The sequence below is a fragment of the Podarcis cretensis genome, assembly GCF_951804945.1.
Source record: "Podarcis cretensis genome assembly, chromosome: 6".
Taxonomy (NCBI): domain Eukaryota; kingdom Metazoa; phylum Chordata; class Lepidosauria; order Squamata; family Lacertidae; genus Podarcis; species Podarcis cretensis.
In genome coordinates, this window is record NC_137175.1 from 87,206,431 (window position 1) to 87,278,519 (window position 72,089).

Below are 72,089 nucleotides of genomic sequence, written 5' to 3' on the forward strand. Positions count from 1 at the left end.
GCAGAATTCCAATTGGACCAAGCTAATTGAGAAATCCATTAGTGTGGATTATAGCAAAGAAGATCAAGGTATACTGTACCCATCACTGGACTAGCTAGGGAAGTACGGGTGGGTGGTGGAATCTGAAGAGACAAAACAATAAAAACGAAAAATAGTTTATGGCTATAAGTAGAGTTAGAGGTAAGGAGAAGAGGAAAAAATGGAGAAGGTGAGGCAAGGAAAAGATGAGACAGAAAAACATTTGAGAATCCAGAATGTGAGAGTAATGGGAAAACAGGAAGAGATAAGAACTACCTATGGTGGACTGACAATGAGCACTCACACTTTACGTTGTGGGTGCCCTTTGCGGGTTCGCGCGTGGTGCTACAGTTCCCAGGGAGCTTACTGGCAAAAATGGGTTGGCTTGCCTCTCAGTGTTAATTTTGGAGGTTCACGCCCAGCCTCAGTAATCAAGTTTCTTGCTGGGAGGTGGGGCCAGCCCCGTTAATGCTGTATTGTTTTTAACACTCAATTGGGAGCCTCGTACTGTGGCTGGGGAAACTCAGCCAGATGGGCGGGGTATAAATAATACATTGTTATTATTATTATTAAATAGGGGTGGAGCTGACAATAGCTAAGCAGTAGGCTCTGCAGATTCACCCTCCCTACCCTCCCTTTGTTAAATGTTTCTTGTTTGCAGGTTAACTTTTTCTTCCTGTTTAGCAGGTGCTGCTATGGTCTTTGGCTGGTTGCTGTTGAAGGAACAGGAAGAAATTTTCCTGCATTGGCAGGTTTTGTCTTCCCTGTAGCAATACGTCACAACTTTGGCAGTTATGGCCTTGGGTGGAATCCTTTAGTCTTTTCTTCCCTATATTGGTATGTGTGAAGTGCTGACTCACCCCCTGCGGCTGCGATTCCAGGGTCCCCCTCTTTAAGGGATTACATAATGGGTGTCACTGGCCATACACAGAAAGGTTGTCAGTAAACTACCCTGTGTGTGGGAATATGGGCTGGGCTGCCTGCTACACTTATGTCTCACAGAACACCCCCATATCCTATTTACCCTGATGTGCCCCAGTTCCCCCAGGTGGGGGGCTGGGAGGGATACACACCCAAGGCCTAAGCCAAGGTCTTCCTACATTCAGAAGTTTAATAAAGTTGTGGCCTAATTTTAATTCCATATAACATGGTCAGAGTCTTTATTCCTTTCTTATGATCCCTGGGGGCTGGGGCTGTCGCCACCTGGTCATGCAATAACATCTCTTTTGCACAGATGGGGGACCGTATCAGGTGTTTGGGAATGTTAAGTTGTGGGTGAACATATCAGACGACACAGCGATTCTTCAAACAGCTCTTGTTTATTCACAGGCCAGAACTGAACTGAACTGAAGGGTACAGCCAGCCTGCTTATATAGAGTTCCACTACAATGCAACTGTAACACTTTCTGTAACTATCCAATCACTGAACGTCACTTTCAATCCCTTATTTGCATATGTGGACCTGAGTGTAAACTACCTACAGTATCCCCCTGCTGGCCCAGGGTGAGAACTTCAGTACATAACAGGGAACCATGATTATGGAGCAGGGAGGGAAAAAATGCATCCATTCTTCCTTCCCACTCATGACCTATGTGTGTTGATTTAAGAGTAGGTGAATAGCGCTTAGGTGGGTAGGCTCTATTCAAATCTTCAGATCAACATTTGAGAGTTGGGAAGAGATACAGTGGCTGCTACCCTGCTCTATTTCCAAATATTTATCACCTACAGGTCATGCCATGCCAGCTCAGTAAGTGGTGAGGAAGGGAGAGAGGGAAGTTGGAAAAATGAATTTCTCTTTAACCAGGCCTTTGGCTGACTGAACATTCTATGGTTTTTAAATGTGTTCATGGGAAGGAAGTTATTGGTTTGGTTTTTTTGTTTTTTTTATTACGTATTTTGTGTTCTCATTGTGTATTTTTATGCTTTGAATTGCCCTGTGAACTTTGGATAAAGGGTGGTATACAAGTTTTAATAAAAAAAATAAAATAGTAAATGGATGGCTAGATGAAAGTGGAGAGTTGGGAGGGGGGAAGGGGCTTAAAAAGTGGGTGATGTTTCTGATGTCAGAGTGACTCAAAATTAATCCACATTATTTCCTGATTTGGGAAAAACATCTGATTTGGGGAAAACAGCTTCTGAGCCAAATTGATGCGTAAACATGGGGAAAGTTGCACATATCAATGTCTGAAAAGTCCACCCAACACACACACAGTTTTTTTCAGACCCACCATGCAGGCCAATGTTGTTTTATGTAACTTCCACAATCAGTTTTGAAATAAGATGAACCTGGTGGACCAACAGTGGCAGCTAAACACATGTGCAGAAAGAATCTAAAAAAGGAAAGTTCAGTCTTCACTTAGTGGAACACAAAATTACAGTCCCATAATACTGAGTGCATCAAAGATGCAGGTGCATTATACTATTGTAGTGCTTACTTTCCTTAGTATAGTGTTCCCTGATGTTCTAGCACTTGAATGCCTGGAATGAATGGAATTGATTGTTTTTAAAAGTACATATCAGTCATACTTACAGTTAAAACAGCACTCAAAGTCATACTCAGAAATTACAAAAAAAGTTGAACAGTAAAATCCATAAAAGCATTCTACCATTATATCAAAAGAGAACCAACTTACACAACATCAAGCTGCATGTCTTTAAAGGAAAATTTCCAGAAAGTCTCGGCAGATTGGCAGAGATAGATGCTGGATTGCTGTGGGTAGGGAATGACCAGGGTGTGAGGCATCTGCCCACAGTCCAATAAAAGGAAAGCTTGGGGTTAACTGTTTCCAAGGGTGCTTAACTCTGAGCCTGATTGTGGCCATATCACCTTGTGGCACTAATTATCGAACATTAATGAGAATAGGGACGTGGGCGGCACTGTGGGTTAAACCACAGATCCTAGGACTTGCCGATCAGAAGGTCGGTGGTTTGAATCCCCGTGACGGGGTGAGCTCCCGTTGCTCGGTCCCTGCTCCTGCCCACCTAGCAGTTTGAAAGCACGTCAAAGTGCAAGTAGATAAATAGGTACCGCTCCAGCGGAAAGGTAAACGGCGTTTCCGTGCGCTGCTCTGGTTCACCAGAAGCGGCTTAGTCATGCTGGCCACATGACCCAGAAGCTGTACACCGGCTCCCTCGGCCAATAAAGCGAGATGAGCGCCGCAACCCCAGAGTCGGCCCCGACTGGACCTAATGGTCAGGGGTCCCTTTATCTTTACCTTTAATGAGAATAGGGCATTGGTTGTCCTCACCTTCCTTATTTACCTGGAGATGCAATAGGAAGGATCATGGCAGGTGCTCTGGTGGGATGAAGCCACAGTACTGGGTTCCTGGCAACAAGGTTGCTGCCACTTACCTGGAACGTGAGGTAACAGGGATGCTGGCATGGTGTGGGTTCACTGGATTTGTTCCACATATGTCTGCACCATGCGAACCTCCCCATCACCTTGTCCCTACCTGCTCCCTCCCTTCCAGGAAGCTAGTGTTGTGGCTTGTTGAGTGAGATGCTTCTGGTCAGGGTACCCATTCATTCTTAGGCATTTCAACAATGCCTAGGATAGAGTTTTCAAAGCAGCAGCTCCCTCCTCTCATGCAGTGATGAATTAAGCTCTGGACTCAACCAGGCAACTCTCCTGTGCTTGATTTTATGAGACAGGAGGGACAGGGGTCAAGAGGGCACATGGTCAGAGGTATAGCTGCCAACACCTTTTCAACGCCAGCCAACTACAGAGGCAGAAACCAATCCCACATCACATCAAAAATGTTATTATAAAACCAGCCTGGGAAATTTCAGCGGAAAGGATCAGAAGTGGCAGCATCCACACAGGTGGGGTGGGGGGGCTAGCATCATGTGCATCTGAAGTGATATTATTATTTTTATAGAACCATAGTTGGAAAGGACCCTGAGGATAATCTAGTTCTGGTCCAGCTCCCTGCAATGTAGGAATATGCAGCACTGTGAGACTGAAATAACTGAACACAGGTACATAGGAAGTACCTTTGAACCAAATCATTGACCCATCTGGGAGATGATTGTTTACAGTGACAGTCAGTGGCTCTTTAGGATTTCAGACTGAGAGATGCAAGGAGCTTTCTACATGCCAAGTGGTTGTTGTGCTACTGAGTTAAAGGCCGTCCCTCCACTAAAAGACCATATAGCATCGATCTTGAAAGACCTACACTGGCTCCCAGTACGTTTCCGAGCACAATTCAAAGTGTTGGTGTTGACCTTTAAAGCCCTAAACGGCCTCGGTCCAGTATACCTGAAGGAGCGTCTCCACCTCCATTGTTCTGCCCAGACACTGAGGTCCAGCGCCGAGGGCCTTCTGGCAGTTCCCTTGCTACAAGAAGCCATGTAACAGGGAACCAGGCAGAAGGCCTTCTCGGTAGTGGCACCCGCCCTGTGGAACGCCCTCTCACCAGATGTCAAAGAGAAAAATACCTACCAAACTTTTAGAAGACATCTGAAGGCAGCCCTGTTTAGGGAAGCTTTTAATGTTTAATAGGTTATTGTATTTTAGTGTTCTGTTGGAAGCTGCCCAGAGTGGCTGGGGAAACCCAGCCAGATGGGCGGGATATAAATAATAAATTATTATTATTATTATTATTATTATTATTATTATTATTATTATTATAAAATGTACCAGGCAAGTAGAATTATAGTATCAGAGAATTGTAGCGATGGACAGAACCTGAGGCTCACCTAGTGCAACCCCCTGCAACGCAGGAATTCTGCCCACAGCCATCCCTGGATGGGCTCGAACCACCAACCTTCTGGTTAACAGCCAGGCACACTAACCCATTGCACCACAGGAGTAAAGCTGTCTTCTTGTCACTTTTGGTTTCTTTTTTCTTGTTGCGTGTTTCTGCAAAATTGAAGTTTCGTTGGAAAGCAAAATAATAGGATTCATATTGGAGCTTCAATCAGCTACACAGAGTTGTTCACAGATTACCTCCATACTAACCAGCCTATTTTACCTTAATGGAAAATTATCCACTTAAAAGAGAAATGAAAAGCAATATTCTGCTGACAGCTTTGGAAAATGATAATAATTCATTAAGCCAGAGGATGGATTAATTTAGTTGGAAACCTTCCCCACCACCACCACTTTAACTCAGGTGTTCAAGTTTATTTTTCAAACCTAATAACAACTGTATGTGCAGCAATTGAGAGCTACAAATTGAGATGGTTGATTTTCTCCATAAGATTATATCCTTCTGCTTAATCATCTCCTTCCAAACTCAACAAATTTCCACAATGCAACATAGATTTCACTTATATTTGCCGCCAATTTTTTCTGAAAGTGGAAGTTGAAGCCAATTGCAAGTCCTTTGGTGGGTGAAACAGCTCAAGCAATGTTGGGATACAACTTAAATAACTGTAGCAAAATTACTCCAGAAAATCTCTTAAACCACTATTTTTTAAAAAACAACCACCACCACCACCCTGTGTTTATTAGGCAACAGTATCACTTCTGTGTGGTGGCAAAATAGTGGAGCAAATCGGGGTGATTCAGGAGTCATTCTTCTTCCCAAGTTGAATTGCAATGTCAATAACCTCTATCCTCCTAGAAATTCATGGGAGTTTTGAACTGTAATTTCCCCACTATTTGTTAGGATCAAGGTGGGAGTCAGGAGCAGGTCAGCAAGATGGCAATGAAGTTAACTCTTTATTCAAAGGAAAAAAAGAAACAGCTCAGGCCTGCTGAGCACAGCAACTCTTGCCAGTAGGTCTTGCCCCCAATGAGACAGTTGTTGTGTGGACTGAAGGTTCCTGCCTTCCCACCACTCTCTAAGTCTCCTCCTCCTCCCCTGGGTTCTTCACAAGCAACCTGAGACTTCTTCACCTTGTCTATCTTTGCTCTGCCCTCTTCATACCTCTGCAGGCTGTGGGAGGCCAAGGGGGAAAGGAGCTGGTCACTGCAGGAGGGTAAGTCCCTCTCTGGCTTCTTAGGCACAGCCTGCTACATCACTGCCTCTTGGCCCTCCTCCTCTCCAACTTTTGCCTCTGGACTGCTCTCAGCCACAGAAGAAGAAGATGAAGAAGAAGAGTTTGGATTTGATATCCCACTTTATCACTACCCGAAGGAGTCTCAAAGCGGCTAACATTCTCCTTTCCGTTCCTCCCCCACAACAAACACTCTGTGAGGTGAGTGAGGCTGAGAGACTTCAAAGAAGTGTGACTAGCCCAAGGTCACCCAGCAGCTGCATGTGGAGGAGCAGAGACGCGAACCCGGTTCCCCAGATTACGAAGCTACCGTTCTTAACCACTACACCACACTGGCTCTCTTCCACACAGCCTCTTCCTGCTTACTAAACCCGTTTACCTCTTCAGCTTCTGACACTTCCTCCTCCCCAGTCTGCTCTCTCTTCTCCCTCTGACCACTCGTCAGTGTCCCACCACCAATCCTCTGGCTCTGAGCCTTCTTCTCTTGGGAGTTCTCAATTTCTCTGCTTCCATGACACTCACATCCTGTGATGAAATGTGGTGTGGGATGCTAGCACCATTTTCATGGGTGAAATATGGGGAACGCTAAACCCAGCGGTAGGAATGGAATTTTGCATGACATCGTGGTACAGGTAGCAACCATTCCATGTGTGGGTTCCGTTCCTGGCCCCTTGCACATCGGCAAAACATGTATAAGCATGCATAAGGCCCGCTACGCCCTGTTATGCTCTGCCCCCGTTCCTCCCCCCTTCTGCCTTCTTCTAGGTCCAAAAGGACCCTGACGTTGACAACTGTTTGTCAATTGGACACACCTAAAATGGTTGTAAGGGACGTGGGTGGCGCTGTGGGTTAAACCACAGAGCTCGGTCCCTGCTCCTGCCAACCTAGCAGTTCAAAAGCACATCAAAGTGCAAGTAGATAAATAGTTACAGCTCCAGCGGGAAGGTAAACGGCGTTTCCATGTGCTGCTCTGGTTTGCCAGAAGCGGCTTAGTAATGCTGGCCATATGACCCGGAAGCTCTACGCCGGCTCCCTCGGCCAATAAAGCGAGATGAGCGCTGCAACCCCAGAGTCGGTCACGACTGAACCTAATGGTCAGGGGTCCCTTTACCTTTAAAATGGTTGTGGCCTGTATTCTGATCAAAAGGCCACCGTTCCATAATTCAACAGGTAACACAGTATACAGTGGTACCTTGGGTTAAGAACTTAATTTGTTCTGGTGGTCCGTTCTTAACCTGAAATTGTTCTTAACCTGAGGTACCACTTTAGCCAATGGGGCCTCCCACTGCCACTGTGCTGCTGCCACGCGATTTCTGTTCTCATCCTGAAGCAAAATTCTTAACCTGAGGTACTATTTCTGGGTGAGCAGAGTCTGTAACCTGAAGCGTCTTTAACCTGAGGTACCACTGTAAAAGTAATGTTAGAAACCATGCATAAGAAAAACTTAATCTTCCTAATTAATACTTAAAACTTAAATAAACATTTTCTTTTTTCTTAATTGTTTTTTCTTTAATTTTCTTTTTGTAGTATGAGATTGTAAATTCTTTGTGCATGTGTGTAATTTAAATTAATAAAGATTATTATTATTTTTTTAAAAAAAGTAATGTTAGAAAAAGGGACGCAGGTGGCGCTGTGGGTTAAAGCCTCAGCGCCTAGGGCTTGCCGATCGAAAGGTCGGCGGTTCAAATCCCTGCGGCAGGGTGCGCTCCCGCTGCTCGGTCCCAGCGCCTGCCAACCTAGCAGTTCGAAAGCACCTCCGGGTGCAAGTAGATAAATAGGGACCGCTTACCAGCGGGAAGGTAAACGGCGTTTCCGTGTGCGACTCTGGCTCGCCAGATGCAGCTTTGTCACGCTGGCCACGTGACCCGGAAGTGTCTCCAGACAGCGCTGGCCCCTGGCCTCTTAAGTGAGATGGGCGCACAACCCCAGAGTCTGTCAAGACTGGCCCGTACGGGCAGGGGTACCTTTACCTTTACCTTTAATGTTAGAAACCTAGACAGAAGCACTAGCATTATAAATTGTTCCAGTTACAGATAGGTAGCCGTGTTGGTCTGCCATAGTCAAAACAAAAAAATTCCTTCCAGTAGCACCTTAAAGACCAACTAAGCTACTGGAAGGAATTTTTTTGTTTTGACTATGGCAGACCAACACGGCTACCTATCTGTAATGCCAATCACCCATTCCCACCACCCTTCTGAGTAATACCCCTCCCCACCTTCTCACTATATAGAAGGGTCTGGAAACTTCTGTTTCAGTGTATCTGAAGAAGTGTGCATGCACACGAAAGCTCATACCAAGAACTGACTTAGTTGGTCTTTAAGGTGCTACTGGAAGGAATTTTTTTGTTTCGATTATAAATTGTGTCCAACAAGGAAAACCAATGCAATAACCCCCATGTCTGAATGCACCCCATGTGGTCATAATAAGTGTAGGCTTTACGGGTGGGAGTTATGCTGTTAGAAACTCACAATGGGCGAACAGAGCCTATGGTCTGTTAGTTGCTCATACCTGTGTCCGCAAGAATCCTGAAAGTAGGACTGCAAACTCTCCATCTTTCTTCCTAGAAAAGGTCCCGCCGAGCCACTGAGAATTCTCCCGATTTGTCTCCCTTCTCAGCATCTTCTTCAGTCTGGCAGCTGCCACAGCTCAGAATGAGAGGCCAGGCTACTAATTTAAACACTGGGAAAAGAAACCACATTTACTTTTTGAGTGACAGATTGGATATTTATTACAAAATTGGATACCAACTGTCATGCTGAGATCCTGGATTTCTGATGTGAATCTGATATTGCTGTGAGGTGCCAAAATATCTCTGGGAGTTATATATGTCATTTCCTGGCCTCCCCCCCCCCCCACCTCCAATATACTAAAGCAGCTCAAATATTGAATGTATAGCTTATGGTTTTTTAGTAGAGGGGGAGAAATTTGGAGCAATTGCTCTGTTCTTTAGTAGAGGGGGAGAAAATTTGGAGCAATTGCTCTGCAGATGAAATTTCTAAGGGCGCATTTGTTAACTAGGTAATGGAAGATAGTTACTGTTTTGCTGTTGCAGTTTTGTTACATTGTGTAGTGTTTTATTGCAATGGCACAATAACTGTATTCATTCTTGTGGTATAATAATAATAATAATAATAATAATAATAATAATAATAATAATTTATACCCCGCCCATCTGGCTGAGTTTCCCCAGCCACTCTGGGCGGCTTCCAATCCAGTGTTAAAAACAATACAGCATTAAATATTAAAAACTTCCCTAAACAGGGCTGCCTTCAGATGTCTTTTAAAGAGAAGATAGCTGCTTATTTCCTTCACATCTGAAGGGAGGGCGTTCCACAGGGCGGGCGCCACTACTGAGAAGGCCCTCTGTCTGGTTCCCTGTAATCTCACTTCTTGCAATGAGGGAACCGCCTGAAGGCCCTCGGTGCTGGATCTCAGTGTTCGGGCTGAACTATGGGGGTGGAGATATTTATGAAGATAAGTATGTTATCTTCATAACAATCATGACGGTTACATCATCATCATCATTAATGATAGTGATGCTGATAATGTTGATAATGTAGAGTTGTACATGCACACACACACACACAAAACCTGGGAACCCAAAAAAGCTGAATCCAGCCCCAGAACAATTTGTGGTGGGGCTAATGTTTAAGGTTTATGAACCCTAATTAAACATTTGCTGGGAGGGGGGCAAGAAGGATACACTGCATCTCCTCCCTCCCTCCCTCTTGCTGCCTTCACTACAGGGAAGACCCTCTCAAAGGAGCACCTAGAAGTTTGCAAGATTCAATCCTGCTGGGTGCTGCTTCCCAAGTGCCCTCCCAGCTGCTCAGGAGAGGATTCAGCCATGATGGGGTCTGCACAGAGACCCCAGTGCGGTCTCTGTGAGGAACATGCTGATGAAGTAGACCCCTGCAGCCTGCTTCATCAACTGAGAACACCAGATTGCACTGGGTAACCCAATCTGGGTCGCTCCAAGGCTCTCTCAGCCCATCTCAGCCCAAGCCTGGATCCCAGAAAATTGACCTTCAGTTTGGGATTCATCAGAATGTGGTACACAGCCCTAGATATCCTCATGATCATGTTGATGATCTCCTTGACCAAGCTTCTACTTAGTGGCCCAGTTGTCCCACCAGGTTCATTAGCCACCACCGATCATTGCTAGGCATCAGGGATTCCTAGTCCCTCAGCCTCACTTGTATACACCATGAGTATCTGTGTCTAAGTTTATTTAATCATTTTCTGCCCGCAATTCTCTCAGAACACTTTTAAATCAGCTAGCAATGCATTTGGTAGTTTTGCACATGAGGTGGAGTTCACCACTTGAGACAGTGGGTGGGCTGTCACATACTTGACAGGTCACAACATATAGCATTTGGCTTGATGAGTCAGAAGTTCTGGTGAGTCAGAAGGTGTGGGCTTGTACTACACCTAAGGGATTGCAGCATTTCTTGATATTCTCAACTGTGATGCTGAAGGCAACATATATAAACTTTGGACAAAGGTAGAAAATGAAAACAAGGTACAGTAAAATGGCACTGACGAAAAGTGGGTGGAATCATTGGTGGCCATACAATTGAAAATCAGGCAGCAGAACACAAAACAATATCATATGGGGGAAAGGAAATACCTTCTTTTAATGAAATTTGGGTTGAGCTAAAGGTTATGTTGTTGCTACAGTGCTAAATTTGAACCCACTTTCCATTTTTAACACCTATTTACCTCAGAATGAATGGCCTTGATAACAATCAAAAAATCAATAAGAAATCTGGTATTCAAAAAAGAAAAGAAAAGAGAAATATAGAGTTATGAAATATAGGAAACATGCATAAGGACATAACTCACTGATGACATTTAAACCTTCAAGCGCCAGCCATTTCCAGCCCCATCACATAGTGGTTATAGACATGTATACACTCTGACAGAACTCTAGAAAATTTGGAGAGGATGTCAGCTTCTCTCAATCATTGTAGGATCACTTACCAACCTTAAGGTTCCATCATATCCTGCATTATTCAAAACCCAGTACAGTCACACCTCAGGTTATAGACGCTTCAATTTTTTTGGATTACGGACCTGCCAAAACCCAGAAGTACCCGAATGGGTTACTTCTGGGTTTCGGGGGTCGCGCATGCACAGAAGCGCCGAATCGCAACCTACGCGTGCGCAAATGCGCCACTGCGGGTTGCGAACGTGCATCCTGCATGGATCACAACTTTGGTGTTTCACAACTTTGACCTGTGGCAGGACCTTAGCCAGACCTTAGCAGAGCGTACGCAGAGTTCCAGAAAGCAATCAGTTACAGGCACGATAGATGAAGCAGGAGCAAAATGCTGCTACTAGTAACTTGGTTACATAGATGTGTTTATTATTTACAGCAGACTCTACAAGTTACTATATACGAGAACAGACACATGGATCTTTGCGTGGACAGGCGGAATCCCCAGATCCCGCGCGGTCCCCCCGTCATGTGGAATAACGACTCAAGACAACGTGCTATGGGATTAAATTGGCCACAACTTTATTAAATTTCAAATGTGGGTAGACCTTGGCTCAGGCATTGGGCGTTCTCCCTCCCCAGTCCCCAGCCGGGGACCTAGGGAGCATCAGGGTTATCCAGTGTGTGTGTGTGGGGGGGCGGCTCTGGAGAACATATGTTCAAGCAGAGATAGCTGCCCCCGTTACGCCGCCGCAGGGGAGAGCAATGATGACCTTTCGGCGTACGGCCAAAGCCTCCCTTCAAAAACCCCTTTAACGGGGATCCCTGGTATCGCCGCCGCAAAGAGGAAGATGGACTAAAGGATTCCGCCCAAGGCCTGATACTGCCAAAGTTGTGACGTTTTGCTACGGGAAAGGCGAAACCTGCCAATGCAGGGAAATTCCTTTCCGGCCCTTTAACAGCGACCTTAACGTAGCAGCGCCCGCATACCTGTGAAGAAAAATTAACTTGCAAAACCTGTGAAGAAAAGTTAACCTGCAAAATAAGACATTAACTGAGGGTGGGTAGGGTGGGAGAAGCTCTGGAGCCAAGTGAGGATTCCAAGGTAAGATCCTCCCTCTATTGTGTGGGCAGGTAATCCCTCCCCTACCTGGCCTGGTCTCCTTGGCAACACTTCCCCCAGGTGGGATTGGACAACTGACTGAGGTAGGCGGAGACCTCCAGGTATCCCACCTGGGGGGAAGGCAAAGCCAATCCTATGCTGTTGGGGCCGCTCCAGATCTAGGGGCTGCATGCGTCCACGCAAAGGGTGCCCCCCATTTTAAGCGGGGAGCGGTCATTACTAGCTCTGTCTTAACAAATTCCAAACGACTCTCAGAACTCACACTGACCAACACACACTCCAGTCAGTAAGGGTCATAAGTTATTATGCCTGTGTGAGACCTTAACCAAAGGTAAACCTGTTTCCAGGGTCCCATATCTCCAGGCAGATAACTCCTCTCTGCTCAGTCATCCTTGGCTGTCGGCCAACTCTTAATTGATGCTGTGTGAAGCTGCACAGAATGGCACGTAGTCAAAAATCCCAACATCACGTCCGCAACCCGAGCGTCCACTGTAGTGACAATCAGTGGATGTGGAGAGAGGATGGAGAAATGTAAACTATGATGACATCACAATATAGGTAAGGGCACAATCCTAGTTCTACATCCACTGGGATGAGCAAGTTAGGATGTGACAGATCCATAGCTTAGCCAGCAGGTTCCCAGCTCAGTTTGGCAAGAATTTGGTCAGATAACTGGCTCTAAAAAAATGGCTAACCTATAAAAAATTATTAGAAGAATGTGATAATAAATTAAGATTAAAGAATTATGACACTTTAAAACAAATTGGCATAAGTTGGCTGCAATATTATCAACAGAATCTTTCAGCAAGATAAAAGAAAAAAGGGGTTTGAGAAAATAATCTCTGATTTAGACGAAGAACTTCTCTCAAATAACAAAAAAGAATCTGTCTAAAATGTACAAATTATTATTAAAATTGCATCTTAAAGATGTAATGGTAAAATGGGCACAAGACCTGGGATATAATATAGAATTAGAAAAATGGGATAACCTCTGGAAAAATGATATTAGATTCACAGTTTGTTACACGATTAAAGAAAATTTCCTTAAAATGATGTACTTGTGGTATATGACTGCAGCAAAATTGGCTAAAATGAACAAAAAGATTAGTAACAAATGCTGGAAATGTGATCAAAAAGAGGGTAGTCTTTTCCACATGTGGTGGACATGTCCCAGAATAAAAAATATTCTGGGACATGATATATGAAGAAATAATAAAAAAAAAATGATTAGACATACATATTTTTTAAAAGCCAGAATTATTTTTATTGGGAATTTTCACAACAGACATCCCAAAGGAAAATAAAAGAGTCTTTCTATATGCAATCATAGCCGCAAGGATCATGACAGTGAAACATTGGAAATGTAATACAATTCCCACAAAAGAAGAATGGCTCTTAAAATTAAGTGAATATATAGAACTTGCCAAATTAATGGATCTAATAAGAAATCACTCAAAAGAAAGAACAAGGAGAAAATGGGCTGTCATTATTAATTACATGGAAAAAGAAGGCTTCCAGAACATCACCTGGCTTAGCATAGACTAAATCCCACTGACAGTCAGACTGTCTCTCCAATATTTACCATTTGAATACAGTTATCCGGGGGGAAAAATGATTTGCTAAGTATGTTCGTCGATAGCGGGAAGTCAAGATACGAATAAAGGAGCCAAGCTGAAGCTGTTTTAAAAAGGCTTGAACTCCCTAAGTAGAAGTTGATATGAATTATTATTATTATTTTAGGTTTGTTATCTATTTTTCCATTTTCATTCTGTGTTTTGTTTCTTCTCTCTTTTTTATTCTTTACTTTTCTTTTCTTTTCAGTTTTATTTATATATATTTTATGTATTTATGTGTTTGCAACTAATAAAAATCTAAAAATAAAATAAAATAAATATAAAATAATGCTCTGTTCTCAAGAGGGGATTCCAAGAGGGCGGGGGCGGGGCGGGGATTGGTGTTTCTAATTAGTTGCAGGTCCTTTCTGTATTCAGTCCAGAAGAGCCAATCCCTTATTTGACGTCTATTCAAGCTCAAAGCAGAACTCAGTTCTGAAAGAGATATGGTTTTCAGAGTTGGTTACCATCTGATTCCATATACCACAGAGCAGGAAAATGCTCAGTAGCCATACAGTGGTACCTCGGGTTACAAATGCTTCGGGTTATGTGTTTTCAGGTTGCGGACCGCAGGAAACCCGGAAGTACCGGAAAGGGTTACTTCCGGGTTTCGCCACTCTCACATGTGCAGAAGCGCCAAATCGCATCATGCGCGTGCGGAGTGTCACAAATTCTCTGCGGTGCTTTAGCAGAAATGCTCAGAGTTCCAGGTTCTTCAGTGCAGTATATTTATTGTGAGCTATATATACAAATAGGGACGCAGGTGGCGCTGTGGGTTAAAGCCTCAGCGCCTAGGGCTTGCCGATCGAAAGGTCGGCGGTTCGAATCCCTGCGGCGGGGTGCGCTCCCGCTGCTCGGTCCCAGCGCCTGCCAACCTAGCAGTTCGAAAGCACCTCCGGGTGCAAGTAGATAAATAGGGACCACTTACTAGTGGGAAGGTAAACGGCGTTTCCGTGTGCGGCTCTGGCTCGCCAGAGCAGCGATGTCACGCTGGCCACGTGACCCGGAAGTGTCTCCGGACAGCGCTGGCCCCTGGCCTCTTAAGTGAGATGGGCGCACAACCCCAGAGTCTGTCAAGACTGGCCTGTACGGGCAGGGGTACCTTTACCTTTACCTTTATATATACAAATATCTACAGGCTATAATACAAGAGCAGTTCATACAGTCAAACAGAGTACCTGGCTGCACCTTAAGGCAAATAGGAAGACCTTTCTATCTCTCTCTCTCTGACCACACTCCTCTACATCACCCCCTTACTGCTGAACAGGTTTCCCTTTCAAACCGATGACAGCCAATCAACTGACAGCACATTACTGCTGAGTCTTTCTGACCCTGCACTTCCATAGAAAGCATTGCAGGCTGATAGCATCTGCCAGTTGCATCAGCTAGCAAACTCAAGCCTCCAGACTTACTATCTTACACAGCATTCTGCGAATCCCGACATGCAGATGCGGCGCTGCAAGTTACGAACGCTGCGGGTTGCGGACGTGCTTCCATCATGGATTACGTCCGCAACTGGAAGGTTCCACTGTAGTAGCATTTTTTTAAAATATATATTTTCACTGAGCACAGTCCCCTCTCGCTGGCCACCCAGATTCTGTACGATGAAGAGCTTTGCACCATCTTAACTGAAGCTGGCATAAATTATGCTGGTTTCCCATAGCTATGATTGTTTCCTAAGTGTGCTAATAAAATATATGGATAATGGGAAGACATGATATAGGGGGTGCAGATCTCTACTACTGTCATTCTGCTGCTAGGGATGGAGGAGGAATCAGTTTAAAATGGACTTATACATGAAAATATGTGGTTCTGATGCAATCAAGTTTTGCACACATTAGTTTGTGTGCCTGTTTATGTCTGAGCTGCGTTGCCTGGGTTATTCTAGATCAAGGGAAGTAATAGTGCCACTGTATTCTGCTCTGGTCAGACCTCACCTGGAGTACTGTGTCCAGTTCTGGGCACCACAGTTCAAGAAGGACACTGACAAACTGGAACGTGTCCAGAGGAGGTCAACCAAAATGGTCAAAGGCCTGGAAACGATGCCTTATGAGGAATGGCTAAGGGAGCTGGGCATGTTTAGCCTGGAGAAGAGGAGGTTAAGGGGTGATATGATAGCCATGTTCAAATATATAAAAGGATGTCACATAGAGGAGGGGAAAAGGTTGTTTTCTGCTGCTCCAGAGAAGCGGACACGGAGCAATGGTTCCAAACTACAAGAAAGAAGATTCCACCTAAACATTAGGAAGAACTTCCTGACAGTAAGAGCTGTTCGACAGTGGAATTTGCTGCCAAAGAGTGTGGTGGAGTCTCCTTCTTTGGAGGTCTTTAAGCAGAGGCTTGACAACCATATGTCAGGAGTGCTCTGATGGTGTTTCCTGCTTGGCAGGGGGTTGGACTCGATGGCCCTTGTGGTCTCTTCCAACTCTATGATTCTATGATTGTTGTTAGGTTAAAAAAAAAAGCCCAACTAATTATATGCAAAATTATACCCAAATAAATTACATATATGGGTAATACATATCAAGGAATCAAGTCCCACGTTGTACTATATTTCTACAGTGTTATATTATAAATATATTAATACACTTTTTTTAAGAGTTTCTATCTGTTTATGCATTGGTTACTTTAGGAAATCTGGTGTGCATATGCATATAAACATGCATATAATCAGTGCTATAGCTATAGCTTAGGGCCCCACTCTCTTGGGGCCCCCCAAAAAAATTAGGGGGGGGGACTGTATGTACATTTCCAAAATATAAGATAAAAAAACAAATAAAATAAAACCTACATACAGCAACAGTGTTTGTGTTGTGTAGGCTCCTATGATTTAGGTCAGGCATAGGCAAACTCAGCCCTCCAGATGTTTTGGGACTACAACTCCCATCATCCCTGACCACTGGTCCTGTTAACTAAGGATGATGGGCGTTGTAGTTCTAAAACATCTGGAGGGCTGAGTTTGCCTATGCCTGATTTAAGTAATGGGCCTGCTAGCCTGCTCCCAAAATATCACTGGTTTTAGATACCTATTAGCTCCATAAATTACCACATAGCATATATTCAAAACAATAAACAGCCACAATTTGTTGTTGACAAAGGACAGTTGGGCATATACCTTAAGTAATTTAGGGCCTCATCAAACCTAAATCTGGCCCTGCGTATAATTGTTCATATTTTCAACAGAACTGGGAGGGTTTGTTGCTTGTCGGAATGAAGGATTGAGATGAGACTTAAGAAAAATATATATGCAGATAAACTCAAAATCCAGCAGACAGCAGCAGCACTGCCTCTGAGACAGAAGCAGTGTAGCTCTGCCCTTCACAACCAGCCAGCCAGCCAGGCACCCTTTTCAGGGCTGGGGGGTGGCGTTTGCCCGTTCGTTTGAAAATGTCTGTACAAGAGGAAGAGAAAGGGTTAAAATGTAGACCAATAGCAAAGCCGGAGGCAGAGCCTAACTGTTTATAAAAGGGCTTAGCCCAACATTTGGGTGTGGGTAGTTGGTTGGTTTTAGTGGGTTGGTTGGTTGGGGAAGGCAGTTGGAAATTATTATTATTATTATTATTATTATTATTATTATTATTATAGAGACAGGAAAAAATAAGAGTAAGAAGGTAAAGAGTAACAACATTTGGAATTCAGTTAAAGTTTGTGTCTTCAATAAACTACACTCTTCTTTTTTAACTTGAGAACCTGACTGAGTGATTTACCGGGGAGGACCTGGTTGGTGGCAGCAGATTAGTGGTGTACGGGTCAATAGTCTGTGAGACGACCGGGGGCTCCATATGAACGCCACAGAGGGCTCGGGTGTGGAGGCAATGTATCTCTGCAAAATAGGGTGCCTCGCTGTCTGCAGAGAGGAGGAAGCAGCTTCCACTGCCAGCCGCCGCAATGCAGATGTGCAATGTGACATACACATGCCTACACATAATGTGTGTGATGTCACGCATACTATGTGCTGGCATGTGCGTGTGAAGTTGCACATCCATGTTGTGGCAGCAGGCACCCTCAATTCTGAGGGTGAGTTGGCCCTCCTGGTTGGAAGTGAACCTAAAGAACATCTATTCCAACCACCTGCAACGCAGGAATAGACAGCTGTGTCACACAGGGATCAAACCGGCAACCTTGCCGTTATCAGCACCATGCTCTAACTGACTGAGCTGTAAATCCTCCTGCATCTTATACTTAATCTTTCTATCAGTCCGTGGTTAGGCCTCAGCCCAGGCGCATATTGTAGAATATCTTGTATCTGGAACCCATGTGTTCTTTAAAAATGTTAAGCAAATGTGGAGTTCTTCAGATTTTATTGGTGTGGGAAAATACACTTTAATTAAAGTTTTTAAAGTTGTAGGGGGTGGAAATCCCAGCAAGTATATCAAATGTACTTTTGCAAATGTAGCCCTAAGGACAAGTCTAATTACTTTCTTTCCCACCGTTTTCATCTTTCTGTTTGTTTTGTTGATTATGTTCCAACATCTGATGACATTAACAGAGAGCAAGCTTGGTGACTCATTCCATGGCTCAGCTAGGGAGCCTGATGCTGTTCAGAATAGAGGGGGGTGCCTATCTCTCTCTCTCTCTCTCTCTCTCTCTCTGTGTGTGTGTGTGTGTGTGTGTGTGATAGATTATTTGTGCTATTCTGCTGGAACTCCTACTGTGGCAATCCTTGTTGTGCTTCCACAAGAAAAATACAAATAATACACTAGACCAGAGATTCCTAACTTCTGTATTCTTGAGATACCTCTGGTGTGCCAGATTAGCAGTTGGTTGAAACTAATATTTGCAAATTCTCCACATTTTTATCCATTTAACTAGTCTACTAGGAGCTACTAGGAGCTACTGGGTATGATTCCATGTTCGGAAATACTCAGTGAGAAGGGAGCCCAAGAAGGAGGGGAGTTTCTAAAAGGAGAAATATTGAAGGCCCAAATGCAGATGTTAACAACAAGAAAGAAAAGTGGGAGGCATCTAAGGAAACCTGTGTGGCTGCAGAAGGCACTTATAGATGAGCTGAGAGTTAAGAAGGGCATGTATAAGAAAGCATGTTGTCAGAGCTGCCTCTAGGTCCCAGCTCACAGAGGACCAACGCTAGGCTGTAGTTATGTACAAAAGTCTTTATTGAGGTTCAGTTTCCATTTCAAAGCCGTAGCGTGCAGCTCTACGTCTTAAAGCCTAGACCGGCGAAGTACCGTCTGAGTCTCTCCCCTATGACACCAGTTTAAGATCCTAGCCCTGCTCCACCTTTTACGCTGCTCTCTCCTCCTCTGGGTCCTCCTGCCCGCTGGGGCATTGCCCTTTCTGGACTCTTCCGACGCTGAGTCGCTTAGCTCCTCCCCCTCCCTCCGGCGGGCTTTAGGACCCAGTTCCCAATCCTCACTCTCTGCTGTCCCGCGCTCCTGTACATTTGAACTTGCCTCTCGCGCCAACCCAGTGACCTTCCTCCTGACCGTTACACTACTTCTGTCACTGCTTCCCTCTTCCGGGATACTGGCCGGATCTGACCTCCCCTCCGTTGTCTGACTCTCCGATGGAGGTGTGGTCAGCCCTGCCTTATCTTCTCTCCCTGGTGGGGAATGCACTGGCCCCGATCCTTCGGACTCTTCCCCCCCACTCTGCTCTGGTGGGGAAGCTGGTCCTGATTTCCAACTACTGCTCTGGGAGTCCCTGCTCCCTCCTTGCTCCTGGGGCGTTCCCCTTGGGAACCCCCTACCCCTGGCCACTGGCGCCCCCTTCTGTGAATCTTCCGATTCGCTGGAGAGGCTCATGGAATCCCTCGGTCCACTGTCCTCTTCTCCTACGCTCCCCTCGGATTCCTCCCCCTCGCTCTCCATCTCCTCTCCTCCCTGTGCCTCTGCTCCTGAACCCCTGACACATGTTCTCACTAATAGAGAGCACGTGTTGCGGTGGGGTCTAGCAGGCCACCCCACTGTTGCTGGGCTGATCTGTTGGATGGCCACAGCCTATGATTGGGTGTGTGTGTTTCTGGGGAGATTTTGATGTTGCCACTTTGGGGGTTGGGCTAAAAGGTTTTAAATACTGGGCATGCAGCTTCGAGCGTCCTCTTTTGCTGCATGCATTGAATCACCCGCCCTCCCTCCCTGAAATGGGGATTTGCGCTTGACCTTGCTATGCCTGTCATGGGGTCACCTGCTTTGGGGGCAGGGGCCCAGTAGGAATTTTGTCCATATGGCTGATTGGCTGGAGCCATTTGGTTTTTGCCTACTGCGTAGCAAATCGTCACAACTTGTAAGGTTTCTGGTTAGGCATTGGTTAAAAAATTGGTTGGTGGAGGGGTAAGGGAGCCATTGGGTTTTTGCCTACTGCATAGCAAATCGTCACAACTTGTAAGGTTTGCGGTTAGGCATTGGTTAAAAAATTGGTTGGTGGAGGGGTAAGTGCCTGCCCCTCCAATGCTGGTGCTGCAAGGGAATTCTGTTAAAGGAATCCAGGGGCTTGCCATGCTTTCGTCCAAATCCCTGGCATCAGGCTTGGGCCGTGCAAGGCCTCTGGGAGCATGCGGGGAGAGGTGAGGGTCTGGTGCCCAGCTTCATGTCTCCCCGATATTGTTTTCCCTGACTGGCTTTCGCTGGAATCCAAAAGTCAGTTCTGTCCCTGGGCGGGGGGACAGATAGTCAGAACCAATACCTAAGCAACCACTCACAGATATGTATTTAAAAAAGGTAGTGGCCAAAATTATGCCAAAAACCTCAAACAAAAAATTGTGTGTGATGTGTGAGTTATTGGGATGGCTTGGGAACCTCAACACGCAAATGGAAAAAAGGGGAAATCACAAAGGAGGAGTATACACAAGTAGCCAACACTTGCAAGGGGAAAGTCAGGCTGGCTAAAGCTCAGAATGAGCTTAGGCTTGCAAGAGAAGTTAAAAATAATAAAAAAGTTTCTTTGGCTATGTCTGAAGTAAGAGGAAGAACAAGCAAGTGGTAGTTCCTTTGTGTGGGGGACATAAAGAAATGCTACTGGGTGACAGAGAAACGGTAGAACTACTCAACACCTACTTTGCCTCTGTTTTCACCCAAAAGGAAAGTGACGCCCAACCTGGTGATAACAGTACAAATGATGTAAGGAGGGAGTTGTAGCCCCAAAAAGGAAAGAGGCAGTAAGGGAACACCTAGCTACTTTAAATAATTCAAATCTCCAGGGCCTGATGAGCTGCATACAAGGCTACTAAAGGAGCTTGCGGAGGTAATTTCAGAGACTTTGTCTATTATCTTTGAGAATTCTTGGAGAACAGGTGAGGTCCCTACAGACTGGAGGCAGGCAAATGCCTCCCTGTCTTAAAAAGAAGGGGAAAGGAAGATGCAAGTAACTACTGACTGGTGAGCTTGACATCGATACCAGGGAAGGTCTTAGAACAGATAATTCAACAGTCGGTCTGTGAGCATTTACAAAAGGATGTTGTGATTACTAAAACCCAGCATGGGTTTCTCAAAAATAAGTCATGCCAGACCAATCTGATTTCCCTTTTTTTTCCCTTTCAAAACTGCTTCCCACCCCAACCCCTTATTGACTACTATATATAAATTACCGTATTTTTTGCACCATAACACTCACTTTTTTCCTCCTAGAAAGTAAGGGGAAATGTCTGTGCGTGTTATGCAGCGAATGCCTGCGGGTGGCGGGGGGGATCGGCTGCAGTCGTGAGCAGAGGATCCATGGTTCCCCTTCCTTCCCTCCTCCGTGGTTACAAAGCATGGATCCACATGGATTCTCAGGATTTTTGCATTGGGCTACTCCAAACTCACTGTCAGATCACATGTCTGTGGCCACAGCATGAACCACAAAAATCATATATCCACTATTTCGTTTAGAATATTTTTTTTCTTGTTTTCCTCCTCTAAAAACTACGTGCGTGTTATGGTCTGGTGCGTGTTATAGAGCGAAAAATTCGGTATACATTAAAGTAGGCAAATAATACAGTGGTACCTCAGGTTAAGAACTTAATTCGTTCTGGAGGTCCGTTCTTAACCTGAAACTGTTCTTAACCTGAGGTACCACTTTAGCTAATGGGGCCCCCCGCTGCCACCGCTGCACCACTGCACGATTTCTGTTCTCACCCTGAAGCAAAGTTCTTAACCCGAGGTACTATTTCTGGGTTAGCGGAGTATGTAACCTGAAGCCTCTGTAACCTGAAGCATCTGTAGCCGGAGGTACCACTGTAACTTACATAAAGGATCAATAAATGTGTCACCCATTGTCTATAAACCTTTATCATAATCACATGTCAGATTTTCTTTTGTGAATGAAATACAATGGTTTCAACAATAGCCAATAATCAAATGTACAGCTTGGGGTACATTGGGGTACATTAAAAAAGGCATAGATCAACTTCCCAGATGTTCAGTGTCCAGGGGTTCAATGCCTGGCACCCAGAAATTCATGACAAAGGGGAGTCTGGCACCCACAAACTCATGACATTCCACTTCCTTAAGGGGAACAATTCATATTGTTAAGCAAGCTAGCTAAAGTAATGGTGCAATATCCTCCATTGTGACAGGTCCCCTGCTGAGTGACTTGGCTGAGAAATTTGGGGAAAGCAACTATTTGAGGATAGTGGCTCAGAAGAAAAGAGGCTTTTCAGAAAATACAATTGACACAAACAATGAAGATTTCTTCATCCCGCTTGTAAGTAGGGTCTCTTATTCTTTCCACAATCTATTTCTTTTGCTATCTCTTAAGATTTAGAAATATAGGGAATCAGGTCATGGTTAGATCAATTTTTAAAAATTGTCCTCAGGGCCACCTTAGATGCTTTGAGGTAAATTTCTAGAACCCATTCCCTGATTATTTCCCCTCCTCTTCCCTAGGTTTTGAAGTCTCCAAAGACTCAGTGGGCTTCTGGTCTCCTGCTGCTGTGAACAGAGGGAGGAGGTTGATGTGATCAAAAATGAGAAGAAGGTGGTAAAAATAAGACAAATATATGTAAGGCCGTATGACCAGGGGATGGATGCCACCATGTGCTTCTACCAACGGGGAATGCTGATCATTGTTCATGAAGAACAGAGAGATCAGAGAGAATCTGGATCACAGGGGTGGGGAGGCAGCTCCCTAATTCAAGAAGAGTTCAGGGATGGGATGAGGAAGGGAGAATAACGAAAGCCACCTTGAGATCGTGGCAGAAAGATGGGTTGTCAACATAATAAAAAATGGAAATACTAAGAATTGTTTCTATTCTTTTCTCTGGACTCCCCCTCCCTTTGCCCAGTTCCCCTTCAGAAGAAAATTAAATTAATATATATTTTTAATTGTTATTATAATAAACTTCATTTACAAACATGAACGTTTTCGATCATGATTTTGTGGGCATGGGTGGGAATTTGGGGCCTCGCTTCAGGAGTCTACAGGTTGGCTCCTTCCCTTGTGGGTACTTGCCCCAAAATGGAAAGAAGAAGTAATCCCAGTGAAAAAAGAATGGATACCAAATCTTATGGAAGATGGAGATATAGCAAAACCTTCTGGAAAACTAAGAAATCAAGATAACAAACTGTTTATAAAAGAATGGAAATGGTTTATTGAATATTTACAATTAAACTGTAAACATTGTAATAACCTGAAGTTTTATAAGAGTATATATATATTTAAAGTAGATGAATAAATGAGCAAATTAAGTTAATTTGGATATGCAGAAAATATTAAACATAAATTTAAGGAACCACGGGAAAAGGCGGAAGGAAGTTGAGTTCTGAAATGTTAAAATGATTGTAAAATTATTGAAATGTATAAAACTGAAAATCCTAAATAAAATATAAGGAAGGGATAGGATAGATTCCAGGTATATTACTTTTGTAACTTAAGTCTGCCTTCTGGGATCCATCTGTGAACAGAATGTGAGTGAGTAAACTCTTTTGATACTTTTATAGAAGACTACGTTGTGTCTATTTCTTTTATGAGGGACTAAAAGGGAAATTACTAGGTAACTTATTTTAGAGGCTTTAGCGAGCCTGAGCAAACGCATCCGCTGTGTAAGTTTAAAAAGGGGAATGCTACTCTGCTAAATTGTAGAACTTGTTAACATGAGTGGGAAAGGATATAATCAAATAATATATCCTTTCCCACATCCCTGAACATTCCCACAAAGAGTATTCATTAATGGTTCCTCATCATCCTGGAAAAAAGTAGCAAGTGGGGTGTCACAGAGTCCTTTCCTGGGCCTGTTATTGTTCAACATCTTTATAAATCATTTGGGTGAAAGAATTGAGGGGATGCTTATCAAATCTGCAGATGGCACCAAACTGGCGGAGTAGCTAATGCCACAGAAGACAGAATCAGAATTCAAAATGACATTAACAGATTGAAGAACTGGATGAAAGCCAACAAAATGAATGCCAACAGGGAGAAATGTAAGGTTCTGCACGTAGGCAGGAAGAACCAGATTACCTAATATAGGATGGGGGACACCTGGCTTCCTAGCAGTACCTGTGAAAAGAATCTAAGGGTCTTGATGGACCACAAGCTTCACATGAGTCAACAGTGTGATGCAGAAGCAAAAAAAGCTAGCACTATTCTAGGCTGCTTAAACAGAAGTATAGTGTCAAGGGAAGTAGTAGTACCACTCAATTCTGCTTTGGTCAGACCACACCTAGACTAATGTGTCCAATTGCAGGACGTTGGACTAGATTACCATTGGGGTTCCTTGCAACTCTAAGATTCTATGATTCTATGAAATGGATCTGGATCAATGACAGCCACCCACCAGTTTCATATTTAAAACTGATTCCCACCCCAGCCCTTAACTGATTACTATATATAAATAATACATTAAAGTAGACAGATAATAACTTACAAAAAGGATCAATAAACATGTCACATGTCTTATAAATTAACATGTGCCATTAAGGTAAGATGGAAATATGCAGAAGAAATGATTTTGATATTGTTATTGTTATTGTTATTGTTACAATGGAATGGTCTCAGTGGTGGGGTGCACATTTTTATTCTTATTTATTTGTGATCATTACTTTGTCAAAAAATAAAAAAAGAAAGTATAGTGGTACCTCGGGATAAGAACTCCGGGCTGCTGACTGCTGCTGCTGCTGCCACTTCTGAAGGGGAACCAGGGATGTCTGGTGGTACAGATCTCCTGCCCCCTTCCCCCTTTGTTTTGACTGATCGGGGATGGCTCGGGAGTTGTGAGCGGGTGGCCGTTGCCCAGTTTTTTAAAAAACCATTTATGTTTCATAGGGTGCAAAAGAAGAACTTTGCACCTTTATACAATATGCATGTGTGCTTGGGCCCAGGATTGTTTGCTTCACCATCCCCACTACGGGCTCCCTGTTGCTACTCAGCTAAAAAAAAGAAGAAGAAAAAGTGTCCCCAGATTCATTGAAAAAAATCTGGTAACCATATTCTAAATTAATTAAATAAAACCACTTAACCCACTGAAAGATACATTTGAAAAATAATATTAAGAGCAGTGGTGCCCATTGTTAGGCGAGGTAGCTAAAGTGATGATGTCATGTCCTCCATTGTGACATGTCCCCCTGCTGAGTGACTTGGCTGAGAACTTTGGGAAGAGCAACTATTTGAATTTAGTGAGAGAAGAAGAGTGGTTTTTTACATAATGAAGGTTGCTTCATCGTCTCGCTTGTAAGTAGAATCTCTTATTCTTTCCCCTATTTCTTTAGCTATCCCTTAAAATTTAGACACATAGGGAACCAGGCCATGGTTAGATTAATTTTTAAAGATTGTCCTCGGGCACCTTTAGATGCTTTCAGGGAAATGGCTGGCAGTGCAGGGATAGAGTGTATCGAGGAAATAATCCAGTTCGTGACCTTCTTCCTTTTCTTTCCTAGATCCTGCTGTCTGCGCAGGTTTCGAGAGCTGCTGGCCTCCTGTTGCCGCTCCATTAAGATCCATCCCCTGGACGAAGATACAGTAGTGGTTGGTGGAAGGAGAATTAGAGTAAAAATGATTTATGTAAGACCAAAGGACCAGGGGATGGATGCCACCAGTGATTCCACCAGTGGTGAGTGTTGGTCTTTGTTCACGAAGAACAGGGAGGCCAGAGAGAATCTGGCTGGCGGGGGGTGGGGGGGAGGCAGATCTCTGATTTAAGAAGAGTTTAGGGTTTGGATGAGGAAGGGAGAATGATGTGGGCCACTTGGAGATCCTTGCAGTAATAATAAATGGAAATATTAAGAATCTTTTCTGTTCTTTTCTCTTCCAGGTAGCGGCAACAGTGAGGCCAGCAGCTCTCCCCACCAAGGCCCAGTTTCCCCCTTCCCTAATTGATTTTTTTTTATTCTAATAAAGTTTTTTATTGAAAATATGCTGGCCTTTGGTCATTTTTTTTATCCCTGGGACTTCTTTTCCCTAACAGTAGGAATGCATCTACAGCGGCAAGAATGTTACTTGCCCAAAAATGGAAAGAAGAAGAAGAAGTCCCAGCAAAAGAAGAATGGATACAAAAACTTATGGAATATGCAGAAATGGCAAATCTTACCCCAAAAATAAAAAATCAAGATACCAAACTTTTTATATATTTTTATTAGGACAAGAGGGAGGAGAGTACATTGGACAATAGATATTGGTTATAATATAGATGTGGAAGCATGGATATAGGATGTTGATCAGGTCAACCAAAAGTCTGATTAAAAAGAAACATTTTTGCCTGGCAGCTAAAGGTGTATAATGAAGGCACCAGGCAAACTTCCCTGGGAAGAGCATTCCACAATCGGGGAGCACCACAGAAAAAGCCCATTCACATGTTGCTACCCTCCGGACCTCTTGTGGACCCCCAGGCTGGTTCATATGGGGAGAGGCAGTCCTTAGACTCCTTAGGGTAGTGATAAAGAGGGGTATCAGATCCAAACTCCTCCTCCTCCTCCTCCTCCTCCTCCTCCTCCTCCTCTTCTTCTTCCTGTTCTTGAGGTATAGTAGTCCTAAGCCATTTAAGGCTTCATAGGTCAAAACCAGCACTTTGAATTGCGCCCGGAAACTAATTGGCAGCCCGTGTAGTTGGGCCAGGATTGGCGTTCTATGCTGAAACCAGCTGAAGTTTCTGAACCATGTTAGAGAGGCAGCCCCATGTATAACACATTGTGGTAATCTATGGTTGCCTGTATTCTTCCTTCTGTTTATATGATATTCAGTCAAAAATCAGTGATTATTTCTAAATTTTCTTGTATACATATTGTTATGAATTTGATGGGGGTCAGTGTGGATGAAACCCACTGTGATCCTGGATCAGTGGCGGTAGAATGTATGAGAGGAAGCCTGTGGAACCATTTTGTTTGTCAAGAAAATGGCCTTTCATTGGCCGTTAGGTACCCAGCATCATAAAAGACTGAGCTCCATCTTAAAATGGAATTATGTTCATATGTGGTGAGGGTGTAAATATGTAAAAAAAGAATAAGAAAGAAATGGCAAAGGGTGTTTAAGGAGATAACGGAAATCACTGGGTTAAAGCTGACAAAAGTCCAGAGGTAGCATCATTATCAATTTACGATGGGGTGGTAGCTTCACAGGCTATGAAGGACTTGCTCACAAATTTATTGACAGCTGCACGAATTATGATAGCTGAGAAGTGGAAGGGGGAAGCAGAATATAAAATGGAAGAATGGTATAAAGAGGTGTGGGATATAGCTATTAATAATAAATTAACATGTGCCATTAAGGTAAGATGGGAAATATGCAGGAGAAATGATTTTGAGGAGATATGGAGGGTGTTTGTAGAATTTGTACTGTTAACACCCTCCCACCAGATGTCAAAGAGAAAAAACGACTACCAGACTTTCAGAAGACATCTGAAGGCAGCCCTATTTAGGGAAGCTTTTAATGTGTAATAGGTTATTGTATTGTAATATTCTGTTGGAAGCCACCTAGAGTGGCTGGGGAAACCCAGCCAGATGGGTGGGGTATAAATAAATTGTTATTATTATTATTAAATGGAAAGGGGTCAAACCATCGCAAGAGGTGTTGGAATTTTGAGAGGTTGGATAGTTAAAATGGAATGGTCTCAGTTTTTATTCTTATTTATTTGTGATCATTACTTTGTCAAAAAATAAAATAAAAAAGAAAGTACAGTGGTACCTTGGGTTAAGAACTTAATTCATTCTGGAAGTCCGTTCTTAACCTGAGACTGTTCTTAACCTGAGGTACTACTTTAGCTAATGGGGCCTCCCGCTTCCACCACACAATTTCTGTTCTCATCCTGAGGTAAAGTTCTGGGTTAGCAGAGTCTGTAACCTGAAGTGTCTGTAACCTGAAGCCTCTGTAACCCAAGATACCGCTGTATAAAATATAAATAAATGTATAAAATATAAAATATAACACATTGGAGAACTCGGCCGAAACTAGCAACATGATTTAAATAGAGACACATGTAAGGTTAGGCAGGAAGAACCAGTTGCACAAATATAAGATGGGGGACAACCGGCTTCCTAGCAGCACATGTGAAAAGGATCTAAGGGTTGACATAAGTCAACAGTGTGCTGCAGCAGCAAAAAAAGAGCTAACGCTATTCTAGGCTGAATCAACAGAAGTATCGTGTCCAGATCAAGGGAAGTAATAGTACCACTCTGTTCTGCTTTGGTCAGACCACACCTGGAATACTGTGTCTAATTCTGGGCACCACAATTTAAGAAGGATGCTGACAAGCTGGAACATGTGCCGAGGAGGGCAACCAAACTGATCAAGGGTCTGGAAATGAAGCCTTATGAGAAGCGCTTGAAGGAGCTGGGTATGTTCAGCCTGGAAAAGAGGAGACCGAGAGGAAATATGATAGCCATCTTCAAATATCTTAAGGGCTATCACATGGAGGAAGTATCATGCTTGTTTTCTCCTGTTCTGGAGGGTAGGACTCGAACCAGTTGCTTCAAGTTGAAAGAAAGGAGATTCCGACTAAACATTCAGAAAAACTTTCTGACAGTAAGAGCTGTTCGGCAGTGGAACAGACTCCTATGAGAGATGGCAGAGTCTCCCTCCTTGGAGGTTTTTAAACAGAGGCTGGATGACCATCTGTCATGGATGCTTTCACTGAGATTCCTGCATCGCAGGGGGTTGGACTAGATGACCCCTGGATCCCTTAAAACTCATGATTCTATGGAGTTGATCTGAATTAATGACAGCCATCCACCAGTTTCATATTCAAAACTGCTTCCCTTCCCAACCCCTCATTGATTGCTATATATAAATTATACATTAGATACCACTGTAACTTACAAAAAACATCAATGAATGTGTCACCCATTGTCTATAAACCTTTGTCATAATCACATGTCAGATTTTCTTTTGTGAATGAAATAAAATGGTTTCAATCAGTTTCTAAACAAGGCTTAGATCAACTCCCCAGATGGTCAGTGTCCAGGGGTTCAGTGCCTGGCGCCCAGAAACTCATGGCAAAAGGGAGCCTGGCACCTACAAACTCATAACATTTCACTTCCTTGCAACCTTAGGAAAGCTGTTTATTGGTAGAACACACTGGGCAGAAACTGAAAGAAACAGGGGGATAAGGATGTCTAAGGGTGAAGTCCTGCTCCTGTTCATCATAATACTGGACAGATTACTACAGGGTGTTGAGAAGGGTTATTTTTAACTCTTAAGTGAGAAACAGCAGCCATAGTCTAATCCAGAAGTGTTTTCCTTTGGTGACCCTGCTATGTTGAAAAGTGTGTGTATTTCTGTGCATTTCCTGTCCTTTCCAGAAAACCATGGTGTTACATGAAAAGGGGTCTAGAACTTTTTAAAATGAATTAAATAAAACTGCTTAACCCACTAAAAGATACATTTTAAAATGTATATCAAGGGGAGGGATGCCCATTGTTCCATTGTTAAGCAAGATAGCTAAAGTAATGGTGTCATGTCCTCTGTTGTGACATGTCCCCCTGCTGAGTGACATGGCTGAGGACTTTGGGAAGAGCAACTATTTGAGGATAGTTAGTCCAGGCAAGAGGAGCTAGTTTTTGCAACAACAGATATCCTCAGGGCCACCTTAGATGCTTGGGAAGTGGCTTGCCTTCTCCCTTGTGGGCATCATCTCCCAGTTTTGGAGGCTCTTTTGACAAGATGCACTCTCCATGAGAGGTTTCTGAAAGTTTAGCTGCCTGGTGCCCCCAACGCAGTGTAGAGATAGAAAGTGTTGAGGAAATAAATATAATCCTTTTCCTGACTTTCTTTCTTTTCTTCCCTAGATTTCAAAGGCTGTGCAGGCTGCTGGTCTCCTTCTGTGACCCACCGAAACATCATGCCCTGGTCTATAAGGAGGAGGAGGACAAGAAGGAGGAATTAGTGTCTGTGACCAAAAAAAAAAGGGAACTGGTAGTCAAAATCAGAGTAATCCATGTTCGACACAAGGCTCAGGGGATGGATGTCACTAAGGTAAGAGATCACCTGTGTTCATGAGGAACAGTGAGGCCAGAGAGAATCTGGCTCACTGGGGAGGAAGGAGGCAGATCACTGGTGCAAGATCTTCAGGGACATCCCTTTTGAAGAAGAGAGAGAGCCAGTTCTCTTTACTTCTGCCCCTTTCCATTACGGTGTAGTGCCCACTGCAGTCTCTCAGGTTTGCAGGTGTGCCCATTGGTTCAAAGGGTTGGCAACCCAAGTTAGACTGCTGGACTAGGACTAGGGGACCAGAGTTCAAATCCCACCTCACCCATAGAACTGAGTGGGTGGCCTTGGGTGCTCACTGCTTCTAGGCCTACCTCAAAGAGCTGTTGTGAGGATGGGATGAGGGGAGGAGACTCATGTAAGCCACCCTGAGATCCTTGCAGGGAAAAGGGGATATCAATGGAATAATAAATGCATAGTGAATGAAAAAAATAAGAATCTTTTGTTTTTTCTTCCAGGCAGAAAACAATAGGCAGCAGCAATAGGAAGTCCAGCATCTCCAGCCCAGCTCCCCTCCAAAAAGACCCATTTCCCCCCTTCCCCACAATCCAAAATATACAAATAAATAGATAAGTTACACCTGCTTTTGACTTGGATATATTTTTCTTTGATTCTAATAAAGGTCCTATTACAAACATGCTACTCCTGGGTCATGATTTTATCCTTGGAAGTGATTTTTCCAACCATTGTGAGCATGGAAGGAAATCCTGGGTCTTGATGCAGGAGTCAACATTTTGGCTCCTTCCCTTGTAGTCTTGTTGCTCCTAGATGGAAGGAAGTGTGCACGTGTGAAGACAGAGTTTGGGTGGGGTGAGAAATTCCATTCAGTTTGTGCATTTTAAAGCAAGTCTATCCCATTTTGCAACTATATTGTGAGAGGCCATTCCAATGTCTGTTGAGCGATGCGAGGTTCCAGGGGTCTTGGCACTTAACCAGGCTTTGTGCTTCCTTGCAATGAGGCACAACAGCCAATGATATTGTTTTCGGTTGGCACACTTATTTATGGTATGAAAAGGTGAAGGTACGTAAAGGATTTATAAATCATGTAATTAGGAAAAAAATGTATAGATTATGGAATAAATACACAAATCTATTAGAGGCAAAAACACCACTTTGGCTCTCGCCATTGTGAACTATAATGGTAAAGAAAAAGAATATGATCAAAGGTCTGGAAACCAAGCCTAATGAGGAATGGTTGAGGGAGTTGGGTAAGCTTAATCTTTATGATGTTTTAATGTATTTTAAATGTTTTGTTGGAAGCTACCCAGAGTGGCTGGGGAAACCAAGCCAGATGGGCGGGTATAAATAATAAATAAATTATTATTATTATTATTATTATTATTATTATTATTATTATTATTATTATTACTACTAACCTGGAAAAGAGGAGACTGAGGTGGAATCTCCACACACGTTAAAAACATTGTAAAAATGATTTTTTTTAAAAAAAAATGCTTTGCAAAATGCACTGAATTTGCTATAGTTCATAGCATCACAATTGTATATTGCACTTTACAATACATTCAGAATGTTTTATTTGCAGCTGTACAGCTGAGTCCTGAGAGGAGATATGATAGGCATCTTCCAATATCTTAAGGGTTGTCTCATGGAGGATGGAGCAAGCTTGTTTCTCCTGCTCTAGAGGACAGGATCCAAACTGATGGCTTCAAGTTAGAAAAGAGATTCCAAGTAAACATCAGGAAGAATTTTCTGACAGTAAGAACAGTTCAACAGAGGAATGAACTCCTTCGGAAGGTGCTGGACTCTCCCTCCTTGGAGGCTTTAAAGCAGAGGTTGGGTGGCCATCTGTCATGGATGCTTTCGTTGAGATTCCTGCATTACAGGGGGTTGGACTAGAGGACTGTACTGGTCCCTTCCAACTCTACAATTCTCAGATTCACAGCATTTTTCATACGCCGAATGGGAGACGGTTTTGTCTCAGCACTAATTATAGTGAGTATTCTCTCATGCTGGAGATTAAAAGAAAATAAAGCAGCTAGAAAAAGTAATTAGTCTCCATGGGTAATTCTTTACAGTGAAGGGCTATCTCATCATCCTCATTTTAATCCTAGGAAAGCCTCTAGAAAGCCTTTAGGGTCATTGTTTGACTCAGATGTGTAGAACTATAGCAAACAGCATGAGCCCACATGGTCCCCAGGTGAACCACATCTGCACAAGAGTGTTCCAGGTCTCTGAAGCCCATATCAAGGAATGACTGGGGGTTTCCAGATCCCCAACTCCTCTGGCTGTTGTTTTTTGAAAAGCACCCTGCAGCAAGACCTTAAGGTTTCAGATCCAGCTATAACACAATAGGAATCATAGCTCTCTTGAAGTTGTCAGACTCTAACGCCCATCAGCCCCAACCAGCATTGCCAATGAAGGGTGATGGGAGGCGTAAGCCAATGACATCTGCAGGGCCACAGGTCCCCAATCTACATGGTGAATCATTACCATGTGCCAAAGAAGGAGAAAGAAGAAGACCATGTGCCAGAGCAGAAGGACGAAATGTTTGTTTTCTGATCTTTCAACCTATGACCCGGAAGACTAGGAATTTGCAACAGACTCATGCACTCCCTCTCTCCTCACTTGCACACTCAGATTTTACTGCTGACTTTCTGAGTCTGGCAAACTATGCCTTACCATTAACATACAAACTGGGAAGTCCCTCTTTCCCCAGTCCCACAACAAATGTTCTGTAGAAGGGCCATGTCTTTGCGCCATGGAAAATCAGGCGGCCATGCATATATTAACCTGCTGTATCTTCATGGTGAGGGAATGGGGAGAGTGCCTCTGACATTGATGTGACTGAATCTGAGCATGTGCGGCGATGGGAACCTCCCCAAACTAGACGTGAGACAGTGGGTGCAATCTTCCTTTAGCTTTTCATCAAGTAATGATATCCAGTGCTACTTTATTCAGAAGATAACTTCACATGGTTTATTAATTTTAAATATCCATATTTTGCTTTTCTCCCCAAAAGCAGACCGCCAAGGTCGCTGGCAATAAGAGGAAATTAAGTCATCAAAAGCAAAACAAAAATGTACAATGTCAGTGGTGACTAATGAAGGCATATGAGGTGGAAAGTGTTATTAAATGTTTTTAGCCCAGACCTTAAATGGGCAACCTGTTTCTGTTGAGGGCCCCATTCCCTCAAGAATAATTTGAGGGACTAATTTGCTGGGGGCCACATACTACTCTTTCCCCCTTTCCTTTTGCCATCTCCTTCTCTCTTTCTTTTTGACATCCCTTTCCTACCTCTTTCCACCCATATGAGATCAGGTCCTGCAGAGGGATGAAGAGTTACTTTGCTGATCTCATCAAGTGCCTTTTGCCTCCAATGGATTGCTTCTCCTCAGTGGGAACTGCCACATTCATCTTGCAGTTTCATTTGGTGAAATTTGATGTTGGCAATTCTACCCAGAACAATTAGAAAAAGCAAGTCTTCAGGCAAGTTTTCAAAGCATACCTCTTACAAATCATGGTGAAATGAAAGGTGTGATTATCACTTACAGAAACAGTAGTTACAGGCTTTAGAATTTGATTCATATGACAAAATAAAAGTCCTATGAGTCACTATTAAATCCAACATGAAACAGGGAAGAGAAGCACAATGAAGTTAAATGAATTTAGAATTGGAAGATTATTAATGGCAACTCTGTATCTCTATTGCCAATACATTCCTAGGCTGCATAATGATAATGATAATAATAAGAACACCCTCTCATTCAGAGACAAAAAGAATAATAATGCAGAGGTCATTTTTAGGAGGTGGGATTAATTTTGAACCTGGGGGGCATGGAACATCCTGGGGCTCCTCTTTGCTCCTGCAGCTGATGGCCAAATTTTCTATGTGCTCTATCACACCACATAAAAGTCACTTCTGGAAATGTAGCAGAAGTTTAACGTTCATTTCTGTGTTAATTTTTTCAGGGGGGGGGACTGTTTGCAACCCCATTAACTTGGAAAATCATGAAGTACACATGGAGGAGAGAACATGCTTGTTTTCTCCTGTTCTGGAGGGTAGGACTAATAATAATAATAATAATAATAATAATAATAATAATAATAATAATAATTTATTTGTACCCCGCCCATCTGGCTGGGTTTTCCCAGCCACTCTGGGCGGCTTCCAACAAAGAAGATTAAAAATACATTAAAATGTCACACATTAAAAACTTCCCTGAACAGGGCTGCCTTCAGATGTCTTCTAAATGTCAGGTAGTTGTTTATCTCTTTGACATCTGATGAGAGGGCTTTCCATAGGGCAGGTGCCACTACCGAGAAGGGCCTCTGCCTGGTTCCCTGTAGCTTTGCTTCTCACAATGAGGGAACCGCCAGAAGGCCCTCGGCACTGGACCTCAGTGTCTGGGCAGAACGATGGGGGTGGAGATGCTCCTTCAGGTCTTCAAGTTGCAAGAAAGGAGATTATGACTAAGCAGTCAGAAAACTTTCTGACAGTAAGAGCTGTTCAGCAGTGAAACAGACTCCTACGAGAGGTGATGGGCTCTCCTTCCTTGGAAGTTTATAAACAGAGGTTGGATGTCTACCTGTCATGGATGCTTTAGCTGAGATGCCTGGTTTGCAGGGGGTTGGACTAGATGACCCTTGGAGCCCTTCCAACTCAAAGATTTTAGGACTCTATGTCTGAATTCCCAATTCGTTCAAATTTGAGTAGGAGGTTTTAAGCCTCAATATTTAAATGCTTCATCTCTTGATTGTTTGCGTTCTTGGCAGGCTTCAAGAATGAAAAAACCTGTCAACTGTCGAGCAACTCCCCAAATCCCACACACATTTAAATTATGAAAGGAAATGGCTTCCTTTCCCACTGGTTATTTACCAGTATTTAAAATAATGGGCTGGAAGTGGCAGAGAAAGGGGGGGGGTGAAATCTTGTTTCCACTTAAGGGAAAGTAGAATAAAGTGCTGAATGATATTTGTTGCCCTGCACATTGGAAGGACACACTAGCAAATATTAAATCTTCCAATCTATATTTATTTATATCATGCATTCAAATAAATGGAAAAATTCCACTGATGTTTGATGGAGTTCAAAAAAGAACTTACACTGGAAATGTCTAGTAGTTTCTGTAAGAGGCAAGAAAATCTGATATTAGCAATGTTTGGGGGGAAATTCTTCCAAAGTATTAGTACTAAGCTGCATCAAAGCAGATAATTATAGGAACAATTGTGGAATTTAGATTAGCTTTGGACACTTTATAACATAAAATAATGAGTGAGAAAAATGAATTTTGTTGATTAGTTAGTATAAAATATAAACAAAAAAATAGGTGGCCAACTGTCAAATTGCATGCTAATGTCGCATGCTATCTATCATGTGCTATAAGATTAGAAGTACCAGTGAGAAGTCAAGCTTGCCTGGTGTCTGCCCTCACCACACAATTCTACTTCAATTCCACTCAAGTTGACTTCTGATTGGAGTGAATGGACTGCAGGACAGTGGTAGGTGCCAGCCCAATACTTTATCTTCTACCCTAGCAGTATAAACCAGATTTGGGGAACTACAGGCTATGGTTTGGCTCGGTAAAAAGGTAAAGTACCCCTGGACAGTTAAGTCCAATCAAAGGCCACAATGGGGTTGGGGCGTTCATCTTGCCTTCAGGGCGAGGGAGCCAGCATTTGTCCACAGTTTTCTGGGTCATGGGGCCAGCATGACTAAACCAATTCTGGGGCAACGGAACACCGTGACGGAAACCAGAGAACATGGAAACTCTGTTTACCTTCCCACCACAGTGGTACCTATTTATCTACTTGCACTGGTGTGCTTTTGAACTGTTAGGTTGGCAGCAGCTGGGACAGAGCAACGGGAGCTCACCCCATCATGGGGATTCGAACTGCTGACCTTCTGATTAGCAAGCCCAAGAGGCTCAGTGGTTTAGACCACAGCGCCACCCATGTCCCACAGGGTGTGGCTAGGGTGTGTTTGTTGTGGTCCTCCAGGACTCTCTATCTGGCCCATGAGATTCTCCATAGACTCTACACCTCACCAGCATTTGGTATTTCCTGGCTGGAAGTTGTCCTTGAACTTCGCTAATGGCTCTTGCTTGGCTATATGGAGGATGGACAGGGGCCTGTTTGCAGATGTGTAAGGGGGGAGATTTTGTGCTGGTTTCAGGTGGTCAGCAGAAGCTGCTGAGAACCCCTCAGACATGTTCCAAGCGGAAATGTCCAAATTAGCCCTATAAATTTCACTTTGGCCAAAATATGGTGGCGAGAACCTACATGTAAATATAGAACCAGTTCCAACTGTTGCAACGAAGGAGTGACTTCTTCTGAGTAGACATATAGAATTGTTCTATATGTATCATGTCTCCTTCATTGCAACAGTTGGACATAGTTCTATATTTACAGTACATGTTGATAAACAGAGATCTTTTTTCTCCTCCACACACCTTCACGTTTTCAATTTTCTTCTTCATTTGTCAGTACGCTCCTGGGGGAGAAGGGCTCTGCACATTTCACAGTTTATGCATCCTACCTTTCCCCATCTGACAGAAACAATCTATGTCAAAGTCATTAGCTGCCATAACATTTTAACTGTCTCTGTGAGGTGAGGGCCTCAGATCTGGTGACAATAATTAAAAAGGCAAATGCAAGGAGGAAAAACCTGAACTGTAACAGGCGAACTATTATAATGGCAGATTGCTAATTACTTACAGCTCTTTATTGATGACACTTTCAAGAACCATTAGCCACATTCCTTTGTTTCATTAGTTTCATTACAGTTTATCTCCAAGAAACATGTCTGGAGATGTTTTTTAATTGACTTTCTAAAATCAGATCCATTTCAAAGTGTTTATTGAGTCTCCACACAGGAATGCAGAGATACCCACCCATAAACTAGGTGCAGTCAATGTGAACTTTTTTTTTTTTTTTTTTTGCTTCAAGAAAGAAACAGAAACCACATATGGGATTATTGTTTGGAGGAGAGAGATGGGAAGGAGATCGCTTGGAGTAAGGAATGTGAAAGTACATGGAGGTCAGAAGCAACGTGGCATAATGGATAAGAATGACGGATGGGGAGAGAGAGGGAAGTTGTTGGAGGTGAGGTTAGGTGTTAGGAGATTAATAGTTCTTTTCACATTAATCCAAGACTCTAGTTTAGTGTGATTCCCCCATCCCATAATTTATCAGATAAGCAATCTGTTGTTAAATTTGGGTAATTGTCAGTGAAACTATACTGAAAGGGTTTGGAGGCTTACTCTTGTCACAATAAATTGTGGCACTTTTGAACTCATAATCCAAGGATAGCAAACATATGATGCTCCAGCTCTACTTAGTAACAATCAGGTAGTGGACCAAGGTTCCACAATAGCTGTTGTCACCATAGGAACCATTCTACTGAGCAGCTCTCTGGAAAATATATTGGAGGGATTTTTAACCACATAAATGCCGTGCAGAATCTTGTGTTTTGGAACTTTCGCTATTCAGGTGTTTACATTAGTACCAGATTCCCAACTTCTAGCTAGAACAACTTATTTATGAATTTCTTTGGGGTGGAAGAGTAATCATAAGTCAACATGTGTTCAATTCAAATTCTAAGCTGTTTTATTTTTGTGATAAGAAACAGTGCTGGTCACTTTAAGCACTGGCTAAGTCTCATCAGTGCTATCAGATAAAAAAAAAAGGTAAAAGGTAAAGGACCCCTGGATGGTTAAGTCCAGTCAAAGGTGACTATGGGGTTGCAGCGCTCATCTCGCTCTCAGGCCAAGGGAGCTGGCATTTGTCCACAGACAGCTTTCTGGGTCATGTGGCCAGCAGCACTAAATCACTTTTGGTGCAATGGGACAGAAACCAGAGCTCACAGAAAGGCCATTTACCTTCCCGCCACACCAGTCCTATTTATCTACTTGCACTGGCATGCTTTCAAACTGCTAGGTTGGTAGGAGCTGGGACACAGCAACGGGAGCTCACCCCATTGTGGGGATTTGAACCGCCGACCTTCCGATCGGCAAGCCCAAGAGGCTCAGTGGTTTAGACCACAGCACCACTTGCGTCGCATAAATAATATGCATATCGAATATGCAGAGGGTATTTAGGAACTCACAAGAGGGGGCTGAAGGTCTGATATTAAAAACTCAGCAGGAAATGAGGAGACGAGTTGGGGATAGACAGAGGCTGCACTCAGAGAGGTGACCCAGTGACAAGAATGGTCCTTGACTCCTTTGGAAATAAGGGATCCACCAGATGGATCCTAAAGTAAGAATATAATCTAAGGATCTGAATGATCCCTAAAGTTATTCAGGCTACCTGAACCAAAACATGACAGTTTTTTAAAAGTGTTTCTTCAAATTGTGCAATACTTTAAATCTGCATTGAGAGTGGTGCTTAATTATCAACAACCTTGTTTAGACAGGAACGACACACAGAGAAGCAGCATTCTATACAGGAACCCCAGGACTCATGTAGCTGAACCCACTGCCAAAAGATATGGAAAACCAGGGATCCTGCAGCTCAGCCATTTTGGAAAGCAGAGTTGGAGGTGGCATTCAGTTCTCTGTACTTTCCCTTCCAAACCACTGCTCAATCTGATTCCTCTTCCTTTCGTCAGCCGAGATGGTCCATCCATGGGGCAGGCCGAGGCAGCCGCTTCAGGTGGTGGAACTGCAAGAGATACCATCCTCCCAGGCAACCCACCGACTGCCTCCACCACCACTGGAAAAGCAACCAAACAATTAAACCTCTGTGTTGCAAGGAAATATCAGGTGCGTGTCGAGGTCCCCAAGACACCCCAAATAAAAACACAATGACACTTAATTTTTGTTTAAGGTTTTTGGCATAATTTTGGCCACAACTTTATTAAATTACAGCAATGTGAGTGGTTGCTTAGGCATTGGTAGCACTAACTGACCCCGCACGGGGACAGCTCTGACATTCGCACCCCCTGTGAAGTCAGCAAGGGTAAGTCACCTGGGGAGAGAGACGGGACTGGGAACCATGCCTCACCTCTGCCCAGAATGCTCCCAGGGGTTCTTGTGTAGCCCTAGCCCCTTGCCAGGGGGTTTCGGACAAAAGCATGGTGAGCCCCTGGGTTCCTTTAATGGAAAACGTTTGCAGCAGCAGCATTTTGGAGGGGCAGGCACAGCCAAATCCATACCCCTCCACCAACCAATGCCTAACCGCAACCTTACAAGTTGTGACGATTTGCTAAGCAGTAGGCAAAAACCAAATGGCACCAGCCAATCAGCCAAATGGACAAAATTCCTACTGGGCCCCTGCCGCAAAGCAGACGACCCCATGACAGGCACAGCAAGGTCAAGCAAACAGCCTAACATTAGGGAAGGGAGGGCGGGTGATCCGAAGCACGCAGCGAAAAGAGGAAGTGCTTCGCTGCGTGCAATGTATTTAACAAATAGGGCTGTCAATCAATAAATGGCAACATATAAATTTCCCCAGTAACAGCCCGCCCCTGCTTAAAAGATGGCCCAACCTTTTGCCTAGCAACAGTGAGGTGTCTCATAAGCCCCCACCGCAACACGTGCTCTCCATGAGGGAGAACACGCTTTGCCATTGGATCGTGAGATCTCATGAGAGCGTTGCAAGATCTCACCAGAACCTGCCGCTGCCACTTTGTGGTCACTGCTGTAACACCTACCAAAGAGAGGCTTTGGCAGGTGTGGAGTGACACCTGCCCCTTTGCCTCAGGTGGTGATACAGGACGTGCTGCCCCTGTTTCTCAGAGTACACATGTGCCAACCTAGCTAGTGCATACTGTGATGGGCTGCAGCCATTAAACAGAATCGATATTCACTTGCAAGTAACTCCCATTGACCACAAGGGGACATTTCTGAGCACAATATTTCACTGTCAGTGTGATCCTAATAATCTGAGCTTTGGTGCAATAGAGTGAATTCTCCATTCCTCTTGGTTAGCAGTGATACCAACATTTTATTCATTGAGTTTCTGGTTTTTTTCTGGTGATAATGGTAAGCCAACTGCAGCAATGTGGGGGAAATTGTTTTAAAATTATCAGTCACCATTTAGCTGACTTCTGTCATGTATTCCTCTCCTCCAGTCTTAACTTTCAGCTCAAGCAATAACTCCCCTGGAGAAAAGGGGCATACAATGCTTTTTGCGACTGTCATATATCCAATTTGCAGTCTTTTCTTCTCAATTCCATGAAATTTTCACTACTGACATCCATTTGGAAAGGCGCCCCACCCCCCAAGTTTTTGTCTAAATAATTGTGATATTTTTCTCCATACTAATGAAACATTCAATATATATTCTGCTCAACATTTATCTAAAACTAAGGTCAGTCTATGTGAGGAGGAGGAGAAAATAAAAAAAGCTGAGGGAAATATAAAGAGTCCAATAAATTATAAGGATTAGCTTGAGAACAAATAACAGGGGCTAAGAAAGTGGGTGGCCATATTTTGTCTCTTGACAAGTCTGTTACCTAGGAAACAAAAAACCAAATGATTGCTTAAATGACCCTATGCCTGTAGATTTAAATTGATGGAATTATATAGGGCTGCAATCTACAAAGAACAAGGAAATGTATTGTCAGAGCCACTATTTATTAGGTGAAATAAAAAAAAATATAAAAATATGAGAAAGTAATTTTCAATCTGATGAGACTGGGATTTTTGTCTCTCCAGCATTTATTGCCCAAGTCTTTATTATCAGACCCCTGATCCAACCAAGCAGAGGAATTAAAAGCAACCAGTCAACATATCCTGCTGATTAATCACCATTTTTTTTTTAAAGACTTCTGTATAGGAAGCTAATCACCAGCTGAACTCCAAGCTCTCAGCAGCAGGAAGGCAGTTGATTCCAGCCGACATCCAAATGGTATCAGTAGGACATCATTTTGACTTGTGGCAAGAAGTTCATTAATCCTCCTGTGACTGCTGGACTTCCAGCAAAGGTAAGCCAGTATAATTTTTATCCAAGAAAAGCTACGGTGAGCCCTCGCAGTAAACGGCAAACAGATATTGCTCATTAATTTTACAACACAGAAACCTAGTGATGCATCACCCACAATCAGTATAATAACCTTCTGTCAACATATGAGGGAAACCACTAAAAAAAAAGGCAGAGAAAGAATAAACTTTGCACCTGTTGGAAGAAGCAATCTGAGGTGTTTACACAGTTCCCACAACAATCTCCAGAGATAGTGGCCTTTTACACAGTGAAAATCTTCCAAATTGGCTGCATAGGTAGGAACTAGGGCTGGGTGACACTTGGTTTTCAACATTGTGATATATCACCAGCTAAACATTGCAATAAATTGATATATTGCAATGTCTGAAATAAGGATGGAGCTATGTAGAGGCACTGGCCAGCTTCACGGTTTTCCTACATCTTTTTTTTTTTTTTTACATAGCACACAAACATCACGATTCACAATACAGTGGTACCTCGGGTTAGAGACACTTCAGGTTACATACGCTTCAGGTTACAGACTCCACTAATTCAGAAGTAGTACTTCAGGTTAAGAACTTTGCTTCAGGATGAGAACAGAAATCGTGCGGCGGCGGCAGCGGGAGGCCCCATTAGCTAAAGTAGTACCTCAGGTTAAGAACAGTTTCAGGTTAAGAACGGACATCCAGAACGAATTAAGTTCTTAACCCAAGGTACCACTGTATATATCGCCAGGTCAAAAATTATGAAACCAATATCATGATATGGACTTTGAACCAGTTTTGAACGATATAGTGATGTATCACCCAACCCTAGTAGGGTCCCATGGAAAAATGTTCCTGAACTAAAAGCAGAAATGTGTTCATTCAAGACAATCCATCATTCCTTGTTTGATTATTTTAACTCTGAAAAGGCATTCTCTCACACAACGTAGAGCAGGAATTGGGACCCTATGGCCCTCCAGCTGTTGTTGGACTCCAACTCCCATCAGTCCTAGCCATCATGGGCACTGGTCAGCAATGGTGGGATTTTGAGTCTTCTAACACCCTATCCCTGAGATAAAGGATCGATGGGCTGAAAAGTTTATTCATCTTGGATTATGCACACCGGCCCCTTTGAGGATGTGCTGTGTACAAGTCCAGTTCAATGTGGTCTTTAAACTGCAAGAAGGCCCATTCATATACACTTGTTACTTTTATTATTGATCTTAGTATCGCTTGGTTACTAACACAATATTTGACTTGATTCCACCCACATGAGTTAATAGGAATATCCTGACTTTTGGTGTTTGATCTGTGAAAGTTCATTCACACGTGCAAGTTTTAATTTGATGCTGCAGTTATTAAGCCCCGAACATGAGCAAACCAGCTCCAACACCTAAAACTCCCAGTTCTTTCAGACATCTGTATCTTTTTAATACATGCCCTAATACTCTGATCTCCCCAAATTTCAAATCCGTATCCTCTTCTGCCTCCATCCTTTCCGCTTGGCTTATCCCCCTTGATGTTATTAGCAGATCTATAGTGTTGTTGTAATGGACCTGCTCTGGCAGGGAAGTCATGGGATATCTGATCTAAGAGGAGTTGGTGTGCCTTTGCCCAGCTGAGTGTCCATTGAAGCCCTCTAATCTGAATACTGAGATCCACAAACATCCTCTGTGAAATTAAATTTCCATTGCAAATAAAGAGGCAGACACATAAGATGGGGTTGAACTGGCCGACTTTTATTTATTTATTTTATTTAAATTGAAATTGAAATACATTAGTGGGAACTAACGTATTTTTCGCTCTATAAGACGCACCCGACCGTAAGACGCACCTAGTTTTTAGAGGAGAACAAGAAAAAAAAAATTTGGAATCAAATGTTGTACTAAACTATTTAATAAACAACCGAAGGGTTTCATCAGGACACCCTGAACCTTGAAGATACTTATATCACACACACACACACACACACACACACACACACACACACACACCCCACACATCCAAGGAAGTTGCTAGGTAGGCGATCAGGACAGACAAAAGGAAGAACTTTGCACAATGTATGGTTGAAAGACAGAACTTGCTACAAGACTGAACGACAGCTACTAGTTTGGGTAACTTCAAAAGGGGTTTAGAGAAATTCCTGAAGGATAAGGCTATCAATGGCTATCACACAACCACCTCACTACAACCTAGTGAGGTTAAGGTGGCCCTCTCTGCACAGCACCTCTCCAGCAAAGCAGGAAGAGAAACAGAAGGGGCTCCGTTTCTCCTCCCGTTTCGCTGAAGGGGCGCTGCGCAGCTCTCCCTCTCTGCGCAGTGCCATTCGCTCCATAAGATGCACACACTTTTCTCCTTACTTTAAGGAGGAAAAAAGTGTGTCTTATGGAGTGAAAAATACGGTAAGTTAACTGTATAACTGTAGCCATTGGGCGACTTGCCCTTGCCTAAGGAATTAGGGCACAGCTTCCTAGCCTGCCCCAATTCCCGGGCAATTCCTGGGCCACCACCACCACCCCGATCACAGAACCCCAGGTAGATGAGGGAGTTTGGCCTCAAAGGAGTCCCCCACCTCACCGTCTGAATCACAGATTCCGAGAAGTGAGCCTCGGGGCTGACCCATCACCTGAAATGTGCCTAAAGGGCATCACCAGGCTAAACCAAACTATTTCTCTTCCCACACCTAAACTGCCAATAATAATACCTTTATTGTCACTGTACAACCTGTGTACAATGAAATGAAAGGAGCCTCCCTCCCACCCCAAACACTCAATCTCCATGCTATTTAATGGGAAGTAGGCAAAAAACCCAATCTGTGTTCCAAAATGGAGACTGGGAAAAATTCCTTCATGGCCCCCTAGTGGCGACCCCAAAGCACACTGGGAAACAGGGATGGTGCTGCTGCTGCAAACGGAGAGGCTGGTGGGAAACCAGATTATCCCTTAACTCACTCAAGTCCTGGCCACTCACTCAGGCCACCTTAGAAATGCACCAGTCAGTGCAGGGAATTAAACCTGCTCTGCCTCTCTTGCCCAACAGCTCTCAAAGGCATCCAGCTTTCCTGGCACCATCTGGGCATTTTGGCTGAACATCCTTATCTAGGACATGGTGTTTTAGGATTTCAAAATAAACCTTGCAGGTGCAGATTCATTGAGCAGTTGTAGTGGGGTCTTTTTGTTGAAGCAGACAACACTAGCTGCTTTAAAAAAATAAAAAAAATATTATTATTGTGTTGTATAAACAAGAATAATATTATACAAATAAATATACCAAGTTTTCTCATGTCATTTCTGTATCACAAAAATACCATAATAAATTTACAACATATGTTCCGTTGATGTTTAGTCATTTAGTCGTGTCCGACTCTTTGTGACCCATGGACCAGAGCACACCAGGCACTCCTGTCTTCCAATGCCTCCCGCAGTTTGGTCAAACTCATGTTGGTAGCTTCAAGAACACTGTCCAACCATCTCGTCCTCTGTCGTCCCCTTCTCCTTGTGCCCTCAATCTTTCCCAACATCAGGGTCTTTTCCAGGGAGTCTTCTCTTCTCATGAGGTGGCCAAAGTATTGGAGCCTCAGCTTCAGGATCTGTTCTTCCAGTGAGCACACAGGGCTGATTCCTTCAGAATGAATAGGTTTGATCTTCTTGCAGTCCATGGGACTCTCAAGAGTCTCCTCCAGCACCATAATTCAAAAGCATCAATTCTTTGGCGATCAGCCTTCTTTATGGTCCAGCTTTCACTTCCATACATCACTACTGGGAAAACCATAGCTTTAACTATGCGGACATTTGTCAGCAAGGTGATGTCTCTGCTTTTTAAGATGCTGTCTAGGTAATAATGAAACTGTATGTTTCATTATCAGTGGTCAATGAGTTATTGGTTTATGAATTGGTTTAAACAATTAGGAAGAAGAAGAACACTAGCTGCTTTTGATCGCAATACCAAAGGTTTATTTAGACTAAAAAGAGTGACACCTAGAAAATTATATTGGCTTGAAAGACTAACTCACAAGAGGTGCAAATTCAACCCGTACTAGAAATTCTGTGATAGCTTGATGGTGACACTTGATCTGGAGCTGGGCTGAGCTACTCCAAGTCTCTTGTGAACATCTTCATGGTGATACCTGATCTGGAGCTGAATTACTAAAAGTCTTGTGAACATTTTCAGTGGTGCTCAACAGCATTTCACGTTTTCTGTAGAATTATTGCCATTCCTTTCCTTTGGGAAGTATATTTTTTTTCACTTGCCCTTACTCTCAATTGTTTTTACTTGCGCTCTGTGACATTGTCATAGTGAAATCTGATGACCTAGTATGTTGACATCATCTCACCCATTGTGTACCTCCTTAACTGGATGGATCACCATATGCCTATGAAGCTGCCCTATCCTGAGGGTAGTGCACTATCTTGGACATTAGTCCATTGATCACAGTGTTGTCTTGTTTAAACTGTCATCAGTCCTCTAGGGTTCCAAGCAGGGATCTTATCACTTTTTTTAAAAAAAAGCTGGAGATGTCTACCTGCAAGCACTGAGTTGCAGACAAATTTAAGTAAGAGGAAGTAAACAGTGGCAGAGAAAAGCAGGACTAGAGTAACAGCAGCAGCCACCATGGAAAGAGCAACAATAGCACCAAAGTCTAGATCAGGGTTATTCCTAGTCTTTACCCCCCAAAATAAACTAGAGATTTTTGGGCACTGCTCCGATTTGTGTCAAGAAAGGAATGTAAGGATGCTAAGCATCTGAGAGGGTTTTTTTCTTTTAATTAAAAAAAAAATGCAGGTTTTTAAAACATAACCAGACTTGAGATAATGAGAAATAAATCATTGCCATTGCCCGAAGTCAGGGCAAGAGCTTACATCTCTTTTATCTTACCTGAGAAATGGAAAACTGAGTCTCCCTTTTCATCATTTTGGTTTATATCCCCCAGTAATATGCAATGCCAACCTCTCTTCTGCATTCTCTGTGGCTTTTGTTAATTATGTGATCACTTTTTATCTTCCACTTAGGGTACTGGCCTTTGTTTTTCACATACGGCTTGGGGAGGTAGAAATATTCCACCAGGTCTCACTAATTGCTCCTGCTCTTCTTTGTGTTTCATTATTTTTTCAGTGCTCGGAGTTTACTTTATTCCGGTGTTTGTATATCTTATTTCAGTTATTAATTTTGCAGGTGAAGCTTTGCTTTTATAAACAAAGTTGAGATGTCTGAGTGCACAGGGACCTAGCTGCTCTTTAACTGCAAAAATCACCTGCTAGTTCCTATAATGCTTAACTTCTAACATTAAAGGTAAAGGTACCCCTGCCCGTACAGGCCAGTCTTGACAGATTCTGGGGTTGTGCGCCCATCTCACTTAAGAGGCCAGGGGCCAGCGCTGTCCGGAGACACTTCCGGGTCACGTGGCCAGCGTGACATCGCTGCTCTGGCCAGAGCCAGAGCCAGAGCCGCACACGGAAACGCCGTTTACCTTCCCGCTGGTAAGCGGTCCCTATTTATCTACTTGCACCCGAAGGTGCTTTCGAACTGCTAGGTTGGCAGGCGCTGGGACCGAGCAGCGGGAGCGCACCCCGCCGCAGGGATTCGAATCGCCGACCTTTCGATCGGCAAGCCCTAGGCGCTGAGGCTTTAACCCACAGCGCCACCTGTGTCCCTACTTCTAACATTATCTTCCCACAAATCCAGCTTATTATAATTTAAGTGAGTGAGAAATGAGTTCGTAAACACTTCTCAGCCTCCTTCTATGGATGACCCTTCCTTGAGGAATGCAACATCCATGTTTCTTTTCAGTTTCCCAATGATGATCATGTATGGGATGCAAAGAATTCAAATTAAGCAGAAACGGTGGTGTCCTTATAATGGTATATAGCTCATCTCCAGGCTGTCACCTCAAAAGGAAATTAGCCTGACTTAATTAACTTTTAACACTTGTTGATTCCCTAGGATTAAAGACGTTTCTGACGCACAGCCTAATACACACAGGTCTTGATTAGATTCTAACACATGGTGTCTGACACATAGTTTTAACACACAAGCCTTTATTAAATTCTAACACTAGCTTGCTCTGGTATTTAGCGTTTCTTACACCGACAAGTGGGATGCGGGTGGCGCTGTGGCTTAAACCACAGAGCCTAGGACTTGCCGATCAGAAGGTTCCCTGCGATGGGCTGAGCTCCCGTTGCTCGGTCCCAGCTCCTGCCAACCTAGCAGTTCGAAAGCATGTCAAAGTGCAAGTAGATAAATAGGTACCACTTCGGCGGGAAGGTAAACGGCATTTCTGTGTGCTGCTCTGGTTCGCCAGAAGCGGCTTAGTCATGCTGGCCACATGACCCAGAAGCTGTACGCCGGCTCCCTCAGCCAATAAAGCGAGATGAGCACCGCAACCCCAGAGTCGGTCACTACTGGACCTAATGATCAGGGATCCCTTTACCCTTTACCTTCACCCACAAACCCCTTCAGCCACAAACCCTTAACAATCTCGGTTAAAATGTAAACAGAGAAACAATGCTCAAGACAAGTTGCCTTGCAGAGTATGAAATGAATAGAAGGGAGGTGATAAGTTAGAAGTTAGTGGGCGATAACTGCCATAAAGTAGTATGCAGAACACCTGTTCTGGGTTGCTATTCAAACTGAGCTGATTTTATTGGATTGCACAAAAGAACAAGAGAATTGCATTTAAATATGGCATTTTCAGTATGCAAGGCTGAGGTGGAGGAAATGAAACTGGCTAGCAGCCGATATCACTGGCTCCAGAAGTTTGGCAGGAGAGAGGCGCAACAACAAGAAGATACCTCCAATACTGCCCAAGGCAGCCTTTCCATTAGTATGCAACTTGGCCATCCTCCACAATTCCATTCGACCTACCCATGCCATTGGTCTTGGCAGTTCCAGCTCGATAGTCATTGACTTTGTGAGCATTGCAGCTGGTCTTTGGTTCAGATGAAGATCATTTAAAAATTAAACAGAATTACATTGCCCTCACCTGTTTTGAAGCACGAACCACAGCAAGGAACCACAGCTGTCAAAAACAGAGCCAGCACTGTCAGTACTTAGGAAGACATTTCAGTAGAAATAGAAGAGGAAATGAAGGGTATTTTGTTCTACTTCAGGGTTTGCCAAATGTGATTTCTGTCACTCTACATCTAGTGGCCTTGGGTGCCAGAAGACTCTGCAGATTCTTACTCTCTTCACCTTTTGTTGACCTCTGACAGCCATTCCTCTCCTGTGTTCCCCTACCTCTTCCTCAAGGATGTTCAATATGTCCACAGCCTGTTGGGTTTACCAACTAATTTGTGGGCAGGAACCTTCAGCTATGAGGACCACTGGCAAAATGCTATTTTGGTGTGCAACTTCCAGCATGATTGGGCCTCTCTGGCTGTAACAGTATTGTGACCTATGGTGGGTGACTGTGAGCAAGAATAGGGAAATATAGGGAAATCTGTCCATTTCAGTTTCTCCCTATTCCTCATCTTTCCAACAAATTTGTAAATTGATTTTTGAAGAAGCCCTCATGAAAATTAATCAGCATTTCAGAGTGATTTTCTCCTAATAATACAATTTGTTTTGTTTGCAATTTGTCCTGGGGCTCCCACTTGTGGACACAGTACTTGGACTCTCACCTTGATTATTCCCAACAGCTTTATTCAGAAGAAAAAAAAATTACATGGTTTAAACATAGGTCAGGCTACAGATTGCATGGTTCAAGAGTTCAAAGCAGAGCTCTAAGCTAGGAACATGCTAAGATGTTTTTTCAACATGTGACATGCCCCCTTTGCCCTTCTTTTGAAGAGCAGGACAGGCACAGCCATTCACACATTTTATCTCTGGAGCAATGGGGCTGGGGCAAGCAAGCAGGCTGGGTTTGTTCATGCTTGTGCATTCAACAGAGCATTCTTGGAGGTGGAGGCAAGTTCTGCCCATCCAACTCAATGTGTTATCAGACACTTCCCCAGTTGCCAGAGTGATTTCACTAGTAAGAGGCAGGGCAGGGGCTGATTCAGATGATTCTCTCTCCTCTGCTGAGACATCCAACACCAGTGAGATGGATATGCCTCCTGATAGATTACTTGGCTTCTCCCCAGCATCAGCCTCTGCGCTCTCACCCAATTCCTTCTCCCCCTCTTCCAAGTCCTGCTGAGAAGCCTCATGTCAGGCTTCAGGGAATCAGCTTCCTCCACCCCTCTTAGCAGTAGATAAGCAGAACAAAGGAAAATGAGTCTTCTTACCAGTTAGAAACTTTTACGATCATGGAGAGAGAACAAAGAATCCATTTCCTAGAAATGGTGGTGCTCCCAATTAAGAGTTCCACCCATTTCCTCCCTATAGTCACCCATGTCATGACTGCGTCTTGTAACCTGAGCTCGTAACCTCTGTGATTTCTTCTCATCCTTGGGCAAGGCGGAGGAAGGTAGACTAATATTCATTCTTCCATACTTTACTTTCCACCTGTCTTCAAGTCCTGGGGTGGATGTTGGAATCCTGGTCTGGATCAAGGAATGGATCTGCCAATTATTTGTTTGTTTGTTTTATTTTTACAACCATTCCCTTTTAATTCCGCTTTCCCTTTCAGTTCATCATCAACCAATATGACCACCTATCCAATGGTAAAGGAAGCCATGCCTTGCCAAATGGGCACGGATTCTGTGATACATTCATTTCAGTTGTTGTTGTTGTTGTTTAGTTGTTTAGTCGTGTCCGACTCTTCATGACCCCATGGACCAGAGCACGCCAGGCACTTCTGTCTGCCACTGCCTCCTGCAGTTTGGTCAAACTCATGCTGGTAGCTTCGAGAACACTGTCCAGCCATCTCGTCCTGTGTCGTCCCCTTCTCCTTGTGCCCTCCATCTTTCCCAACATCAGGGTCTTTTCCAGGGAGTCTTCTCTTCTCATGAGGTGGCCAAAGTATTGGAGCCTCAGCTTCACGATCTGTCCTTCCAGTGAGCACTCAGGGCTGATTTCCTGAAGAATGGATAGGTTTGATCTTCTTGCAGTCCATGGGACTCTCAAGAGTCTCCTCCAGCACCATAATTCAAAAACATCAATTCTTCGGTGATCAGCCTTCTTTATGGTCCAGCTCTCACTTCCATACATCACTACTGGGAAAACCATGGCTTTAAGTATACGGACCTTTGTTGGCAAGGTGATGTCTCTACTTTTTAAGATGCTGTCTAGGTTTGTCATTTCAGTAGCCTTCCTTAAAAGTTCTAAAAGGATCTGTAACAGAAGTGCATGTTCTGGCTTCCCATTTGAAATTCTACTCAATTTCTCTGTATTTGCCTCTGCCCCCATCCAAATTACAGCAGCTCAGAAGACACACCAATTAAGGCTTTCTGTGTTTATTTTCTCCCCCCGCCACACACACACCTTGATCCACATTACTCTTTTATTCTGTGACAAAAGGCAAAACTTCAAACCAGGCATAGCCGTTTTGAGATCATTAGTAGATCGCACCATGACAGTTACTTTACTGCTGCGGTATCGGTATCGGCAGCGAAATGAAATTACCTGACCTATCAGGGGATGTGCAAAGCGCTGTTATTTACATATGTAGCCTCCTCTGCCAATCTCAAGTAGGTTTTAGCACTCTACAAGTATGCTGGTAAAACATGCAGTAAAAATAATGACAGCCCTCAACTGACCTATGCTCCTATTGTTCTTACTCCATAAATTCAGTCAGTGAACTGGAACAGTCTGAGAAGGGAAAAGTCTTGTTTATGCTGTCAAGCTTCTCAACTTCATATCCCGATGACACAATATTATTTACCAAGTTTATCATTTTATAGTTGACTGGCCTACTGGGAAGAGGGGGGGGGGGGTGGACCAAGCACAGTGCTTCAAACAATTGATGTTTGAAAATGTCCAAAAAAACAACAGCTCATTTTTGACAAAATGGACCATAAGCAAAGTGAGCAGAATGGATGCCCACTATGAAATGTGAGCATATTTTCACCCAAACTTTGGAACTCCCTGTTTAGAGTTGTTTATTTTGCCTTTTACTTATTGGCCTTCAACCTCAGGTTTAAACTCTTCCCGTTTAGGAAGACTTTGGAGCATGGATAGGAAGTCTATGACCCTTCTTACCAGATATTTAAGTATGTCTGTACACACATACATGTGAAGCTGTATCTTGCATGCATTTCGACAGAAAATTATAATTTGGGGGATTAGCAATACTGTTCTTGGGATCTTCACTGAGATAGCAAATGAGATTCTGGGAGCTAGTGTTTGCCACACCAAGGCTGCTATTGTTCCCTACCCCTGCTCTAAAGTACAATATAAATGTTCCATATTGGTATTGTTTCATAAAGGCAGGAAGTATCAAATTCATTTTGGAGAGTTCATCTTAACAACTCTTGTTTGCATTTGAGTACCCTCAAAACAATATTGCTACCGGCTCTGTAGGTTTCAAGGCATTCTTTTTCAAGTATAACATCCAGCCAGCTGTAAATGCTTTTTCATTCCAACAAGTCATATGGTGTAACAAGAAACAGATCACCAGCTGGTGTACTTAAAATCCTAGGGATGGGTGGGTCAGAGTCTGGCAATTTTGTGCTCACCTGCTATGAAAAATGATGTGTCTGGTGTCCTAGTGGTATATATTTAGCAACTGCATCCTCTTTCTTCATGGTACTTTAGTACTGGACACACTGAGTTCAATCACAGCTTCTGAGTGTGTTCGCACATTGAACCCACACTTTACAAGTGAGGGTCATGAACTTTTTCACTGCAGTGTCAAACGGAAAGGAGGTCCATGGAATAATTCTGTCTTTCTCTTCCCAGTCAACTAATCAAAATAAGCTTCCCTGAAATGGATATGTTTCCTTCTGAACCTGTTCTCTCTTTTCTGGCTCATCATGCAATCCTACGTACATTGAAGTCAGTCCCATTGAGTTCAGTGGGGCTAGTGCAAGGAAAGAGGATATAAGAACCCATAAGGGACAAACGAGGGAAATATTTTCTTTGGGTAAATTAATACTCCATCTCAAGGAAACACTTTACAGTCGTACCTTGGTTCTCGAACACCTTGGTATTCATCTGTTTTGGCTCCCGAATGCCACAAACTCGGAAGTGAGTGTTCTGGTTTGTGAACGTTTTTGAAAGCCGAACGTCTATTTTCTGATGAGAGCAGCTTTTGCATCTCTTTTGGAAACCAAGGACCCAGAGTCTGGAGGAAGAATGGGGAGGCACACGATGCCAGATGCTTGAAGTCCAGTGTGAAGTTTCCACAGTCTGTGTTGATTTGGGGAGCCATGTCATCAGCTGGTGTTGGTCTGCTGTGCTTCATTAAGTCCAGGGTCAACGCATCCGTCTACCAGGAGATTTTGGAGCGCTTCATGCTTCCTTCCACCAATGAGCTTTATGGGGATGCTGACTTCATTTTCCAGCAGGACTTTGGTACCTGCTCACACTGCCAAAAGTATCAAAACCTGGATCATTGCCCATGGGATTACTGTGCTTGATTGGCCAGCAAACTCGCCTGACCTGAACCCCATAGAGAATCCATGGGGCATTGCCAAGAGAAAGATGAGAGACATGAGACTGAGCAATGCAGAAGAGCTGAAGGCTGCTATTGAAGCATCCTGGTCTTCCATAACACCTCAGCAGTGCCACAGGCTGATAGCATCCATGCCACACCACACTGAGGCTGTAATTGATGCAAAAGGGGCCCAAACCAAGTACTGAGTACATGTGCATGCTTCTACTTCTCAGAGGTCCAGTATTGCTCTATTTGCAATCCTTGTTTTGCTGATTTCCTTTAATATTCTAATTTTCTGAGATTGTTAATTTGGGGTTTTCATCAGCTGTACGCCATGATCATCACAATTATAACAAATAAAGGCTTGACATATCTCACTTTGCATGTCATGAGTCTATCTCATATATTAGTTTCACCTTTTAAGGTGAATTACTAAAATAAATGAACTTTTCCACGATATTCTAATTTTCCGAGTTTCACCTGTAGGGCCTTTTGTATCCAAAGCAGATGCCCTACCACAGAGCTTCCCCCAACTCTTATTAGCCCCTGCCAGTATGTCCAATGCAGGGATGATGGGAGATGCAGGTCTACTGAAATATTTATTCATAAAAGTTAAAAATAGAACACTGGACTATAATGCAAGGCTACCACTAGAACATGCTTTTCCAAACTTGGATACCCAGCTGTTTTTGGACAACAAGAACAACACGAACAACAACAACAACTTATTATTGATACCCTGCCCATCTGGCTGGGTTTCCCCAACCACTCTGGGTGGCTCCCAACAGGATTAAAAGCACAATAAAACATCAAACATTAAAAACCACCCTAAACAGGGCTCCCTTCAGATGCCTTCTAAAAGTCAGATAGTTGTTTATCCGCTTGACATCTGATGGGAGGGCGTTCCACAGGGCGAGTGCCACTACCGAGAAGGCCCTCTGCCTGGTTCCTTGCAACCTCACTTCTCGCAGGGAGGGAACTGCCAGAAGGCCCTTGGAGCTGTACCTTAGTGTCTGGGCTGAATGATGGGGGTGGAGACGCTCCTACAGTTTTCATCATCCCTGACCACTGGTCCTGTTAGCCAAGGATGATGGGAGTTATAGTCCAAAAACAGCTGGAGATCCAAGTTTGGGAAACCCTGCACTAGAAGCTACTTCCAGTGCTGTGTTGAAACTTTTCGTCCGGTTTCCTGAAAGTTTTCTTTCCCTCACGAAACAGGCTTCAGTTTTTCTGCTTCATTTGCAGGCTGCTTTAAATTTGTGTTAGGCTTTCCTCATCACTTCAGCAAGTGCAGGGTTGAGCTTACCTTATCGTTATGAGGTAGCCGAAGGTGTTATACAGATTTTTCTTCCCATTAAACATTTCTCCAGGGCTGTTCAGCCTTTCCAGCAGAGCACAAAACTCTGGGGAATAACATTAACATTAGACACATCACGGGGCTGCTGTTATTAAGGAGTGGCTGTCCTTGCTTTTACACTGGCAGCTTGCGTCTCCTCCTCCCTCCCAACCACATAACTGTGTGAGGTCCCCAGACTGGAAAAGGGTACAGATCCAGGTTGAGCTGACTTGTCATAGAGCATCCTGGTTTGGATTGGAGCCTTTTCAAAGTGCTCAATCAGGCTCTGAATTTGATCAGGGTCCCTATGCACAACCTTGATAAGTACTACCACCTCCCCACCAATGAACAGTTCTAATCTTCATCTTGCTCTGGAATGTCCCTATGAACCCAGCTTATCCCCAACTGGCTCCTTAATCTCAGCAAGAAGTGAGTATTCCACCCTAAGTTCCACAAAAAAAGAGCAGTCTCCACATATTCTATACATTATTATACGTATAATATTATATGTATACATAAACTCCACGTTTCCAAAAGTAACAGGTACAGTAACTAGGAGTGGGACGCAGGTGGCGCTGTGGGTTAAAGCCTCAGCGCCTAGGACTTGCCGATCGAAAGGTCGGCGGTTCGAATCCCTGCGACGGGGTGCGCTCCCGCTGCTCGGTCCCAGCGCCTGCCAACCTAGCAGTTCGAAAGCACCTCTGGGTGCAAGTAGATAAATAGGGACCGCTTACCAGCGGGAAGGTAAACGGCGTTTCCGTGTGCGGCTCTGGCTCGCCAGAGCAGCGATGTCACGCTGGCCACGTGACCCGGAAGTGTCTCCGGACAGCGCTGGCCCCTGGCCTCTTAAGTGAGATGGGCGCACAACCCCAGAGTCTGTCAAGACTGGCCCGTACGGGCAGGGGTACCTTTACCTTTACCTTTTACAGTAACTAGGAGTTGGGAACCTTTGGCTCTCTTGATGTTGGTAAACTATAACTTCCATCAACCGTAGCAAGTAGAGGAAATGACCAGGGATGTTGGGAGATCTTGTTTTCCAGCATCTCAAGGGCCAATGCTTTCTCACTCCTTTCAGAGCCTCGGAAAGGGACCGGAGAACTCAAAATTCAGTGTCGCTGAAACCAGTGCCCAAAATCCCCTCTCAGGCTTCTTCTGGGGGTGCATAGCAACCTTGTGCTTCCTCCCTTCACCCCTTGACGATCAGACCTCTCTATGGGGATCAAAGTCCTCGCTCTGCAGCCATTAGCGATAACCCGGAAGTTGGGCCAAAGCTTTCTCACATCTGTCATGAACAGAAACATACAAAAATGTGCATAACTGTATATAAAGTACATATGTAGTCATACATTAGATGGAGAGAGAAATATGCTGCAGAAATGAAGTACAACAAGGGGCTTGATTCATTTCTGTATGCTATATACAGTCATACCTCAAGTTACATACACTTAAGGTTGCATATGCTTCAGGTTACAGACTCTGCTAACCCAGAAATAGTGCTTCAGGTTAAGAACTTTGCTTCAGGATGAGAACAGAAATCATGCTCCAGCGGCGCAGCAGCAGCAGGAGGCCACATTAGCTGAAGTGGTGCTTCAGGTTAAGAACAGTTTCAGGTTAAGTACGGACCTCCGGAACGAATTAAGTACTTAACCCGAGTTACCACTGCATATTGCCAACCTAGCAGTTCGAAAGCACATCAAAGTGCAAGTAGATAAATAGGTACCGCTCCGATGGGAAGGTAAATGGTGTTTGCGTGCGCTGCTCTGGTTCGCCAGAAGCAGCTTAGTCATGCTGGCCACATGACCTGGAAGCTGTACACCGGCTCCCTCGGCCAATAAAGCTAGATGAGCGCTGCAACCCCAGAGTCGGCCACAAGTGGACCTAATGGTCAGGGGTCCCTTTACCTTTACCTTTACCACTGTATTTTTATTTTTGCATATGGTTAGTTAGGCTGTTCTTTAAAAACAAGAAAGTGCACCAGTGGCTCAAATATAAGTGGGAACTTGATGCAAGAGGTGAACACAAAGTTCCATTGTGTCAGAAGAACCATCTGATTCTGTGTATACATCCTTTTGAGAGATATTCTTCCTCTACCCTAGTGGACAGAGTCCTAAAGGGGTCCTTTAGACTGGTGCCTTGCACTCTTCTGCTTCTAAATCAGCTCCTGCTGACTTAAATCAGCTCCCGTACAAGCTCAGTGTCAGGCCCAGAGTCTGGGTTCAGCACCTCTTCAGCTTGAACTGCTGGTCTTCCTGACCCAGCTGGTTCCTCCCTCTCTTTGTCAGAGGCCTGCCTGCTGCTCAGGGTCAAAGTCATGACAAGTTGCATCTCTGATTCAAACAGAATCCGAGGAGATAATTGCAAGGGGAAATGCAAAGAATGATCTTCATTGTAAAAGGAAAATTAGCTCTGAAAGGAAGCTACCTGAAGGAAGAAGCCACTTAGTCCCAAAGACAGCACTAAAAATACATTGAGGACCAGAAGGCTGCAACCAATTTCTCTATTTCCAATGCACATAATTAGCATACCTGTCTCCCGTCCCTTATTTGGTGGGAAAGTCCTTTATCCCAGCGCTGTGTCCCGCTGCTGTCCCTTATTGATGATGTCCCTTAAATTTCCCGCGTTTCAAAGGAAGCAGCTCCTCTCCCTCCCTCCCTGCCAGCCAGGGAGGAGGGAGGCTCCAACTGGGTTGCTTGGCTGCGTTGCTCACCCAATAAGGAGTCTAAGAACGACTGGGGGGGGTGGAGCTTGCATGCCTTGTGCCCGGTCGCCTTGCCTGGGGACTCGCCTTTGCTCAGCACTTCCCAGCGGAGAGGTGATGGTGGTTTTCCTTGCTGCATCCCCTTTGCAGGGGTTGCTGCGCTGTGGGAACCACCGCTTGAGGCTTCGTTTGGCTGTTGACTGGGCTTTCTGCCTTTGGCTTGGAGGGGCTCAGAAGCTGAACATACCTATGCCTGGAAAATCCCTTATTTTGGCTGCTGGTCTCTTATTTTCAAATCTGTAAGTTGACAGCTATGATAATTAACCTCAGATGGCATATTAGGGTTTATAGCCATTTTGCCCCCATTCTACTATTCCCCCCCCCCCCGAATCTGTGACCTTCAAATTGAGAAAAAGGCCAGAACGTTGCAACACAGAAAACAAGCTAAAACAATATGAAAGAATTCTGCAATGCTTAATTTTGACTGCTGGATCGAATTCCATGCTTGCCAAGCCAAATTACAGACCTGTGGCACACACACTACCTTCCCAACAGGAGAAAAAAAAATGGGCACAATTTTCATTCCCCAGAATGCTCCGCCCAAATTCCTCTTGCAATACAGGGATGTCTCTCATCTCTCTATTCTAAGAGGCACATCCTGCCAGCCTCGAGACGAGAAGAGAATGTGCACTGATTCCCAGCAGGGGATTGCGGCATTCAACATCAAAGCCCCCAACAAAAGGAAAAACCAAAGAGCCGCAGCATATTGTTGTGTTCTCCAATTCGTCAAACTTTCACACTGTGAAAGCTGGAGGCTCCTTATCTAGCAGGTACAATCAGGCACCATTCCCCTCATGTGTCGACAGTGACCCTGCAGTTGCTTGTTTTTCTCTATGTATAAAGCTCTGCTGGTAGAGAGAACAGGTGCTCCCATAGAGTTTGGAGGGAAACAAAATGACTATATTAAGCTTGGAATTTGTCAGCAGAGAAGCCCAATAGGAAAGAGAGAGAGAGAGAAAGAGAGAAATACATTTAATGCAAATGTTACAGGCATTACTAGTGCTTTGAAGTCACTGTGGGAGTGGAAGACAGTGTGACTGAGGGATATTACCTCCAGATGAACATTTTTTTCAGATGCAAATGTGTGGAGTTTGCACAGTCTTTGTACTGACATGGTATAGCCTTCAAACAATTCTGCTATTAAAACTTGCACAATTCAGATTGAAGCTAGAAGTTCAAACAAGCCTGCAAATGGTGAATAAAATTCTACTGGCCTTATAAAGTTCCACAATGCTTTCTGTGGGGCAAACCTTTCACCATTGGAGTTCCAAGGCATTCCCACCTTCACAGTATTCCAGTATTTGTTCTATGTCCTTCTAATAGCTTCCTTTTGTACACACCAAAGCATTAAAACACTATATGCTGCTATTCAGGCTCTGGCCAGATATGCTTATGCAGCAAATATGCATCATTCTATGTTTCCATATAATTTTAATACAGCTCCCACTGTATGGGAAGACATTATTAAACTTAATGCCACAACTTCTGTCTTTGCATTTAAGTGTTAGGTAACAATGAGCATTGTGCATAGCAATTTCATGATGACAATAATTTGCTTCTAATGAGCAACTGAACTGAAATAGGGACCAGTTTCTATCCAGTGAAAGCTACTTCAATGTAGTGGCCGTGTGACTGAGCTGGGCAAGAAACTCCAAGCTTAAATTCCATCTCTGCTGTAAACTCTGGAAGTGGCCTTAGCCAAGAAACAAGTTTTTAACCACAGCCTCCATGTACAATATGAGTATAATAATACTGATTCACCTTACAGGATTGTCAAAAGGATGCCCAAGGTAATGTGAAGAACATTGGGTGTTATGTAAATGCTAATTCTTCTTAATCTTCTGTTGCTAAACTAGTATTAATATGAATGACATAAAGCAACCTTCCTCATCTTGATGCTGTCCAGATGTTGTTAGACTGCAACTCCCATCTGTCCCAGCCAGCATGACCAAAGGACACTGATGACAGGAGTTGTAGTCCAACAAGATACCGAGGGAACCAAGATACCGAGGGAACATTTTCTACAAACAGATGGTTCAGAACTTCAGTGGCTAAAGTACAATCCTCTTATAGCATTGCACCACAGTGATTTGTGAAATCCAACCAGGAAATTGTGGGTGTCTTACCAAAACATTTTGGCTTCCCTAGAAACTTATCATATGCTTTATCTGGAAGACAGCCCCACCCCAGTCCTCTTGGATTCTAAGTTTGTGTTCAGTGGAATTTCAGCACCATGGACAGGGAAAGGAGCACTATTTTTCAGTTCATTAAAAACTGCCTCCTGGAAGCAGACTCACAGTAGCCAGGCTTGGGGTGTGGCGGGTTGGGTAAAGGTTTCCCTCTACCCAGCTCTCCCAGCTAAGATGGATTCTCACCAGGCAATGAAGATGTTGACAGGTGGGTGGCCCATCGGTGGTATCCACGCCAACAGGAGTCAGTGGGAAGTCCAGAAATGGGGTCTTCCAAGGGCAGGGAAGGATGAGGCTGAGCCAACAGCATCAGGCCTGATCATCCTATGCTCCCACCTTCCTCTCGGGATGGGCACTGACTTCTCATTCCTGCACTACATCCTCTAATGCCAAAATCTCTAACACTTTGGACCCCAGACTGAAATGAACACAGCAGAAGGCCTTGGCTTCCCATTAGCCCAGTTGCTGCTGAGGACTCATGCCTATCTTCTGCTCTTTGCTACCAATGTGGATGTCGGGGACTGCACAAAGGAGGAATGGTGGAGACCATCTCCCCCAGCCTGACCCTTCCAGACAAGAAGAAGACTGTACAGAATTGCAACAGGGGTTTGAGGGATATCACAGCTCAGGGAAGATGAGGGGAAAAGTTAGGAAGTCATGGGAGAGGAGGAGGAAGAAGAACCCAACAAGCCTTAAAAATAGGAGAGCAAAGGGCTCAGAAGCAAACAGTCTTCAGCGCCACCCATAGAAGAGATAATGAAAGAAGAAGGGGAGCAGAGGTTTACTTGGACGCAATGCCATTATTCCAAGAGGCTGCTTTCCCAAGCCTCTCTCTGTAATATTGAATAAAAGCAGATAGTAAGGATTTTTCCTTGTCTTATCTGTTCCTGGCAACCTGCCATGGGGGTGGGTTCCTTTGCTGCCTGACAGTGTAGGAACTTAGGAAGCTGTCTTATACTGTGTCCAGCCATTGGCCACCTTGCTGATTATTGTCTACACTGACTGGCAACAGCTTTCAAGGGTTCCAGAACAGGAATCTTTTCCTGCCCTACTTGGAGATGCCTGCGATTGAACCCAGGACCATCTGCATGCAAAGTAGATACTTTACCACTGAGTGATGTCCCTTCCTTTAGGAAAGCATTTGGCCAGATATGCAGAAATTTCCTGCAGAAATTGGAGCAAGGCTCCCACTCCTGCCTTCTCCCTCCTCCGTACTGAGTATTCAGTATTCTCCATGCAAGAAGCCCTCTTTACTAATATGCGGAGTGAAACGACTTACTTCTGTTTTCGCTTTCTGCTGTTCCCAGTAGATTCTTCAGTTTCTATGGAAACTTTATATTACCCTTAATGAAACTTTTAATACAAACCTAACAAAAGGCAGAAACTTTCTCGCAGACATGTTCTTGCACCTGAAAGCAAAATGTGAAGGACAAATAATGAGAAAATTATCCCTGCTCCTATGTGTGGGTGTGAAGAATGTGTCTTTGGGAAGCTGAGCTAAAGTAACATTTTTCCCTTCAGAGTGAACCTAAGAGTTTAGCAGGTAACAGCAGAGTGCTCCTGTACTCCAATAAACCTAATTGCTTCCACCATCATGTCATTCTTACTGGATTTCCACACAATACTTCTATAGAGAAATATTACAGTGCTTCTAACACAAGACACCATTCATGCATTATTCTGAAGTCCTATCAGCATTACTACCATACTTGGCAGAGTGCTTGAATGGCAATGGGGAGTGGGGCAGCCCCCTTACTTAGATGATGGCCTCTGAAAAGGTCAATGGGGCTTTCGAGTTTCATTGAGCATCCCTCTGTCTTTGCTCCCATAATTGACTCATTGGTATGGTCTCTCTTTTCAGTATGTGCCCATTCATTTAGTTCACTTTTAAATAGCAGGCTTTGCCCTTGCCATATGCCTGCTTCATCTTCACTGTTGGTTTCAGCCCCCTCTTATCTTCAAAAGACAGTGTCACAATTTATTTCTTAGGTTGGCTTCAAATAGCTTTGGGAGACAGCACAACAATTCCATATATGCACACCATGCAAACATAGGCTCATTTCTCCCTTCCAGGCATAGCCCCCTGTATTTATTGGAATGCTACTCTAGCACAGAGCACAAAGCCTAGAACTTGCTGATCAGAACGTCGGCAGTTCGAATCCCCACGATGGGGTGAGCTCCCGTTGCTCAGTCCCAGCTCCTGCCAACCTAGCTGTTTGAAAGCACGTCAAAGTGCAAGTAGATAAATAGGTACCGCTCCGGTGGGAAGGTAAACAGCGTTTCCGTGTGCTGCTCTGGTTCGCCAGAAGGGGCTTAGTCATGCTGGCCACATGACCCAGAAGCTGTATGCCGGCTCCCTTGGCCAATAAAGCGAGATGAGCGCCGCAACCCCAGAGTCGGCCACGACTGGACCAAATGGTCAGGGGTCCTTTACCTTTTACTCTAGCACAGTGATGGAAAACCAGTGGCCCTCCAGATGTTGCCAGACTACAAATCCCATGATATGTGGCCATTGGCCATACTGGGAGTCCAACAACATATGGAGGGCTACAGGTTCCCCATCCCTGGTCTGAAGCCATGTACAAATATCCACAGAAACCAGCATAGCCATAATACTGGCTTCTCTTAAGGAGTCGGTAACTCATCCAGAGAGGAGAAGCTTTAATTCTGTCACTTTGATTGAAATTAGTTATTTTCAGCAAAAGAAAATGAACCCCGCCCTCAAATTAGTAGCTATTCCAAGTTAACGTAAAACTGCTAAGATAGAAAATGAGCTTCATGGAGGATGAATAGTCCGCGAGACTCAGGCCAGATGGGGAATTAGCTTTCTAGTGGTATTTGCTCAACAGAGCTAAGAACAGGGGAAGTATAGCAAATATGAAAGGGGGAAAGGGTCACTATAAAAATGATTCAGTTAAGCCACTGTGACTCCTTAATCCACATAAAAGATTAAGTTGCCATATGTGATAGAATATAAAACATTGAACAATGTGGCTTTTCTAGAGGTCAACAGGGAGGGAGAAATCCACAAGCAGTAAGGAAACGAGTCACATATAGTCAATAAGCTTGGTGACGAACCTTCAGGTATTACTTTTGGAAGAACTTAATCGGAGGTATTAGACGAGTCAATAATAGGAGACATATTAGAGGAACTGAGTTCTGCTCAAACTGATGAGCTGGGAGACTTTTAAGCCTTGCTTTCTGCTTTATTGCTTTTATTTTGTATTGAGTACAGAGCCTGTAGTCAGTGAAGAAATTAACCTCAAGGGTATCTCTTGACTTATACTGGAGACCAGAGGCTGCCCCCTGTTACCCCTAAGCCCTTGAGTGTCATTCACAAAGGCCCTAACAGTTGACTGCAAAATATAACTCTGCTTTTTCCAAATAGTGTAGAAGTCATGTATGCCGAGATCTATGGTGGAACCTGTCATTTGACAGGGTGGGAAAACTAAGATGGGTGTGACCCTAACAAAAGTTCATGGGGTGCTTTCGCACAACACCAGTGGCTGCATAAAATTCCACTTATAAGAAAGATTAGCTGAATTCTTGACAGTTTTCGTTTTCATGTTGAACTTTAATGGTTACCAAATATTGGACAATAGGTAAGAAAGACATGGCATGCATAAGATCATGACTTACAAGCATTCTTTAAAAGGAAAGCAATTTCTCTATAAAGATCTCTTTAAAAACAATCTTCATTCATGAACACCTGGAATGGAGATAGATCAACAGAATTAACTGGCATGGATCTGATGCAGAGTGAACATTTTTTATATATATATGAGGTTGGAGAACTTGAGTTTCTGTGCAATTTTGTTAAACTGGCTTAAAAAAACCTGCTGGAAATAAACCAATTTATTGTTGTTATTTTATGTTCTGGTAATAACCAATAAAGGAATTAGCTTGATTGATTAGTAAGAATGACCTCTGTGCAAGTAAAGGTCAGGAGCAGGAAGGATATGGAGCCCATGGACATAATCTCGAGCTCTTAGCACATATATATTATTTATTTCCATGATGACTGTCTTCAAAGAGCTTATGAGAGATAGACCAACAGAACTGGATTATTATTATTATTATTATTATTATTATTATTATTAAAAAGGAGTGTCTGTTTTATGAACAAGTACAAAATCGGTGGTACCGTTGAATTTATTGCTGCATTTTAAATATATATCTAAAACAAGGAGGCATTTAAAACATCCTCTTGAAAATGTTTTCACCATAAATTCACATACTCAGCCACTCTTCTTTGGTGGTGAAGGAGTGTGAACAGAAGAGAGCAACACATCTAATTGTGTAAGGGCAACATTGCCACCGTCATAATTGTTGTGCAGGACAAATAGGCTGCAAATGTAGAAAGGAACTGTATAATACGAGGTTTGATGTATTCCTCCCATCATGAAAGTTAATGGAGCAGAGATTAAAGTCCAAAGCTAGGTCTAGTAACATCTGTTTAGTCTAAATTTGACTCAATCTGCACATTTGCTATGTAGTACATGAAGCTCTGATGGTCCCAGGGAAAGGCACAGATTAAACAGTATATGTGGATCCGTGCTGTTATGAGATGGATCTACAATAGAGATCTAGGTGTTGATGAAAAAAGAGCCATCAGATTATGTTCCATGAAACTGTGATGTTCTGTAATAAGAGACAGGCATTTCACTCTCTAGGGTTCATTGTGGAATTTGGTACAGTCTGAAAATAAATGTTCCTTCTAACAATGGCCATCTGGACCATTTATTTCTGTATAACTCTATCTTCCCCCACCCCTGAACATTTTATTTCACCTTTGTTGGTCTAATGACATACCTGCCAACATTTTGCAGATGAAATCAGCAACTCTCCTGTATCACGGTCACTTTCTTGATATCGAACCACTGCCTGATCATACCCAGTACACATTCCTCCTGCAACAACCTGTTCTACACCAGCTTCTGAAGCAGATGTATTAGCAAACTGACCTTGAGATGTATGAAAATTTCCTAGAATGTTTTCTCACAATGGCTCTGGCTCTACATGTGGCACCAAGTTAGTATAGAGTAGCTGGAACTCAAAGCACATTGGCTTGGAGTCTAATCCAAGTTCATGGAATGGATCCAATTTCCCCATCTCTTCTTTCCTACAGCCACTTGCAGTGCTGTTAAAACTTCACTGGAGGGGGGGGGGGGCTCAACAAGAAGAGTGGAATGCCAGGAATTGGTTGTGGGTGGAAGAGAGAGGAGCCATTTTGTGAACTTCTTGAAGTTAACTTACATTAGAGTCACAAACCATTCACTAAAAGGTATTTGAAGGAGCACCTATCTCCATATGTGCCTACTAGGGGTGTGGAGAAACCACAAGATTAGATTTGTATCTTTTGTGCTTGGAAGCATCCTGAATGGTTTTGTGTTGTTCTGGTTTGCTTTATTGTTAGGGTTCAAATATGATTAGTTAAATCTGAAGCTCTCTTTCTTCTTCTTCCTGACTATGTTGCAGAATCTAAAATCTTTCCCCTTTTAGACACAAGATCTACCCACCCGGGAAGAATGGCAGATGAAGGTGATGGAGTACATGGAGCTGGCGGAAATGACTGGCAGAATTCGAGACCTGGGAGAAGAGTCGGTAGAAGAAGATTGGAAGAAATTTAAAGACTATTTACAAAAATATTGTAAAATTAAGGAATCTTAGAAGGATGTTGGAATTAAGTTATGTGGTTTTAGCAGTAATGTTATAAAGGAGTATTTAAAGATGGATTGTTAACAGGTGAGAATGTAAAGTTATAATATATTAAGATAAATTATTAAGATAAAAGCAAAAATGGAAAGGATTTGCAGAAATAACTAATTGAACTAGAATACAAAAAAGGGAGGTGCGAGGAGGTCAGGGAAACAAGTAAATGAAAGTCAAGACATGGAAAGGTTGATTTGTTTTTAATTGTTTTTACTTTTTTGTATTTTGTATTTTTTGCTGTTTTTGTTTTTCTTCTTCTTTTATTCTTGTAACTTTTTGAAACTTTAATAAATATTATTAAAAAAAAAATCTTTCCCCTTTTAAAAATTGATTTTTCATAAAGAATGTACAAGCTAACATATAAGCATGTAAACAATAGCAGAACCATACACAGAAAATATGCCATATAATTTTTATTACAGGTATAAAGTTAAATATAGCAATTTTTAAATATAGGTCTGTGTAACCCAACCACAACAAGGAGTGAGTCATGAGAGGAGTGTTTATATGACTCTCCCTATTTATATAATTTATATAATCAAATAATAGTAAGTAGTCTGCATCAAAACTCTCTGATATGGCTTTCTCCCAGCCTTCCTCTTCCCTACATAAGTGGCTGAAATTTGCAGCCATAGTTGTCTATTCTGATGGACACCCCTATATTTAGAAATGTAGATGTGGCAGTTCTTCTGCAAGGGCAGACTTTACTAATTGGGCTGAGAAAAAGAAATCATGTTCCCTCCCCTAGATTTTTTTGTGGAGGGAATCAGCTTGAAAACTGAAAACATTAGGGAAGTTTCCCTTGGTAAGTAACCTGTCAAAGTTCAGACAAATAGATCCAGGGGATATTGGGGTAGGTGATTTTACTTTGATTATTTTTTTAAAATGGGAAACATCACTGTTTTTATCACTGCCCCCCTGCTTCCTGGAAGAGTTCTCTCAAAAGAAAAAAATGAAAAGTAAGCAAGCTATGGGTTGGGTTGGGTTGAGTTGAGTTGAATTGAATTGAATTTCTTTGCTAAGAAAAATGTGGAAGAAGCAAACTACCCCTATAATGTTATAGAACCTTTAAATACTTGCTCTCACACCCAGATCTCAGAGGAGAATGATGACCCATATGAAGAACATGTTGCTTACCTCAACATGCCCCCCGCCCAAGTCACTGCTATTAAAATCTAGACCTGTCCTTCAAAATGAAAAATTTCCCCCTCTCCAGCCCCACTACCCTTTCCTTTAGCTTCATCTAGAGATCTAGTTTTGTTTCATTACAGGAGGGTGATAACATGTTATTAACTCTCTCTCTCTCTTTTGGAAAAACCAAGACCACAGAGCACCTCAGACGCTTTGGGGATCCCTGAGATGCCTTGAAACACCTATTTTACAGTGTGATCTGACTCAGGAAAGTAAGGTCATGACCCCAAGCTTTTAGGATCCCAAGCTTTTAAGGTGCAACTAACTGTTTTATGCAGCTTTGATGTGCTTGTGGTGTTCATTTACATTTCAGTTGTTTTATTCCTTTTGCAAACTATTTTGGGAATACAATGGATGGGTGGCATGAAAATACCGTATTTTTCACTCCATAAGACACATTTTTTTCCCCTCTTAAAATCTAAGGGGAACTGTCTGTGCGTCTTATGGAGCAAATGTCTTGTGGAGTGAATGGGGCTGGTGGTGGCTTTCCCCAAAGAGCTGCTCCCCGGGGCTGGCGGTGAGGGAAACTCAGCTTTCCCCACCGCCAGCCCCACAAGCTCCGGGAGCAGCAGAAAGGCTGCAAGCAGCCTTCCCGCTGCTCCCTGACCTGCTCTTTGGGGCTGGCGGTGGCTTTCCCCAAAGAGCAGGTTGGGGAGCAATGGAAAGGCTGCTCCCCGAGCTTGTGAGGCTGGGGGGGGGAAGCTGCGCTTCCCCCCCGCCAGCCCTGGGGAGCAGTGGGAAGGCTGCACGCAGCCTTTCCGCTGCTCCCCGACCTGCTCTTTGGGTCAAGCAGCTCTGGGGTAGCCCGCGAAGCCTCCACAGGGCAGCGGAGAGCCTTTATCCCACTGCCCTGGGGAGGCTTCGTGTGGCTATCCCTGGCTTTTGCGGGAGGTGTGGGAAGGGACAGAGCGAGGCTCTCTTACTTTCCCCTCCTCCCGCAAAAGCCCCCAAGAGCCGCATATTTTTTCCCCTTGAATTTCCCCCCCCCCCAAAAAAAAGTAGGTGCGCCCTATAGTCAGGTGCACCTTATGGAGCGAAAAATACAGTACATGTAACAAAGAAAAAATCCAGCAACGTTTTACTCTCCTGATAGACATGGGTGGAAAGAAGCTTGCGCTCTTTGAAGCAATGTGTGCACAGGGGAAACACTTTGCTGCCTGTTTCTCATTTCAAAGAATGGTTCCTTGATTAATAATGCTTCATAAGGAATTGGTGGGAAGTCCAAGCAGGGGAGACAATTGTACATGGATCAAGGCAAATCAGGCTTCCTCTGTCCAGTCTAACTTGGATCTCCTTGTTTGATTTCTGATCCACTTTGTTCTGTAGACCTTGTCCTGCAGGAGGGAAACTGAGGGCTACCAGTTCATGGATCTGGTGCCAATAATATCAGGACCAGTCTGAATGAGACCCGTGCTGGCCTGGGTCTCAGAAAGGCTGCTTGGGTAACCATTCCAGTGTGCAGCTATATGAGAAAATAATACAAATCTCCCTTTCTTCTTTTTTAAAAAAGTAGAAGGAAGCAATCACGTACTTGAATGGAAAGGCTGGAGAGGCTGAAAAGAAACAGGAAATGATTTTAAAGATGAACCCCAGAAGACTAACATTTGCTTTGCAAGTTTGCCAGTCATCTTCTGCAGTTAGCCTGTGAATGAAGATAAACTCAGCTTAGGAGAGAAAACCAAAGAAAAATTCAGCCATTTAATCTTCTTAGACTGATTATTGCAAGCTGTGATAATTCTTTCCACTATGTGCTTTTAGTACTTTCATATGACAAGGCTTAGGAAGCCCTTCGTATTTTAGCTCAAATAAATGCTGACAGTTTTAAAGCCTGCTTTTTGATTGGCATTGCAGTTTGCATTCTCTCTTCTACACCAGAGATTTCCTCTTTCCTTTCCCTTTTTAGATTACTGGGTTCATTCTTTGGGCACAGTCTGTGCACCTGCAGTGGTTGGATTCTTTGAAGGCTGATCTCTCAACTGATCTGTCAACAACTTCTTGTCTTGGCTACTGCAACATGGTGGGGCTGCCCAATAAGGTAGAGCAGAAATTGCAGTTGATCAAAAATGGTATTAACCATTAGGGCATATAGCACCTATAAAGAAAGAGTTCCACTGGTTGCTAACATATTTCCAGGATACAAGTTGTTACACTTAAGGTTCTTTGTTCTGCATACCTTAGAGAGCTCATTCTAGTGTGTAGGTGTGTTACATGAATGCTTCCAGTGCTCCTTCTGGGGCTGTAAAGTGGTTAGTTTAACCTCTGGTTTGCTAGTAAAGCTGAATTACTGTGTTGCAGAACGATGCATGTCTAAAAACTGTGTCACCAACATGAAAATACAGTGGTACCTTGGTTCTCAAACTTAATCCGTTCTGGAAGTCCATTCCAAAACTAACGTGTTCCAAAACCAAGGCATGCTTTCCCATAGAAAGTAATGCAAAATGGATTAATCCGTTCCAGACTTTTAAAAACAACCCCTAAAACAGCAATTTAACATGAATTTTACTATCTAACGAGACCATTGATCCATAAAATAAAAGCAATAATCAATGTACTGTACTATAAAATAAACAAGACAGTATTGTAGATGATAAAAAAATAAAATTATTATTATTTTCTTACCTGCACTGATGATAGTCATTGTTTGGATGGGGGGCTTTAATCCATTTCCACAGTCACACAGTCAATCAATCAGTAGCTGAACTGGGTTCCACACAGTCACAAAAACAAATTAGCCAAAAAAGCCTCAAAAACAAAAACACAATATAAACAGCAAAAACAAAGGGTCCAAACTTAATCCATTCTAGATATTTGTTTGACTTCTGAAATGTTCAGAAACCAAGTTGCAGCTTCTGATTGGTGCAGGTGCACCAGAAACAATAGCTGACAGCCGCATGGGACATTCAGATTCTGAAAAACATTTGAAAACCGGAACACTTACTTCCGGGTTTTCAGCATTTGAGAACCAAAGCGTATGAGTACCAAGGCATTTGAGAACCAAGGTACCACTGTATATATCTGTGGCCAGCAGCAGACAGAATGATGCTTACTTAGCTTACCTCCAGCAGAGCAGCTGCTGCAAACTGCAAATGAGAAGGGGAAGGATGAGGCATCAGCAAGCTCAGCATGGTACAAGCATGTTTGACATGAGCAATGGACTGACTCTACCAGTGCATTTGCACCACTCAAACCTTGCCCCTATTGGCAAAACCTATTTGGTGTTTTGCAACTTTCTGACTAGTTGCAGGACCTTAGCCAGCCCTAGCAGAGTAAATGCAGGATCCACAGAAGCAATTGGCGACTTGGCTGCAGACAGGATAGATGAAGCAGGAACCAGGAACTTGTAGTTAGGTGGTTATTATATACAGTGGACTATTTACAAGAACAGAACACGGATCTCTTGCTAGCTCTCTCTGACACGACTCACAACTCCTACACTGACACACAGAACTCTGAACCTCTGAACTCTGACCCAACACATTGCAGTTAGTAGGCCATTAATTATCACTCCCTTGAGAGAGCTTGACCAATCAGGGAGCTGTTTCCATGCCTCTGTTATCACCAGGCAGACTTACTCCTTCACATGACCTTCTGGCTGTCTGCCAAACCTTAATTGACTCTGTGTGAGTAGTTGCATGTACACAGTTTCCCAACAGCCCCTCCCTCCTCTGTCATGGTATAGGGCAGCAACTCAGCTGAAGGGAGGTCAAGTATGCGGTGCAGCCCCACTGTGTCATCTGCTATTGCCTGTGACCCTCCAGATGTTTTTGGACTACCCCTCCCATCTTCCCTGGCTTTTGGCCTTGCAGTCTGAAGCTGCTGGAGACTGGAGACCAACAGGATCTGATGTCAGGGACTGGCTTGTTGAGGAGGAATAGTGAGAGGCTACAGCCAGGGAGAAGCATCAGAGGAAGAATGGTGGGAGGCTCCAGCTGGGGAACCCCCAGGGAAGCATCTGAGGGTGTTACATGTAGCAGAACAAAAGGCATGGAGAGTCCCTCCCTGAAGGAGTTTGAGACTATTGGGAAGACAGCCAGCTGGAGAGGAGCCTTCGGAGGAAGTGGGAGACTCAGTCCTGGTAACTGCTTCATCAGGCTTGTCCTATCGTGGCATTCTCTGTTGTGTTTTGTCTCTCTGAATAAAGAATCATCCTTACTGCTCATCTCTGAATTTCTGTGCTGAACTGCAGCTGAACCAGCCTTGACATCTGGTGGACCACAGATTCCCCATCCATGATAAATGCCGTCCCATTTGTTGAGTCCACTAGAGAAACCTTATTGCAGGTTCTACTCCCATTGAAATGGGTTGTTCTCGGCTCTTAATGAATCAAGAAGAAGAAGAAGAAGGGGAGGAGGAGGGGGAGGAGGAGGGGGAGGAGGAGGAGTTTGGACTTGATATCCCGTCTTTCACTCAACGTAAGGAATCTCAAAGCTTCTAACAATCTCCTTTCCCTTCCTCCCCCACAACAAACACTCTGTGAGGTGAGTGAGGCTGAGAGACTTCAGAGAACTGTGACTAGCCCAAGGTCACCCAGCAGCTGCATGTGGAGGAGCGGGGAAGCGAACCCGGTTCATTAGATTACGAGTCCACTGCTCTTAACCACTACACCATGCTGGCTCTCAATAATGACCTCTTGTGAGGAGGGATCTAGCTGATTTGGGAGGACAGTTAAAAGCTCTCTATCTGAGTCTTTGGTGTTCCTATGTTTATCCCAGGCTTCTGCCAAGGCTCCCATCTCTCAGCCTAGCAATCTCAGGAGCAGAATGACTCAGGGAGACGGGTAGGCAGGAGGGAAAGCTGAGACAGCATTCTCTCAATTTCTTGACCTGAGTCTCCTGCTTTAATTGTTGTGCTGTTTTAATGGGATTGTTTTAATCCATAGCTTAACCATGGACATTTATATTTCTGTGTTTCAATGTGATTGTTTAATTGTGCATTTCAATGATGGATGTATTCTTTAGATAGTATGTACGGTATTTCATCCATGTCCTGCATGGTTGGTTTTAATGTTTTATAAGCCGCTTATACGTCATATTGGCATATATAAACAAATAGACCGTCATAATAACTGGCAGTTATGGCATTCCAAGGGACGCAGGTGGCGCTGTGGGTTAAAGCCTCAGCGCCTAGGGCTTGCCGATCGAAAGGTCGGCGGTTCGAATCCCTGCGGCGGGGTGCGCTCCCGCTGCTCGGTCCCAGCGCCTGCCAACCTAGCAGTTCGAAAGCACCTCCGGGTGCAAGTAGATAAATAGGGACCGCTTACTAGCGGGAAGGTAAACGGCATTTCCGTGTGCGGCTCTGGCTCGCCAGAGCAGCGATGTCACGCTGGCCACGTGACCCGGAAGTGTCTCCGGACAGCGCTGGCCCCTGGCCTCTTAAGTGAGATGGGCGCACAACCCCAGAGTCTGTCAAGACTGGCCCGTACGGGCAGGGGTACCTTTACCTTTACCTATGGCATTCCAAGGCACCACAGCTGTGGGGAGTACCATTAAGCAGGGGAAGTAGGCCGAGGATGGCAAGAATTAAGAGGACTGGTAGACAAAACTTAGTGGTGAGTTGCCATTCTCCCACTCCACAAAACCCCCAGACTAACTCTGCATCATGTCAGCAGCATTGATTCAAAGGGAGAAGGCAAGGCGAGGGAATGCACAGCTTGTAGTAGAAGCAAAACAATATTTTTAAAAAATAAAAAAGAGGAAAACTACTCCCCCCCAAAAAAAACACACCATGTAGCTTCTATTGTTTTATTGTGTTTATTGCAGACCCACAGCCAGTGCAAGATATTTTGTGCTCACTTGAGGAGTAAAACAGTGTGGGGGTCACTGTCCTGAGTGAAAGAGAGAAGGGGAGGTATCTGTCATCAATGAGCCAGGCACCAGGGAAGGGTTGCAACCAGATCCCAATGAAGCTGAAGAAAGCTGCCAGGAACAGAGGGGGTTAACTGCCAGGTAGGATGAGCATCAGCGAGTGCCAACTCCCCCACCCCTTGGAATGCCAGTTGATAAGAGAATGGCTGGGAGTCAGCCGGAACCCAGCCAATGCTCTACTGGCGTGAACAGGGAAGGAAACAGTTTGTCAGAATGGGAAGAGATTGGAGCTGAGCCAATCCCTCCTAAGAATAGACTAAGGGGGTGGCTGTTAGACTGGAAACAAGGCAAAAGGCACAAAGTGAGAAAGTTCAATATCTTCTGTAACCAGAAAGGAAGCTCAGAAGGGTCATCATGATTGATGAGATTGGCAGCTTGTTAGAGCCGTCCGGAGAACTCTGTTTCTTTTTGCAATAATTCTTCCTTTTTAAATCACTACACTTGCTGTGTTTTCAAGACAGGAACTGGGACTCCTGAAAACCTAGTATCTAAAAACCTAGACTGGTGATTTTGGAATTGTATACCTTTTAAGCCCCAGATTCAAAATGTTTAGCAAATGGAGGATAAGGCTATCAATAGCCACTAGTTGGAGTCATTATGTCTCTGGATACCAGTTCCTGGGAATCACAAGTGACAAAAGAAATGTTGCAGTCGAATCCTGATTCCAGGCTTTCCATTGGCATCTGGAGTGGATCTACACACAGTGGAAAACCCCCG

The 72,089-nt window shown here is 43.7% G+C and overlaps 2 long non-coding RNA genes across 3 annotated transcripts; one reads left to right on the forward strand and one right to left on the reverse strand.

Moving 5' to 3' along the window:
• Positions 1-5,742: 5,742 nt before the first annotated feature.
• Positions 5,743-37,280, reverse strand: LOC307218944. Its single transcript, XR_013840166.1, has 4 exons — positions 37,202-37,280; positions 33,237-33,394; positions 8,471-8,641; positions 5,743-6,027 (listed from the first exon to the last, which is right to left on the reverse strand). It is a non-coding gene; the product is annotated as an uncharacterized lncRNA (long non-coding RNA).
• Positions 21,573-30,560, forward strand: LOC307218887. Of its 2 annotated transcripts, XR_013840082.1 has the most exons (4): positions 21,573-22,281; positions 22,460-22,550; positions 29,783-29,969; positions 30,440-30,560. It is a non-coding gene; the product is annotated as an uncharacterized lncRNA (long non-coding RNA). The 2 variants fall into 2 exon arrangements; XR_013840083.1 differs by lacking the exons at positions 21,573-22,281; positions 22,460-22,550 and adding an exon at positions 29,634-29,685.
• Positions 37,281-72,089: the final 34,809 nt, after the last annotated feature.